Source organism: Aythya ferina, assembly GCF_964211825.1.
Source record: "Aythya ferina genome assembly, chromosome: 1".
Classification (NCBI taxonomy): Eukaryota; Metazoa; Chordata; class Aves; order Anseriformes; family Anatidae; genus Aythya; species Aythya ferina.
In genome coordinates, this window is record NC_140296.1 from 107,165,119 (window position 1) to 107,237,207 (window position 72,089).

Sequence of the window (72,089 nt, forward strand, 5' to 3'; positions counted from 1 at the left end):
CTTTGTCATTTCAAGGGAAGAATTTCTAGCTACAAGAAACAAGCAGAAGTGTCTTGACAAGACAATGATTGCTGGAAAGTTGTCCTTCTGGCTATTCTAATAAGTAGTCTGTGGAGACAAAGATCTGTTTGCATTAAATAGAATGTGCTTTATGCCAATTACTGGAAAGAACATTTATCCAGGATAAGATAAACTTATATGTTAGGAGTCCACACACTTTGTATGCTGTCCAGCCTACAGAAACAGGAGAGAAAGGAAAAAAAATCTCTTAAAAACAACTAAAGAGTTCATGGCCACTTCGAAAGTTCAGAATGAAAACATTGCTTGTTTGCATTAGAATCATAATACTCTATAAACTTCAAAAGTATTGTTTGTTATAACATTTGCAACTATAAAATGAAAAGCTGTAGGGTTTTTACAGGAAACTAGAAGAGTTGCAGAAATTTAAATGTTCTTAAGCTCATTTAAAGGTTTCAGAAAGTCCTTGATTTGAAGTGGTCATTTCATACTTGCTAATTAAACTACCTGTTCTCAAGGTTTAGCTAATTACTAGCCATGTACTTATTTTTGTGCAGTGCAGATAGCTTTGGAAGTTGTTGAATTTAGGCCAACTTCCCTTGAAAAGTCTGAAATAAGAAAACCAAACTCTACCAAGTATGAACCTCAAAGTCAAGCTGTGAATTTACACTTATATAAATTGAAAACAATTAGGAGCTCTACTTGAACTGCCTAGGGCAACAGAGAATGGAAAAATAATAATAAAAAAATAGCAACAGCAGAGCAAATGAGAAAACCACTATGAACCCATTAAGGAACAGATTTAAATAATTTTAGATTCTTCTGCACCTATGGACCACAGCCCAATACTATCAGTTTGGTTTCCCATGCGCTGCTTCAGGTACCTCCTGCACTTCTGTCTGGTTCCTCTGCTAGTCCTTGAGCACCTGAGCCGTGGTCAGGGCAGCAGGTATAATGCAGTATCCTCAGTGCCAGCTGTGCTTTCTGCCTGGCCAGCCAAGCAGAGGAGGTGGTCACCGAGCCCTCCATGCAGCATTTCTGTTGTAGGGGATATGAAACTCAGGTTCTCCCCCCTATTGAGGAGATGACTTGACTGCCTGTGTAAGAACGTGGTGCCCTCAGACCTGCTGCTGCCTGTGTGTAAAGATCAGGCACAAATGGAGAGGTGGAGGGACTGACAGAGTAAACGCGTACATTTTGTTGCCATAAGGAAAAAGGCTATAGAGAGGAAAATTACCAAGTTTCTCACATTTCTCAGTGTTATAATACATTTTTGTCCACTCTCAACTATCAGTTCATTATTTCAGTTCCAGTACTACCTGCCATGTTATTCAAGTACCACACAGTAAATTCGTGCTGGGTAGTTTCTCTCTACTCTGCTATTCATATTTCCTAAGGAGACAGCACAGTTCTTACAAGAAGAGGCATTTAATTCACAGCCCTGCCACGGGCTCCCTGCGTGACCATAGACGAGCCACTTAACCTTTCAGTGCTGTGGTTTTCCCAGCTCTAAAAAGGGAATAATAACAATGCATTTCTTACCTTTTATTCATTTTGTCTGCTTTGACTGTATGATCTTTAGGGTAGAGGTTGCCTGCACAAAGTTACAGTACTACAGTATTTATCAGTATAAAACTATCAGTCACTTGTGTAAAATAGTTCTGAATTTTGATTTTCGTGAATTGAATTGAAGTTCATCACTATCACAGGGAGTACAAAAGGTTCAAATGCACTTAAAAAGAAAGTAAATTGCTCCACATTGCCTGTACTTACAGGTACTGTGCTGTCAGCCCCTCTGTGACAGCGACGTTGAAGCAGCACTGTGGCTGGATCCTTGATTTCTGACAGCTGGGAATCCTACAGCCAGCGACAGGATTAGGGACCGCCTTGCCTCTGGATTCTCCATCTTTCTTGTTCAGCACATCATTAAAGTGATTTCAATGTAGACTTGCTGCTGCTATGTTCTTGCTTGATGCAGAGGTGATTATATGCGTAGCAGCTGAGACACACAATATTCCTCATTTCAGCACAGAACATGCAATAATAATTTTACGGCTTAAACTGTTAGACTGCTATCAGTAGCCAGGTAATTTTTTATTACAAAGAAAGAAGAGGAGAAAAAGAGAAAGAAAGAGAGGAAGAGAGAGAGAACATTTACCTGCTTGCTGAGATTCCTGACCCTGCAGTAAGATATGTCTAGAACAAGGCACAGATGCTAACTACACCATCAGCCAGAGAATTTATGACTCTTTTTCAGGGTGGGTGGAATGGACACATTTGCTTATACTGAGACATAGCATGGTAAATGGTGGAATTGCCTGATAAACTTGTGGCAATGGAAATGCATTCGTCTCTATACTATCAATGATGCAATGGGGCCTTACTTAAGACACTAAGACTGTATGGTTTTACTCATCACTATGAAAGCCTCCCTCTCCCCGAAGATAGCATAGGACAACTGTACTTGGCTTGACACCCATTTTTAAAGAGCTCAGAAAGGCTGATTCACTCTTCCTAGTAAATTCATACTAAGATCTTGGGAAAGGCAGGGGGAGAAAGTGAGTCTGGGGGCTGTGATGAAGAAATGCATCTCTTCCAACCAACAGTACTATTGCCTAATGTCCTTTCAAAGCTATAAAATGGGTAACAAAAACATTAGCAATTAGATATGTCACTACTATGAAAAATACTGTTTTGCCCTATTCTTAAGGCATCTGGGACTCTCTTAAGGTTGAACTTGTAAAAAAAGATCTCAGTCTGTCCTGAGATGTTTTCCTGATTTTTTTTTTAACCTGCACACTCAGATTTATTCAAAATTAAAATTCACTGGTGCAATTTGAATTTCGTGCCTAAGATTGTGGCTTACATTTACAGAAATAACAAAGTTCCAAATGATAGGGATAATACAGCAACTATTTTATAAGATTGAACTCAGTACTCTATATTGCTGATGGCCCAGGTTTCTAGAAAGCTGGGAGGCTGAAGGTCCATAATTCCATTCAGGAAGAGAAAATTCCCTTCAAAATGCAGGTAGGAAAAAAACTGATCTATTTTTAAGAATTCCAAATTCCAGCTTTTTTTCTTTAATCAGACAAGTGAGTTTTGTTTTTTCTTCAATTCTGTCCTCTGACACCTGTTTCTGACTAGCTTCTTTCAAAACTGAACAGACCTGAATCAAAGACAGAGATAGAGAATAAATTCTCACCACATTCACAAGTGTACACAAAAATCAGAGACTTAGAGCCGCATATTAATTCACAATCAAAGATTTTTAGTGTTATTTAACCTAATTTAGAAGCAACAGTGGTTTTGTGTCAAGTTTGTTATGGTTCACATTTTTCAACATAAAGCAGTCATACCAAAACATGATCTGGAATCAGGCTGCAAAGAAAAAAATAAATAAATATTCCTTATTTTTTTTTTTTTTTTAAATAAAATACATTGAACTAAAATGAGAAATACTTACTTTTATAAAGAGGTGCTCATTTAGACTGGCACAATTTAAAGTTCTACTTGCTACTCAGTTCAAGCAGCAATGATACCAATACCATAGGAAGTAGTTTGGATTTTTCTGCTTCTCTGACTGAAAATGGTCACTACTGATGAGCTTGATGGTTTGATGTACTAATAACAGTTTTACATGCAAACAGAGGTTCGTTATTTGCTACAAAGCTGAAAAAAGCAAAGTTTTTGTAGAGAAATATCATGCACACGTTTGCCCATGAAATATTTCCATCAAAAAAAAAAAGTGTTATTCAGTGATGGAGATGATTTTAGGCTCATGTCCTGCCTCTTCAGTGCATCCTAGAAGCTACGAACATAACAGAGCAAGACCCCTTCCTGTTAACATGGGAATGAATAAGCCAGAAGTTTTCTTCTCAATGATACAGCGGTGTTAATGAAATGTTACTTCAGTCGTAATTCTTAAAGTATACCTCGTGGTTCATATGCACCAAAACTACAAACAAAGTCCTTTACTATCAAAACAAAACAAGAAAACAACAAACATAAGGCACAAGGATTTCTAAATATTTCATTGAAACCACAAATTATCAGAGGAAAACTGGTCAAGCAGTAGAGAAAAGCTGTTAATTTAGTAAACAACTGTAGATGGTAAAATGTAATTATCACAAAAGCAAACTTTACTAAGGGGATAACCGTGAAAGCTGTTAGAGTAAAAGGTTTCTTTACATTTTTAATCTGACAGCCTGAAAGCTCTCTGGAGAAAACAAATCTTAATGAAACCACACATGCAGAAGTTCTTTTCAGTCCTTGTTCTCCACTGTGCCTCACATAACAAGCTTTTAAAGCAAATTAAACTCATTTGTTTGCAATAATGACCACACATGGAAGATGAACAGAAGACTTACTCAGTATTTATTGGCAAAATAATTCTCGACTCACAGGATGAACAACTTATCTGGGTTCCACTTCTTTTTCCAGGCCTTGGAAACAGTAATAACTCTCTAAACTCACTTTCTGGAAGTGGCCAAGAGGAGAAACTAAAACCAGGTTCCATCTGTGGCCAGTTTTCTAACCTTAAATATAGAGCTAGAAGACAACTAGATAGAGGAGATAACAGATGTACCACTTCTACAAGCAACCTTACGCATACAGTTTCTGCCTACATTACCCCCCAAGACTCATTTTCCCACAAGCATCTTTAGCACTGTAAATTATAAAGGGGAAAAACACTCTTCAAATAATAATAAAAAATAATAATTTAAATATGGCCATATACATCTTTGCCATATTGCTTACAAAGCAATAATTTGAGAGGTGCTAATTGGTTTTATCACTACTCAGTTCCCCAAAATATAAAATACGTAAAATTTGAACCATGAAAAAGAGATGTAGCATGGGACCAGTGAACAAAAATCCCTAGCCAGAGTCCTGTTAGCTTCTGGAAGGAAGGGAGGAAGGGAGGAAAGGGGGAAGGGAGGAAAAAAAGGTTGATAAGAAATGTTGGAGATGCTTACTTACCTGTTTTTAGCTTACCAAAAAGAATCAAAGTGTAACACTTGAGGACCAGGAGGCTTGGAATAACCAGAAGCAATCTGTACTTCCACTTCCTTACTTCCCAAGGGAGTAATTCTGTAAATCCCTGTTATGCATGTCAAAGCCCAGCCAACCTTTTGAAGGTCCAAAAGGTCTTTTGAGAAAGATTGGGAATTGTTTCATCAGTTTAGTCTGTCCTTTTGGGAACATGCAGTTTGATGCTCTGAACATTCACATTCATTTCTTGCGTTCCCAGTCCCCAAGGACCAGAAGTTCTTTGAACCAAGAAATCAGCGATGTTGCCTGTGTAGTTTATTTAAAGACCAATCTGCTCTTGGTAAGTGACCTTAGTTCAGCAACAAACGTTTGATTAATAATTCCAATGACATTGCTTCACATTTAGTACTTGATTCTACTACACTTTTCCAGGCAAAGCTCCTACCAAAGTTAAACAGAGTTACACACTTGTAGAGATGGTTGCTTTTAAAGTAGCACATGTTCCTTTATGTATGGATTAGCAGTTTGTTTGTGGTATCTTAATCACTTCTCTTGATATGATTGAGGAGCCCCCATCGTCTTACATTTCAGGGCCAAACTATCCAATTGATTTTTAAGCAAACCTCCCATTGATTTCAGTATGAAACTCTGCCTTTAAAAGAGAAAGAAAAAAAAAAACAACAACAACAAAGAAAAAGAAAAGGAAAAAAAAAATCAATGGCATATTATGGCCCTTAGAAAGTAAACAGGATAAGAGAAATCATTTGAAGATGTTTCAGGCATTGCAAAGGGAGTTTGTTTCAAAACATGAGGAAACAAGACTAGTAAATTGTCTGAATTTTCTTATTGATCTCCAGGCACAAAGAATGTATAAGGAACAAATATACAATGTTCATATCAGTCTGAGGGAAAGAAACATTAAACGTACTAAAATTACGGTGTTAACTATGTCCAGTGCACAACTATAACAACAGCTGTTTAACAATGACCTTTGCAAGTGACTTCAGTTTCCTTCAGATCAGTTACTTCTCAGCTAAACTTGGACAAAGAAAATACCTTTCTTCTAACCTAGAACCACTGGAATTTTAAGGTTGTTTTATTTATTTATTTATTTAATTTTAATAGAAATAAGTTGCCATTTGTGCAAAAATTTTAGGTCCAGAACACATTTATTTTATCAAAATCAGGAAAAAAATATCTAGCAAATGTTGAGAAAATATTCAGGTCCTATTAACATTTTTTTTTCCTTAATGAAAAAAAACATAGTTCACTGAAAAGATCACTCAAGCTCTTTCTGCAGTTTCACCTCTTGCTGGTCCTGCCTGTGAAGTAGCTACAAAACTCCAGAACTGACTCCAGAGCATCTCTGATGCTTTCTCTCTCAAAACCCAACAAAACTTTATGGTACATCAGTCTGTCAAATAAAATCTCTAAAAAAAATCTCTTCCATTTCTTGTTCACATGGTGTTTAGCTTCACTACAAAATAACTGTCCTCATTGGGTTATTCTTCATGCTAGTATAGGCAATTTATTGTGATCACCAGTCTTGTAAAACTATCAGAGCCAAATGGATGATAGCTATCTATGCCACCCAGAAAGCGTAGACTCATTTCTAACCAAGCACGGAGAACAAGGCGAGGCAGCTTGGGTCTATATACAGCCAGCCATGTGTATATCAAATAGCACTTAGACTCATTAGTAAGCTCCTGTTGATACCTTCTTCATCTGTTTGCTGCTATTTCCACTATAACAAAGAGTGAAAGAGAAGATGCACTTAAGCACTACACGAGTCCTTTGCACAGTCTACAGCCTGAATGCATTTAATCCCATGCATACAGATTGGTGTCACGGCTGTCAAACTACAGCTGTATCTGTAAAGCTGAAAATTTCAGTTGCTGTGTCTGAAAGGAAGAATCAAGGTCTCTAGATGGGCCTATAATAGACACACTCTCTGTATATTGACACAGGTAGGTCTGTAACATGCTCAGCAGTAGGTTACGTGTTACCTCTGACAATATCAAACAGTATTATTCTCTTCACTTCCCCTTCTTTATTTGTGCTTGGATAGAAGATATTTGATCTTTCTTCCTTAGGAAGATCAAATTCACATTCAAATTACAGCAAGAGGAGAGAGATGTACTCCTTTCCTGGTATGGTAGTAGGAGTGATCATAAGCAGGAAAGAAAAGATTTCCTTCCATACAGAATTTCCTCATTATCCTGCATCTTTATGCCGCATTCCTCCCCCCATCAAAAACTTACGGAAGCTTAAAAATGTATAGACTGTACAAAAATAAAATAATAAATATATAAGTATTGAGCTACTAGTAATTTGGTAGTTTTTTTTCTTTGTTTCAATTTGTGTTGGTTTTGCCAACAAGTTAACAAATAATAATATTTTTTTATCCAAAAATGTAGTGAAACAAGAAATAAATCTAAATAAATGGCTAATTGAATAAAAGGAAAGATCTATGCAATCAACTCCACCCTGTGAAAATACTTGAGTACCCCTGTGGATCCCTGTAATGATTCTTCTCCCTGTCCCAAGGGAGAAAACATTGTTTTCAATATTAACTTTCTCTCCCTTCTAATCATTTGCTCTGACTGTCCTACTGGCTAAACAAGGGGAACTCCCCACACACACATGCACAGCTTCCATGGGACAGCTTTCCTAAGAAAACATGCAACCACCATAATAGAAGAGAGACAGAAATTACTCTGCAAACACAATGGTGATAAAGCTACCTCTCCAGACTTGTCTTCAAATGCTATGCATTGACTATTCAAGGAGAAAAATAAAAATGATTGAGATGTTATTTTGTCTCAGAGTGAGGCTGAAAATGCAGTACCATCTCCAATAAAACTCTCAAGGGGATTTTTAGCTTGCAGTCCTAGCACACATTCATGATAGATGAATAATCTATGGATTCCAAGGTCTGTACAAATTCATGTACATGTTACTCCAGGGCTGCTCAAAAATATAGAAAGAAGCTGTCACAAAGTATTAGCTTACAGGTTAGCTTTCAAATGAGCTTTTAAAGGTAGATATACATAACAGATTATAACAGTTCAAAAATGCAGGTTAGTCAGAAAAGTAATGGGAATTCACACAATATATATTTTAAAATCTGTTTTGCATTTACCTGAGAGATTCAAACGGTTCCTGCAGAGCAATTACGGCAATCCAGAAACACAGCACATTTTAGGACAATGCTGTGCTAAGAAAAAAATATGTAAATATTCAGAACACTGTTCACACTACAAGAACCTAATTCAGAATTCAAGTTGAAGCTGTGTCCTGAATGCATTGTGCCTGGAGATTGGCCTTTCCTGCTGCTCTGAGACCAGCTGAAAGCGAATCATAGCATGTGATCCTAGGGAAAGAGGAAATTTTTATTTTTATTTTTATTTTATTTTTATTTTATTTTTTGTTATTCAAAACAGAATTCTTCTGAAACTGTGGCTGCAAAGTGACCCCTTGAATTTGTTTAAATTTCAAATGCATGTCCTTTCTTGAGTGGTAGCTTAGTATTTAGTAAGAGGGAGAAAAGGGTGATTCCACTTTTAAAAATAGTTCTGGTATAGATGGTGAATTTCAAAACACTCTACTTTTTCTACTGTTATCTCAGAGTGCAAATGTCACAGAATAATTGTGCTGTTTTTTTTCCACATTATTTCTTGAGTTAAAAGACCTGACTGCTATACATTGCAGGGTTGTTGATTTCCATTGCAATTTCTCTGCTTTCAAGCTTACATAATTCGCTGCTTTGTCTGTCACCTTCATACCCAGCTGCTGTTTCCTTAAATATCAAAGTAATAATGGCAACTTTTAGGGATGCTTTACACTTAAAACAATATCATATGGCAAACAAAGTCCTTGTGTTGTCAAAGAACAAGTTGCAGACCATATCTTTTTTCTTATTTTGGTTCTGTTCGTCTGTGAGATAAAGTATTCTGGTATGTATTGCTGTACTGTTTGCATTTGAAAATCACCGAGAAGCTTTATCAAATGTCTCTGTAGTCATACAAGATGATCTAACTGAAAGAAAGATCATATAAGCTATTGTTAGAAGCAAAGGACAAGTTAGTGAAACATGATAAAACAAACAAGTGAGGCAGCAAATGAATCAGAAGAATTACCCCATCACAGAGTTTCTGCCACTGAACTAAGGTTACATAGCAACAACAAAACTGTCTTCAGATAATCCACCTAGCTAACATCATTGATTCTTCAGTTCAAAAAGATACTGGTCTTTGGGGACTAGATATAAATGCTGGTGTTCAGAGCATCAAATCTGTCTGCTTCAGAAAGGAGTGCTCAGGTGGATGAAACAATTCCAAGACCTTCTCAGAATACCTTTTGGCCTGTTAAGGAGCTGGATAGCATTTGCTGTGCAGTGCAGGGATTTGCGAAGGAAGATTCCTTGAGATTGACACAGCAGAAGCTTTTGACTCATGCTAGTCCTGGCTGTGGGCATGGCACCTGTGTACAGGGCAGAATATGCAAGCTTTCCAGTGGAGAAGGTTAGTTGGCACCAAAGAGATAAAACAACCAAGAGGTGCTTGCAACAGGAAAGACTCTACATAAAATGAGGTCACACTTTTAAGGGAGCAGCAGCAGCTCTCTTTCTCTCCTCAAGGCTCTGTCCATTTTAAACAGGGTCTGGCTAAAGAGTAATAGAGATTGGGTTTACTCTCCTCCAGCCTCTGTAACGTATTCCTAGAACCTGAAGGTACATTAGCCTTTTTCTTAGCTGCACTGCAAACAAAATTGTATTTAGACTTCAGTATCTCTAAAATAGGGAAAAAAAAAAAAAAAAAGGAAAGAAAAAAGACAACAACCCTCTCCCAAAGAAAAGCAGAGATACAGAATAGAAAGTTCACTGGAACCTTTATTTGAAAAGAGTGATCCTTTCCAAGATGGGTGTTTGGCTTTGATGTGTGCACACAGCCACAAATAACAAGCAAAGCTTACCATTTCTTGGGGCTTACATGAGAATCCTTCTGATTCTTCTAATAGACTGCTTGGTATTGCAGAAACTGACATTTTGAGTGTTTTTGTTGTTGTTGTTTATGAAAGAGGAAGAATAATTTTCAATTGGTTTCTCTGGTCTTCAAGTAGCTCAGAAGAGAAATTTACATGTGGGTGCTGACTTATGCTACCATCTTTTGCTTGCTTTTATTTCTGTTTATTTGTTATTATATCCTATTTCTTCTTATTTGCTAATTAGAAGAAAACACGATCAAATCTTCCAGTTTGTGAAGTATTAAGCCAAAACATCTCTAGTCAAAGTTTTAAAAAAGTATTTCATAGTTTAAGCATCAGTATATATCAATAACTTGTAACAGATGGAAAAAGCTGACTTTCCATGCAGAGACTCCTATTGTATCAATCAAATGAATTTTTAATAGCCTTATTCCCCTTCCCGTCTGTACAGTGTCTAACCATCATTGTGCACATACACAGTAATGGAAATGTAGATAGGTGGTATAAACAAGATGTTCTTTAAGATATGGAAGGGCATTTATTTTTATTCCTCACTAGTATTTAGATTTTCCATCTGTGAACAGGACAAACATCTGCTCATAGACAAAAGAAAAATCATTTTTATGACAGCCTTATATCTCAGTATTTCATGGAGCTGAAAAAATAAACAATTTTTCTTCAGAAGGGTAAAAATGTTCACCTGGGACAACCGTGTTCCCAACCATGTTCAACACAAACACTGAGTATGAATCTTGAACTATCATTCAGACTTTATTATGGCACAGTTCCACTTTTAAAAGGGATGGATTACATTCTAAGTCTGCAACACTGCCTATGGAATTAGCCTCTTCTTTTAAAACAAATTTTAAAAGAAGTTATGAAAATTGCAGGTTTTCAAATGTTAGCTATTCAGCTAGAAGAGAAGCTGCATAGAAATCTACCTTTGTGTAGAGCTGCTGTGGCAAGACTAGTTTCTCACAATTATAGTATCACTCAAATACCCTTGGGACACTGATTCCATTATATTTTATTGTTCCTGAGTTCAGTTAAGTTCTTTAAAGACAGCATTTTACTAATCAAGCCAACAGCAATTCTGAAAATGTTGTAGCAATCTGTATTCTTTATTAAGCATGCATTTGCTGACTAAACAAATGACTCTTGTTTATTTCCATAAGATAATAGCTCTGATGCTATATTGTCTCCAAGCCTATTGCACGATTTGCTGCCACAAAGAAATAAGAATTTTGGCAATGAACAAGATCCAACTGCAGAACAAAACTGTATTTTCACAGAACCCACCTGATCACACCCATAAAATGGCTATATTCTGCTACTCTGTATTAACAAGGCTGAACATTTAAGTCTATTAAGATGCATTTCATTACCTCTGCCAAATGCAAATGACTTTCAACCTTTTCAGAGCAGTAAGATTTATTGTACGGTTTGAAGAATGATTGTGCCTCCTTTCTTATACCAACAGGATTTGTTTTCATGAGTACATTCCCAACAACTTAGTAGCTATAATTCAGTGGGCTTGATATACTCCTGTAAATATTTGCAAAGGAATTTGAGTAACAGCTCTGGCACATCCACTTTGATTTACTGAAAGATACTTGCAGGATTGCTGCCACGAATCACAGTATAGTTCACATTGTCACTAGTGGAGTAACTACACAGTTATCAAATACCACACAACACAGAGAGTAACTTAGTTTATCACTCCTGTTACAAATAAGGATGCTGTTTTATGATAGGATGAGAGTTATGGCAAAATGTAATATTTATGAGTAGATTTTAATCCTACCCTTTGATACATCACAAAAATAGGTTATAGAATTAATAAGCCTAGTGTAAACATCTGAATATGCCCTAGCATATGTAGATCAGAAATGAAATTAAAGTTCCAGTCCAAGTTCAGAATACATACAAGGTTTCGTAGGACTTTAACCTGATAGGTTCATTTCCCCATCAAAATGGAAAATTGTCTGTACTATTAAGGCATCAAAACTTCCCTCAGAACACAGTTAACATCACAAGACTACAATCAATGCTACTCAGCACCTTCTGTTCTTCGTGCCCTCCCCACACCCTCTCCTTACGATGGCGAATGAAACAATGCTGTAGCTGCTGTTTCTTCCACCCATCACCCCATGTTCCTTGTCCTCCCCCCAGCCAACAGGATAGATGTAGAACAACTCTAGTAGGTATGGTTGATAGGGGAAGCATGTATACAATAGGTCTATCCCACTACACTAGTACTTGCTAATACAAAGATGAAAGCACAATAGCTACTCCATTCCAAGCAGTGACAAAAGATGTTCCTCAGTCACCACTGGGGTACTGAATAGTAGAGTAATCCACCCTGATAAAACAATAAAGTATAAAATAAAAGTACGATACTGATCTCATTGGTTCAGTATTTATTTTTTTCCACTTGCAGATACCCAAAAATGATACCAAACCTTTAGTAATAATTCCTCAAAAAGGAAGTTCTTTTGGAATAAAAACACATGTATTGCCCAGAACTGGAATGCCCAGTTGTGTAATCTTCCAAACTACACTTTTTTGTCTTTGTCAGCCTCAAATCTGAACTGTATAAAAATGTTCTGCAAATAGGCAGTATTTTAAAATAAAGGTTGTGCCTGTATCAGGAAAGAATCCTATAGATTTAAAAGTCTTGAACTGGATTTGAAACAGTAATACAAAGCCAGTGGATATCTGGAGGTATTTCCACTCTTCTACATTCTATAGATACTGTTAATTCATTAGTTATCCTGTCATCATAAAATAAACACACTTTGAAAGCCTAGAGGACAGACTGTGTAATGCCATCTTAATAATTCTGAAACTCTGCTCCAAGGATCAAGCATGGGAATTATTTGAAGCTTATTTCAAGATGGAAAGAGGCATTGGATAATAGCAGGGAGTTTAATAGAGAGAAACATAAGAGCACCAGGAAGACCACAATTACTTAGCAGTGGCTTGGGAAAAATCTCTATCTTCATTTCAAATACCAACTCTGGAACTGTTGTGATATAATTCCTCTCAAATATAAATATGATCACCCACTTAGAATCCAATTCTGTTGTAAGAAGGCTGTGGACTCAGAAGGCATAAACAAAAAGCATATTAACAGTTAGTCAAGAATTATTTCCCCAAGTGGCCTCAGATTGCCTTCTCCAGAAGGCCTTTAGCTAATCTTTTTAGCTGTTATGAGGTCTCTGGGACAGAAGTGTATTACTTAGTTTGGGAAGTAAATGGCAGCATAGACCCATCCGGTTTTCAAGAGGGTCTGGGAGCTTCAGGGCATCAAATGGGAGCCTGACTTCCTTCCACACAAACAGAGGGTGAGGCTATGCCTCTCTGAAGTCTTCACCCTCACTGCTGGATTGGTCAAAATTGATAGCTTTCTGGAAATAGTAGTTACTCCACACATGGGCTCTGAGCAGCATCAAAATAGGCTACATTTAGAGGCATGGAAGGACCTTGCAGACCAGCTCCAGAGCCTTACTTGTGCTGTATCTTTGGGCTGCAGATAAAACCATTGGGCAGGGAATATTGTGAGTCCTTGAGAACTCACTGGAAAAAAAAGAAAAATCTCCTTCCATTGAGAGGAATGATTTTATGTGCTGGCAATAACCTGATTTTCAGAGAGCCTAAGTCCCTACTGGTGTAACTGAATCACCAGTTATCCTACCTCTGAGAAGATCAGTCACTAAGGCCTTCTGGGAACATCACAGCCACAACTGCCAATGTGATCTGAAGCAGAGACTTCAAGATATGCTTCTGATAAATTCCAGTCAGAATACATGTACAATACCTTCATCATTTTTATACGTAAAACTCACGTAACTCACTGTCTCTGTGAAACAGTCTTCTACTGGTTCAGAATGCAATAGTTATCACGTGCACTAAGCCTGGATAGCAATTACAGGAATAGACATTTGGGGTAAACCTATTCAGGGAAATGCTTACAATGGAGAATTCTACAATGGAGTATTAATTACATGTCCAGTTATCTTCATTACGTTCTGGCTTTGACCTGAAAGTGAGACTTTTTCCTGGAATTAATATTTTTCTTTCTTTCTTTCTGCTAATGACAGATGTTTCTTTGTTGTTGTGTTCATTTTCCATACTTGATATATAAAGTATAGTTTACACTGGGTACTAAACAGGTAAATCCAAACCATGCATTTTTATGCTTTGGACAATCCCTCCTTTTATTTTGAACACTACACTTTGTTAAAAGGAAAAACCTTACATGACGTTTGAAAGTAGACATGGATGAATGTAACGGATTTTTCCCTTGATGCTATTTGAGGCATAAAACATTGTTCTGTTTTTGTAACGCTATCTGGCCAGAATCTATAAATGTGTACAATACTATTTAGAATAAAATAGTCTATGGTCACTTTTAATATAAACACTGCTTCAGCTTGAGGCCTACACACACTAGACATCACCAAAAAATAAATAAAAAAGAAAAAAAAAAAAAAAAAAAAGAAATTGAATGAAAATCACAAGTACAGCATCACTTCATAAGGTTTCCTAAGTCATGTAATTACATCAAAGTACACTGAGCTAGAGCTACAGCAGTTCATATTAATTCTGTCATAGAAACACTCAACTCGAGTGGGTCCTCTACCCTGAAATCCTATCCTAGAAGCATATTATTCAAGTTCAGTAACATTTTGCTAGAGTAGTACAGAAGCTTTCAGAGATCTGCTTAAAGTCATCATATGTTCCCAGAGTAGACACTATATTGTTATTATCTTTTAAACAAAAATCATGTTCATGATCAAAAAGAGAGTTTTACACTATGCCACCAAGGAAGATTTAAGGGTTGACACCAGATTGATGTGATTCCCTGTGAATTTACTAACCTCAAAATGTTTGTAAATAGGAACAGATAGGTCCAAGTTAAAGAAAGACTTTCAATTTGTACCTCTCACACAACCTGAAAGCAAACAGTTAATTAGTGATATGATATATTATATTGTATGATCTTCAAAATCTTAATGTGAGATTTAAATTCTCAACAACAGAACTGGCCAGTAGGTATCAATGCATACTGCCAGATGGAGATTTTTACATTTCTGCTTAAAAGCACTGGAAAGATGTGAAGTTCTCCATCCAAGCTGTTCCACATGCTGACTTCAGCATAAAGTTTTACTGAGGCAAATGTAAGAAGCTGTTAAAATAAGGTGCTTGAATCCCTTAAAGGAAGACAGATTTATTTTGGAGACCTGCAATATGCCAGAGATGTAAAAGTTTCACTCCTGGATAAATGGGGCATAAAGTCTTCCTTTCTTGATTATCATGAGGACATTTGGCTAGATTATCATCAAGCGTATGAGTGGAAGTGCTGCATGCTGACCAAAACCTAAGAATTGAAAGAAAAAATTTCTAATTTGAAGACTTGCACATTAAATTATTAGTAATGTTATGTTCTCTTCTTTTTTTAATAATCATCATAACCCTGGTTCTAGGTCTTCACAAGTAGAACTACAAAATAGTCTCTCTTGCAGACTATGATCTCCTTTTTCCCATACTCAGTCGTATCAAATTACTAAAATACAATCAAGTGACATCCTATATGTCATGTAGTTCATGTCAGATAATCCAGTACGCGTATCTTGCTACTCATTTAAACCACTGCATTACTGGTGCTAAAAAAATGCATTTAGAGTGGCAGAAGCAAGTTGTATCTTTTAAATCATATACATGCATACAGATACATATACATAACTTTGGAAAACATGTAAGGTTGTAAAAGGCAGCTTGAAAGGTCTACCCTTCTGTAATATTCAGATGACTAACATGTGAGGTAGACATCAATTCAGCTTAACCTGTTTTGCCCTTGACAAGATTACAAATCCTCACAGAATTAAATAGTATTAATGAACCTTGGATTACATTCAGAAAGCTAGGCCTGGGAAAAAAAAAAAAAAAAAAAAAAAGGAGCTTTCAGTTCAATTGAACACTTCATTAACTTCATTATGAAGATATAGAAAAGTACACAACATGAGTTTATTTGAGGAAATATAGTGATAGCTGACAAGCCTCTTCAGAACCAACACGGTTGACATAATGACACTATACATCATACTCTTTCCAACAAGAAGGCAGGAAGATTGACCAGGTAACCAAGAGGAGAGGGAGAAAAAAGGGAAAGAGAAGGGACATAAAGAGCAATTTCCTAGTAAAGCATTCAAGAGAAAGACATTGCTCTTGTGTACCTATCATGAACCTTTTAATATGGAAAATACAGTTTTTAGTTTGCATCTGCTAAATTTAGTTCACTGTCACTTCATTTGCGTAAGAGAAAAGAATTAAAATGAATTCCTGAAAATGATCATACAGGACTTCTCACAGGATTTTATTCATTTATATACAGACCTATTAGCATCAATCCAGTTCAATGAGCTCATATGAAACGTTAAATGAAACTTGTACATTTTCCAAATTGCTTTCATCCAAGCCAATTGGATACTTTAACTCAAAAACACTGAAAGAAGCAGGTATCCAAAGCAACCGTAACTCAATTAAAAGTTCTTCTGTCCTCAAAGTTTTTGTAAAAGGGTTCTGCATACGGTAAAACCTTATGACGACATGCTGTACTACAGAAAATCAGAAGGAGCAATAGGTTGACAATACAATGCAACAATCCATTGACCTTTTTAACTCTTAATTAGACAGCAGTTTTTATACTTTTTTTCCTTTTCTACTCACCTGTTAGAGAGCAGCTGCTGTAGCCCATGTATTCCACCCAGGTGTGTGATGTCTGAAGTGCACCAGTCCTGGCCATGCAAGGCAAGCACAGCACAATGACAGGACTTCATCAGATTCTGGAGTTTAGTGTCCTTCCATCTTCAGACAGACAGTTGAGCCCTGGTCATGTCAATGTTGCCACCACTTCCATGCTGTTGCAAGATCCTGAAAAATAAAGTCATGAATTCCTTCTGCTTCTGTTTTGTATTGCACACATACTTGCTGCCAAAGCTCTATCAGCTATACTTCATCTTCTAACCCCAGTCAATCCACATCAGCATCCCACTGATCTGCAGGTCCTCAGCAAATCAAATAGATGTTTTTCTTCATTCATACACATTTTCTTCTTTCATTTAAAAGTCACCAACACAAAACTTCAATTTAGAAATATCATCAGCTTAAAATTTACCTGATATTGCTTTAGAAGTATTCAGCGGTACTGACAGATCCTGACCCAGGCCTGTTTCTGATCTGCCTAGACTTCATAGTTACGTAAAAAAAAGAATTTTTTATCCACATTAAAGGATTGTGTTGTCAAAACCTTAAATATATCTTGTATCAGCCATATGTATCAGAGCATAGCTGGTAATTTGTGCATAAAATACCCTTCTTGTAAGGTAAATTTTCATGTTATTTTTTACCACACACATTGATTTCTTGTTCATTTTTCCATCTTTTTCTTGTGTTCCATCTTCACCTTCATCTCCTCCTTCTTCTCTTCCCTCTTCCTCCTACAAACTCTTAGAGAACATATTATAGTTGACAGCTGGTCCATAATGCAGTAGCTGTGGCTGAAGATTTGAAATATATGACTTCAATTAGCACAAATGCTAACATCCACAGCCAATACCACCCAGCTTATCAGACTTTGCTGGGCAGAGGATAAACCTTGGTTTTCATCAAATGTTCTGCCAATATGGAGCTGGCAGCAGCTGGTCCGATGCCAAAGGTACTGTGCCAGCCAGAACCAGTCTCCCAGCATGGGCTCTCCACACTGAAACAGCAAGACATTCAAAATCTCTGCAAAGGATGCAGAGGTTTGTGTACTCTGTATTGGCATCTTCCCAATGTGGAGCTCCCTCAACTTCAGCCCTTACCACACAGAGGATAATCAACCTCCTTCCATCAAAGGAGAAATTGAGCTGTGCCACCTTCTCTGAGCAGCAGGTTCAAGCCTAAGACCATTAGCCTAGTGAAACCTGAGGGACACAGCTCTCCTCTTTGTGAGCACGTACAGCCAATGCTTTGTGAATTAATTTTCCAGTGAATCTGTTTGAGAGAAACGGCAGAGCTAACAAGCTTGCCTGTCTCAGGCTCCCACAGAAGAGGTAAAGGCTGCTTTTCTGTCCTTTTCCTACCACAAAGGCTAGGCTAGTTCTGTTCCCACCCCACCCCCAAATACCTTTATAATTACAATAATAACACATAGGCTAGGATGGCTTAGAGAAGGGCTTATGGGTACCTGCTTCTGCCACTGATGTCAAGAACAAAGCTTCAATCAATGAATAAGTGCTCACTTTTCCTTTATCATAAGAAATTGTGGAATACAGAGACCGCTTCACTTTAATCCTCTAGGCATTCTTCAAAGTATGGCTGTCTAGCCTGTGGCTAGCTTGTGGCAAAAGAGAAGCTTAGCATATGGTGATTTTTATCCCAAAGAACACTCCTTCCCTGCTGTTTCAGGATTCTTTTTCCTTCCCCCCAAACCAACACTTGATAGCTGTCTAATTCCTGACTGAACTGCACACAGTTGCCTCGTATGATACAATGCATGACCCAGATATGAAGCTTACTGCTTTGCAAAGCACATTCTCCTGCACTGACAGATAAATCAGTTCCTTGTGGCTGCATAAAAATAGCAGCTAGCTGTTGGAGAAGTTCTCGGCAAGTACAGCTGAAAGAGGAAATTGTGTGAGTAATCTACCACACTCTTGACAAGACCAAGCAGAGCCTGATTCATGCTATCACGAGCCCCACATGCAACCCCACTGGCACAGCGACAAATCTGAAAAATCCTCATGGTACAGAAAAGGCTGTCAGCAGCATTAATATGATTAGTTCAGGGGATCTGCTTGTTTTCCTCACTCAGATGTGAAGTGCTAATATAGTTAAACTTGGGTACTCCTGTTAACTGGGTCATCTCTGCCCTAGGCCCTAAGTAGACATAAAAGCTGTCAATTCATGCTAATGCTGTCAAAGCTAGCCTGATAATCCTGGCACTTTTCCTCAGGTGTCAGCATAACTGGGCTTGACCAAGAGGTAACTCAACTATTTGTGCATATACCATAGCCTTCAGCCTTTTAGCCAAGAGTACTCTGCTATTCTGTCATCTTCTGTTACAGCCCCTGAAATAGACCTCAGTAGGCAAAAAATATTTGTCCAAATGATTTTTTTTTCCCACACTTCGAACGTTAAAGATGAAACAGAATGCTAAATAATCAAGAAGAAAAGAGTATCCTTCTCTCTAACCTGACCTAATGCAGCAGGTCTTCTCAGATGTTCCCTGACACCTTTTTGGATAGGAAGCTCTAGAATATAATTCTATAAGCAAAGTCAGAAAACAACTAGTGGTAGTACAGGTGGCTTTATAAACTAGTTGAGTAAGAGGATCTCAATTGCAATCCATCACCTACTCGATGTACTGCATCTGTGCTATCTGTAAAATGATTATTCCCAGGGATTGGTGTTTTGTTTTGTTTTCCAGGAAACTGGAAGACAACAAATGAAATAAGTTGGCACAGTGACTGCCTAATCCTCTTGTCATGTGAAAATAATAATATTTGCTTGTCCATTTTGTGTACTAGTCCACCCCTTAAAAGGGAAGGCCCATGATAAATGTTTTTAACCAATATGGACCTCAAGTGAAAAACCCAAGGTGTGCAAAGAACCATCTTCAGAAAGGTGAATTCATCCTCTGTACTACTTAAGTCAGTAAGGTCAACGAGAAGCTAAGCCATTCTCAGTAACTGTTTAAGCACACAGGATGTGAAAGAAGTATATGCACATAAACGTACTGAAGGACAACAATTTTGTGGGGATTGATTCCCCTGAAAATATCATATTAAACTCAGACTAACTAACCATCTGATTTGATGAATATGGTTTCCTACATCTGGGCCAAGGTTATCCCAAGGACAAATACAGGCAGGCAGAGAATGGATTGAGAGCATCCCTGAGGAGAAGGACCTGGGGGTATTGGTTGATGAGAAGCTTGACATCAGCTGGCAATGTGCACTTGCAGCCCAGAAAGCCGATTGTATCCTGGGCTGCATCAAAAGCTGCACGGCCAGCAGCTTGAGGGAGGTGATTCTCCCTCTCTGCTCTGCTCTCATGAGACCCAACCTGGAGCACTGTGTTCAGCTTTAGGGCTCCCAATATAAGAAGGACATGGAAGTATTACAGAGAGTCCAAAGGAGGGCCACAAAGATCATTAAGGGGCTGGATCACCTTTCCTATGAAAACAGGCTGAGGGAGTTGGGGTTGTTCAGCAACCCCAAGAAGAGAAGAGAAGAGAAGGCTCTGGGGAGACTTCGTTGCATCCTTTCAGTACCTAAAGGGGGCCTACAGGAAAGCTGAAGAAGGACTCTTTGTCAGGGATTGTAGTGATAAGATAAGGAGTAATAGCTTTAAACTTAAAGAAGGGAGATTTAGATTAGATATTAGGAGGAAATTCTTTACTCTGAGGGAGGTGGGGCCCTGGCACAGGCTGCCCAGAGAATCTGTGGATGTCCCATCCCTGGAAGTGTTCAAGGCCAGGCTGGATGGGGCTTCGGACAGCCTGGTCTGGTGGGAGGTGTCTCTGGGGGGTTGGAATGACCTGGAGGGTTGGATGATCTTTAAGGTTCCTTCCAACCCCAACCATTCTGTGATTCTAAATTCCAGAACATTTTCCTTGCAGCCTGTCAGATTGTGAATATTCACAGTGAGCTAGTCAAGGTGATCTAAATGCAGCAAGAAGAAAAAGAAACTCCTTTGACAAGTTAAGTTTTGTGGCACATGCTGCAGACAGGAGGTCAAGCTCTGATCAGAATAGTGTACCCTGACCTTAAAAACCTTTTAGACAATACGTGAAAATGCTGGTAATGCCTAGATTTTTATCCAAATTGATGCCGTCCAGAATGAAAACTTTAATGTGGCTCTCTGACCATTATGAATAAGATTTTTTAACCATTTGCATGTTCAGTTATTTTTTTAATAACAATAAAAAAGTTAAAAATAAATGAAATAAATATACTTATTTATATTTATATAACATATTTATTTATAAATAAATATAATATAATAAAACAATAAATATAAATAAAAATAATAAATATAAATAAAATATAAATATAAAATTTTATATAAAAATAAAAATAATAAATATAAATAAAAACAAAAATAAATGATAAATAAATGAAATTAATATTACCCTATTTACTTCATAAAGCAACAAAAAGTAAATAGTTTCTCAGTTATAGCATATTAGATCATATGACAAACGACAATAGAAATTAAGTACTTTTTTCTGCTCATTTTCCTTGAAGGCACCTTTGCATTTTATTTGCCCTGTATTTTTACACACTGCATAATGTTACCCCATTTTACTTTGACCAGTCAGATCACTTATTAGAGCTCATTTCCCTACAGGTACCAGTTCTACTAGATTGACCTCCACATCAACTAGAAACAAGTCAGCTCTGGCCTGGAAGCTGCAGTGGTGTGAAGTTCAATCCAAATGGAAACACAGTGTTTCTCATCCAGTTTATGGCAGGGCCAGCCCTGAACTCACACAATGGTACAGCATCCTGGTCCCAGCTGGGCATCTCTGGGCGTGGGCTGCACGGATGCACGACCACCTCTGTCACAGGGCTACTAATTCACTGAAAATGATGCTGTACAGAGGCTGCATGTTTGTAGCCTGCTTGTGAGCCAGTTTTGCTCAATGGGATTGGCATCTCAAGATGGCTGCACAAATGCTCCTTTCAGCATCTCTTGCCTTAAGCCTCTGCCTCCCTTCTATCTTCATATATCATTCTTGTTCTGGTAGCAATCAGTGGGGTTTGTGGGAGTTGCACAGTAAGCTTCCAAGTAAATTGATACTGCTATTGCAACACTGCTGCAAATGTGGCCTTAGTGGTATCCAAGCAATAAACTAGAAAGAGGGAAGAGTAATTGCTGAAATTAATTGATGTTTTAAAGAAAAAAGGGGGGGAGGGGAGATAAAAGTGCTCTCACTCCTGCTATACTTCAAATACACTGCTACCAACTATCTTTGACCTCTTTCAGAGCTGCCTCTGAACTCAATAAAAGCAGGTACAGACCCTTTGAATGCAGGCTAATCACTCCCATGATGAGGATCATCATTTCCAGTATCATTATCTGGATGATTAATGGGAACGCCACTGTTGCTGAAGTCTTTCACTTCACTTGTGGCAGCATTCACAGCATAGTGCTGCTTAAGGTAGTTCCTCAGCTGAATCAGTGCAGGATGGGATTTGCATTTAACTTGCCTTTGTCACTACCAAGGAGGCATCAAGCCAGCTGTAGATTGTTCATTTTGGGAAAGTAAAACCAAACATAAATCTCATCCAACTCATTGAGTATTGGTCCCATATATGATTATTAATTTACAAGAATATCTTCTGTTTCATAGTCTTGTATGTACAAAATCCAAGAAGATACTTTTATTGGAACTTTTCTTCCACTTTTGATGAACTGCCAGAACTTAGATGCAGAAAGCAGAATGACTAATAAGTAGTAGCAATTTACAGTTCTTTTATATTCTAGAGTCTTAGGGATGTACAAAATATTAATGAAAAAGCCTCAATGTTTACCCATGTCTATTAAGATACCCTTCAATAAAACAGTCTGTCAATATTGATTTCAAATCAACTTCTAGTTTTTAGCTAGTACATGCTTCATTGATGAGATTTAGTTTCATTCCTGTAAAAGGCAATATTTATTTAATGAAGTCTTACAATAGCTTTTTTTTTTTTTTTCTCCCCCAAATAAATACATGTTCACATTTTCTTTAAGGTAAAAAAAATGAGGCAGAGAGTTTCTGTAATCGAGTAACTTGACCTTTGGTATTCTATACCATGGCTACAACAGGAACCTACATTGATAACATGCTCCATTAGTAATTCTCAAAACTTTCTGTTCTACTAGCCATTTTCATGCAAACTTAGAGCACTTCAGGAAAAACAGAGAAGACAGCAATCACAAATATTTTCAATACATGGGCTAAGTGAGAGGCTTAGTTCGGAACCATCTGCCTGGATGTTCTCTGTTGCTTCAACAAGTTGCCAGAGTTTTAGGAAGAAAAAGAAAGCCACATGCACTTACGCAGGAAGTACTCACATTTATATTATACTAAATGAAAGGAAGAGAAGAGAAAATGCTGTACTGTGTTTAGATATTTGGTAGATGATTTATATAGTAAATAGTAGGTATGTACGAATTCCCCAAATCTTGAAGCCTGTGACAAATTAAGTTAACTTTATCTCATATCTAGTAGAAAATGTAGTAGCCATATCAGTCAGTTTAAAACAAATCTCCTGAAGAAGTGGTCATTTTTCTGCAACTCTGGAAATACACATTAACTGCACAACTCCATTATAACTGCACAGCTTTAATCTCATTCTGATATTCTGGTTGTTCTCCAATGGTAAACATGCCTCCAGCAAAGCAGATCTCAACTTATTAGCAGAGATTTTAATCATTTCTCCCCATCTCTTTTTCTCTCCCTGTCTCTCTTTCTCTCTTTTATTTTTATTTTTCCTTTTAAATTATCACTTGAAAAGTGCTTTCTTTTTGGTTAGACATTAAATTTAAGTTGATGTAGTACATAAAAACCTGCATTATATAAACTGGCAATAAATATATCTATCTTACAGATTTGTTCCTTTTCTAGCCATGTGTTCTTCTCCATTCACACTCCAAGGTTTATTGTAATACATCTGGCTAAATAATCTTGGTTTATTTTTCAGTAAAAATATGGATTCTTCCTGAGAGCAAAATTTTATTGCAGAGCTATTGGAAAGTAATATCTGTTGACTATAACATGCTCCCCTGAATCCATGCTATCAACCAGAAACCTGTTATGGGCCATTTGTTTTGTCTCCTGGCCCCCACCTTAAGCAAGTCCATTTGGAGCAGGAGCAAAAATGCAGCCTTGGAGGACAGATATCAAATGCTCAGCCTTCAAAAGTGTTAAGCAATATACATTGCCCCTTCGGATGTTATCAGTCAGTTCACCTCAATTCCCTCTTATATGAAAGGACTGCCTGCCATTTCTATTGCATTTTGACAGCTGGAGTTTCCTTTCAGGTCTATGAAATGAGACTATTCGATGACCCAATACACCTGTTCACATTAACACACACACCCACAAACAAAAATCACAACACATACGAGCACTGAATTCCTGATTACCAAAAAACCCCTCATCTTGAGCACAGAAAACATAGGCTGAATACACCTGACCTGAAGTAATCATCAAGTCTCAGGGAAATACACTGGTCCAAATTATTACCTACATGCAGCAGGTTTTATGAGAGAGATAGATTTATATTCCTTATAGGACATACTGAAATATGGGAATACATATTTAACTAATCTGAACTACCATCACAGTAAGACTTGGAAAGCAAAAGAAAAAGTGAATGAGGCAAGTCAGGGATGGAGTGGTAAGTACACTCACTCACTGACTTAAATATAATTGCAGCAGTACTCAAAAGAGGGAAGACAACTGCAGAAACACTTAAAAGAGTAGATTTATGTCATAAATAGTTTAGCTGCTTAACTTTGCCTAACTTTTCCAAATTAAATTTGCCCCAATAACCTTTGTGGAGACAATTTTTGCCCTTAATTGCACCTTCTATTTCAGGTGTTTTTTTTTTTTTTTTTTTTTTTTTTTTTTCCCAACAGGTGGTATAAGTAGAAAAAGTCACTTCAGACAAATAAAGCGATAAAATTTTGCACCAATTTATATTAACATAAAGAAGTGAGAAATTTTCACCATCAACAGGGCTGAAAAGTGAACAAATTATGAATATATGAGAGAAAGAGAGAGAGAAAGGGAAAGAGAAAGAGGGGAGGAAGTTTCCAATAGCAAGGCTACATATATGGTGCTTTGAATCACTTCAAGCTCTCCTTCCTGTGCTTTTCACTTTTAGTTTGCTCACGTTAACCTATTTATATGAATAGTTTTTGCAAGTGAGGTAGTCACAGCATTCACACATACAACTTCTGCATATTAAGTATATTTCAAAGGTGATTCATTTTCTCTCTTACCTGGAAAAATGGAACACCCACTGTTACCAGCCTAGCTGTTCTACTCCTATTTTTCACGTGTGCATTTGTTTTTCTAACAGAAACATTTAAATTTAAATAATATTGCCACTGCTGTGTAATGAGAAGACTTAAAAAAAAAAAAAAAAAAAAAAAGAGTAACTTACATTTGTTTCATCCTTCTGTTCCTAACTTCTTTTTTCCATCTCTAACATTGGATATGATTTTAGATAGCGGCCTCTTTATATATGAAAAATTTTAGCAGCCCAAGGACAATTGGAATCTTCATTTATATTTCTACCGTCTGCTCATGCATAGTATATGTTTAAGATAAATGCTGTCTTTTTCAGTTGCATCTTTCTAAAATGTTGCACTACTGGCTCTTCTCTTTTCCCATAGATATCTTTCAAGTAACAGCAGCAATAAATAGCAGCATGTTTTGGCATCTGGTTCATGTTGTCTGGGGACAACAATAGCAGCTCTTCCTCTACCAAAAAAAAAGCAACAAGCAAACAACATTTTCAGACCAGCTAAAAACAGAAACAATTTGATAAATGAGGAGTGACCCACTACATTGCTATTGCTTTGTTTGCACAGAAGTAATCATTCCAGGACAGCTAAATGTTAGTCCACAATCTGAGTCAAAAATATGCTCAAATGCCTTATTTATTTTTTTCTTACATAAAAGACAAGATAAAAAAAGAAATGCCTGTATGCATATGAAAAATGCTCAGGAATAAATCTCAGAAGGTTTAAATAGTTGTTTTTTAGCCTTTAAAATTATTCTATTTGGTAATATTTTTATGCTCCAAGTCAAATCTAATTCTGTGTATCACTATTTGTCTTAGGACACCTCTGCCCCAATAGCAGGCCTGGTAGGGGTTGAAGTTTAATAATATTCCTATGACTGGCATTTTTCATACACAGATACTGTTCTTTTTGTCACATTAAGACATTTTACTTCTCTTGTATCTTTTAAATGCATGAGATTGCTATAACAGATAATAACTGATTCTTAGGCATAACAGACAGTTCATCACCAAATTCACAAGTTGCAATCCTCCCCACTCAAAGTAGGTTGACAGTTGCGCTGTCTGTAATGAAAGTTTTATATCTTTACAGAGTGCCAAACAATCAAAATATAAAGAAGCATCACTGAGCAGAAAGACGTCTGTTTGTCATCACCTACTCAATAAGCAGTACTTTAGTGTTTCCTGGACTCTGTTCCTCCTTTAGGTACCCAAAACATTCATGCACTGCTTACAATGCCAACAAGTAAGTACGGAAGTTGTCCTTCCCTTTTCATGCTTCTCTAGGAATGAGAACAGTTAGAAAGTGATGCCTTCACTCCAGAAAACAAATCAGTCATGAAGCTACTGGCAGGGCCTGTGAGCTCTGTTCTTAGAAGTCCTCAGATATCCATCATATCTTGATAGTTATACTGAAATGGATCCAAAAAGCTGTTTAGGCACTTACTTCTTAACGATTACAATAAAATGGGATAACCCAAATGCTGTGCTTTTTAGCTCATAGGTTGTTCAGAAATATGTACGTATGTGCACATGAATCTTGAAGCATCTGTCAAATACCTGCCATAGCTGAACTCACCTTTGTCAAGGCCTTCTGTCATGACCCAAATACAAATAAAAAAAAAAACAAACAACAACTGGCAGAACATGATGCAGGTTTTTAAATCTGTTGTCACAAGCTTGGGTAATTCTTGACCTCTGTGTTTAGCAGTACTTCATCTCACCATACTCAAACTGTTCAGCTTTCTGTTCTTTGAGATTCTCTGTCTTTGCTTTCCCTGTCATCTTGGTCTCCTCCAGCTGGTAGTTCTCCAACCACTTAAAATTTCACCTAGGATGGGCTTAGGAATGCATAAAAGATGGAGGACATTCCAGCAACAGGGTCCTTCTCAGCTATTTTGGTCAGAGGTGACTTACTAAAACTCAAAAAATTCCAGATATTCTGCAAATATCTGCAGTAGTGCCTGAAGCTGTGTTATACAATAATGGTGTGTGGCATGTATACATACTCATGAAACACACATATTTGTCTGTCAGAGATAACTGTTTCTTCAAAGCAATATAGCTGTGACAAGTTGATCATGACAACTCAAGAGTCAGAAAGGAAAACAGAAAATACTAAGGAATGAATTACCATCTTTCAAAGATGTTGAGTACTTTGTCTTCAAAGTTATTGTAGCATAACAGATACGCATCACTGTGTGTCTAGATACAGAACCTCTTTGCTGCAGTTATTGATATTAATCAGACAGACTATAAAAGCAAGTTTTTGTTGTTCTTAATATGCTTGTACCAACTTAAATGCACACTCTGTCATGAGGTGCTTCAGAATCCCAGAGCTTTCTGATAAGGTCAGTACAGCAAAGATAAACACTTAGAATGAAGAGCCTCCTGTTTGTCAAATATTCGTATCATGAGAGTTGATGAATCCACAGCAACACTGATGGATTTCTTAAAGCATTAAGAAACATTAGTTATATGGAGTCCAAGACCGGGGCCTACAGACGAAAATGGAAATTACAACAAGACCTAGAGAAATCTTGATAGAGCACCAATAGAGCACGTCGCTCAGTTTTTCAAATACCAAAATACAAATCCATTTTGAATAAGGATTCCCTTATTCACCACCTGAAGCTGATCTGGAGAATGTCAGTTGTCAACAACTGTAATCCCTAGTACCTATATACTTTGTTATGCATACTATCTACCTATGTATATGTTCAGCATCAAGCTTCAGCATCGGGATTTGTTGAGATTATTTCTGATGTGCTATGCACTCACTGAATCATAATCGTGTCAGTCAGACAAATGTTGAAACAAATTTGAAATAAAAGTAAAAGCAAGATAAAATTTTGATCTAAGGAATGAACAGTATACCAAGAAAAATGGTTCAGTTGATATGTGAAACTAAAGGGAGATTCACCAACTGGTAACATGATTATACTCGAAAGCCAAGTTATTTTGACATAAAATATGATAAAAGAAAATGATTCAGACATCACCATGACTTATTAGTCTTTATAGCTAAGCATACAGATCATTCCAAGTTAGAGGCCTAAAAAGCTAAAGAAATGTCATCTGACATCCATAAATCCCCATTTATACAAATTCACTTGGGAATTTCGTAATGAACTTCTGATTTACTTCCATCTGACATAACTAAAATGTCAAAGATTTGGTTTAATATATATTTTAGCCTGTGCAGATCTGAAAGGTAAATGAGTGTCAGAATAGTCAGGCTAAACCTGGAATACCTTCTGCACAATAACCGACGCAGGAGATGCCATTGGCTCTTTTCTCTCATGTTGCTTTACTCTGTAGTCAAAGGGGAGCAGCACACTTGATGACCAGTTTTGCCAGATTATGAATGCCAGCCATTAAAGCAGCACAATGTTCAGGAAATCAACCCCAAGACAGATCTGTTTATCAATATAAATAGCCTGTATTTTTTAAATGCAAATACCTACTTAACACTTATCAGGCAAGCCTAGAATGGATCTGACCTTTTGCTATAGTATACCATAAGCAGCCACTCACTCTAAGGCGAAATGAATTTAAGGCACTGGAAGCACAGATCTTATTCATTGGTCTGGATCTACTTGTTAAGAGAAAAAGAACTTTCCAAAACATTCCTGTAAATATAGCTGGAAAATAAAGCTGATAAATCTGTCCTGCATGAATGCTAGCTAGTATTAATAGGACAGGGAGCAATGAATTCTTTTAAACTGAATCCTAAATGCTGTTGACTAAATATGAATTCCAAAGAGGACTGTAAAAAGTGGTAATTTATCTCCAAGTCACTTAAGAGATGCTGAGTTTCACAGATTCCAAAATAAAATTGCCTGAGAGTTTTTTTTTGCTGATACTGTACATATTCCAAATTATGATCAAGAAAAAAAAAAAAAAAAAAAAGTGCAAAAGTGCCTTAACCTTATGTACCAGATTTATTAACGCTAACATTGATCAGACAGTTAAGGACCTGCCATTTATTCTCAGTAAGTCTAAGAAAACATTTGCATCTTTGTGTCTCTTAGCACAGGCAAGGAACTCCCCACTCCCAAATACCCCCAATCTACAAAAAAGCATCTATGGTTTAATTCAAGCATATGAAGGAAAGGTATTTGCTTTTTAAGAGCAGAAAGTTTGTGCACAATGCAACAGAAGCTGTGACAACAATCTATCTGCTTAGGTAAAAATGTCAGGCCAAAGTATCTCTTTCCTCTCATCAATCACACTTCTGGAATAGCACAAAGCTCCCCTCTAGTTCTAAAGGCAGTATCAGTATTATCCAAAGGTCCTAGCTTTTCTGAGGAGTGGCCCTCCTATTCTTTCATCATCTCCCACCTTTCAATTTAAGTCTATTTAAAAGTCTCAAGGGTTGCAATCTTATACATTCAAATAGATTTTAAAGTATCAAGAAGTGCTTCACTGGGGAAAAATGCACATGGGAAATAATTTGCAGCCTGTCTGCTGTCAGCATTCTTTTTCTAACTTTTCCTTTAAATACAATAGCAACAATAGACTGTCTATAGACCATTAAAGAGAGAAAAGAAGGCTGGTGTGACTTTAATGTCATAGCTGTTTGAAATATTCACTTTTCATAGGTGGCAAAGAGTTGCTGCTAATAATTTTATGGCATTATTAATACCTTACATTAAACTTGACCTAAATGACTAAATCAGTGCTCTTTAAAATCAGGATGATGCCTTGATCTATCACTGTATGAAGTCACACACCTAATTTCATGGCAGTGAGTCATCCCCTCCTATTCAGTGGGGCTGTGTCCATGAAGAGCACTGCGGCAGTATGGCAGAGACACACAAGCTTCTTCCTAGCACAGCACACACTTGCACAGAGCTCTTGGATTTCGAAAGCATTGCAGCTGTGTTAGGAAGGCATTGCACTTGGCTGAACTGATGCACTGCTCCTGGTTCTGAAAGGAGAATACTGAATGGTGCTGCAGGGATCCCATGCAGTTTGCTGGGGTATATATTAGGGAACATAAGTAACACAAAACTGATATTGTTCACAACCTCATTTAACGGCCGTGTCTGAGACAGAAAACTACATCATGCTAGAATGTGACTTGAGGAGTACTACTAGTTAAGAGAGTGTTAAATGAATCATATTTAAAAAGATTGCTAAATTTAGCAGTATGTCAGATGGTCACGCTTAATTCAAGGTTCGTCTTTGCTAACACTAGGCACAATCTCTTAAGACATTGCTTTTTTAAACAGGAAGGAGCTTACTGTCTTGACAAGTAGAAACTAACCAAAATATATTCTTAGCAAAAACAATAAGGACTACTTACCTACTACTACTATAGGTCATTAGGTCAAGGCACACCGTAGTCTTCATCACAGTGTTTACCTTGGCCTAATACTAAACTGCCAGCTTTTACTAATATTTCATTTGTGTTATTTAGTATATTATTCAATGCCTATAACCTCCCCTCCCCCCCGCCTTTTTTTCCTACTTCTGTGCTCCGTGTGTTCAGCCAGATCTAATACTGTCTTACTGTCTTCATTACTTGACACAGGTGGCTGCTCCAGCATCACATGGTTTTCACTGCAGGTCCAGCGTTGGGTAGGTCCCATACATTCTGCTAACTCCTTCAGCTCTCTGAGGGATGCAGGAAGGGAAGCCTCTGCAATGGAAAGCACATAAAAAGCTGCATAAAGCTCTGTATAGGGTTGTACACTCCATACTATCCACAAGGCACAGAAACTAATAAAAAATATTCTAAGAAAGAACAGAACAAACTCACAGACAAAAATCTTTTCAAGTTTTAGCCCCATTTAGTCATTTTATATGTAAGATTATCTGTAGATCTATCTAGCACCTCCAACTTCAGCTTTAGGGCTGCTTTGTGTTCAGCCTTCCAGAGTATGACTATAAGCAGTGATATATATGCAGATTCCATAGCAGTGAAAATCGGGACAAGATGCTACTATTCAGACATTTGATGGAAGCCAGACAAATGTAATTATAAATGGAATTAGGAAGAGTCATCTACTTCTTCCCATCTATTCTGGGCTTTTATTGGGGAAGAAATGGTAAGAAAGGTGACAAGAATGCTGAGAATCTCTGTAAGGCATTTCTACATGCCTTTTACTCTGCACTCTATTTTTTTAAAGGTTTTATTTCAAAACTGTCTGCCTGAAAGAACATGTCTTCTCTATCTTTCTCTTAAAAACAACAGTGTATAGTTAGGTCCTAAAGAGGTAGAAAAGTCAAAGCATAAATTATAGAGAAATTAAATATTTACTGCAATGTAATAATAAAAAGACTGAGGTTTATCCTTGTTGCCACTCCATGCACATATGATGATCCCAGAAGAAAAGCCTGTATTTTCAAACACCACATGAAGTGAATTTCCAGAAGGGCTACAAAAAGATTGGGAAAAATCACCTTGCAACTCAGTTCACTTTATTTTTAAAAGCTCACCAAGGTCGCAGGCCCAAGGAAAGCTTAATTAAAGTCAATGGAAGATGCAGAAGTGAGGCGGAAAGAATAAGATGGCAAGAAAAATCATTTTTTAAAACATACTAGATTATGTGAAGCCAGAGAGGCTTGACACCATCGATTTCAGAAATGGGTTAAAGATAAGGAACTGAGTATTGTAGGAATTACAATGAGGCAAAGCAGGCTGGGAACATCTGCTACACACATCCACTTTCTAATTCCAAAAGATAAAACGAAGGCTAAGACTTGAGGGTGCCAAAACCCAATAGGCTTTCATTAGGACCTGCACATTTAACTCCCTGGGATCCAATTAAAAGCAAAACAAAACCAAACCAAACCACAAAACAACAGACCATGGCAGACCAGTCGTGTTGCAGAGATTTTTATTTATTTATTTATTTAATTTTTACTGTTTCTTATTAACTGCTAGTGAAAATTACAGATCTTTTCTCCCTTATATACCATGCTACATCAGTGTTTTGCCCCAACTCCAGCCACAACCTTAGTTCTGGAAAAGATATAATCATTTTCTGTAATTATTTCCTGTCTAGAAGTCTAATACAGCTTCTCAGCAAGTTTGCTCAGGACAGAATACAAAATGAAGAAAAAATATACATAAGCTGAACTACTACTTATTATGCATAAAAATATTGGCAATACATGATACTTTCATGAAGCACCTCCTTCTCATCTTTGTAGAGAAGTCCTAAAACAAACAAATAAACAACCAACAAAACAACAACAAAACAAACAAACAAACAAAAAGCACCAACACAGGTAATACGGAGTTATGTTTAAAGCAGTCTTTTACACAGCTGCATCTTAAACTGACTTGGATGCATATCTTGTACATAAAGTCAATGTCCAAAGGTATACTCCCCTTCAGCAGGGCAATTTTCATTATCTGGGTGAAGATTTTGCATCCTAACCTCTAAGACACTCGACCTCTCTCAGTACTCATTGTCTGCTCAAGCATCACTGAACTCAATGTCCAGGTGCATCTGTAGAGCTGAGATTGAGAAGGGTCCACACCAAAGGACCTCCAAAAAAATTTCCAGGAAGTTTTCAGATTCAGGATGTATAGGATTATTCCTTTGGTCTTTTAGACAACACAACAATAATAGCTTGTTTTTGCAAAGTATTTAAAAATGCAGTTTGGTATTTCATAATGCAGAGCTAGAGAGAGACGCTGGAGGAAGCAGAAGAGCTGTCTGATTCTAGCACGTTAACTGCTTTTTAGCTTAAGGCTGTGCTGACTAGAGGATATTAGATTTACAATCAATTTTACTAGTCTCTGTTGTTTTCCAGATGTGCATATTAAATATTAGTTTCCAAAAGTAACACTTATTTTGAATAAAGTATAAGTAGTTAAGAATTACAAAGACATGCAATTGAGTTTGTGTTTTGTATTTTTTTTTAATGTGGATTAGCTAAAGTGCTGTATGTATACCAAAATCTGTGACACCTTTTCTGACAATGTTGTTTTTCTTCAGGAGACTGCAAATTTGCTGGATAGACAGATGAAATAAAAAGAGAGTAAAGGAAAATATCATCTACCTGAAAACAGCAGAGAACTTTGAAGTGACCTGACTGTTCTCAGAATTAGCTGCCTGATTATTAGTCAAGTAAAATATTTAGCCAAATAATAATATTGTAATAGGTCTAATAGTATTACATATATGGAAAATATTCTTATGGTTATATTAGCCACACTGTCTTCTCATGCTCACCACCAGTCAAGGTCTTCTCATTATTACTAAAAGAAGTCATTAATTTGTAAGTAGCACATGAGCTATATATTTCCTACTGTCATTTGTCCCTATGTAAAGCAAACAATTAAGAAAACGAATTGTTCATAAACATACTTTTATTTTTATGAATCTGACTGCAGCCTATAATTATTTGGAGATCTTATGTCAGTAACATTTGGCCTACGACATGCTTGCAAATTGTGTTTAGAGAATTAATGCAGCTGTTTGTAGTGAGTCACCTTGGGATATTTTTCTGCTCTTCCTTTTCTTGATGAAACACTTCATTATATTTAAGTACCTTCATGGAGGAAAGAGATCAAAGCAAAGGCAAATAAGGGAAGTAAGGTTAATGGATTGAGAAGTTGAGGGGGTTCTCTTTTTAAGATATTCCCAAACTGTATCTTTCTGGGTCTTTAAATATCTCTGGACAGGAGTTCAGGATTATTGTAAATTAACCTGAAACCTTGAAGTTAATATTCAGATTTTCTTTCTTTGAAGGGATACACGCCTGCGTCACTCAGATTCCAGCCTCCCTCAGACTTTTCTGTTCCAGCTAAAGGAAAAATATCCATAAGCATTACAGGAATTTCTGCTTGCTGAACCTCTGGCAGAGTTCATTTCAATTAAGCTTTGCTTGGTTCAGGGTAGCACTGTTTCTCTTGATCTCCAAGTCATTCACACACAGATATCCTCTGCATGCAAATGACAAAAAAAAAGCAAAGGCAGGGAGATGTGCAGGAAAGAGGGGAAATTTTTCCTCCTAGATCCTGTATAGATATTCAAGGTCAAAATTCAAGTTGTTATCAAGTCTATGTCCCTCTAAGCCCATCAAGATAGTTCTGACCATATAAATGACAGACAGAAAGAAATTGAGATAGTATAGATAAAGCACAATCAAACACAATCACCCTAGGGAAGGATAACAAAGAATTTTTACAATAGGACTGCTAAAATACCTGATTTAGATGATATTTTCTATAATTATTCTAAGATGCAAAATATTACTGGTGTTATCTCATTACTGGAAATACTGAATTGTTATATAGAGAGAGTACTGAATGGGTACATGGAGATATATGATGGTGGTGGCTGGGACAATAACGGAATGGGTTTCATGGCCCATTCCTACTCTGTATTATACTTAGGGAAGAGAGAGAGGGAGCAGGGGAAGAGAGGAAAAAAAGAAAAAAAAAAGCATTCTGATGAATCGGAACACCAAAAATCTATTACTTCCACCTTTACCTGAAGTGGATTTGGTTTACTATGAAACAGATTTCAGACTGTATCCTAAAAAGAACTTTCTTCATAAACATTTGTACAAACAAAATTTCACACACACAAATATTTGTGAAGAGATGAACGTAAAAAGAAGAAAAACATGGCCAGCTGTTTCACTTTCCGAAGTATCCCAACTATTCATGAATTATTTTTCCTATTGTTTGCCCTGCTTTAAGTTGAACTTAAAGCCTAACTGGTCACAGCCTTTAAGGGAAAACATAAAGATTCTTATTTCAGTTAGGCTACAGCAAAGCCATGTTAGCCTACTTAACAACAGTAGCTTTACTGTTTTGTTGGCTGAACTCTGTAGTCCCTTACTAGACTCTAAATACTGCATATTGATTAAAGATGTGACCTTTTAAGGACACCTTAATTTCGCTTATAGATATCAGGTTGGCACAGTAGGTAGACAACTTCAACTTCTTATCCTTTTCACAAGACACTTTATTTAAAATATCCCATGGCAGACTCAGGCAGTTCCAACAGTACTGTGAAAATCTGCCACTGGGCACTGCCCTTATAATCATGACCCTTATCTGTGATGATTAAATGAGAGAGAGAGAAAAGCCACATTTACTTAGTCTTTAGTTTTGATAGGGTAATGGATACAGTATAATCTTAGTGAAAACCAGAGATGCAAAGCATGGTTTGATCCTGAAAGTCATTTCAGTGCTGTAAATAGACGCTCTTTGGAATAATGCCCAGTGAACTGCAACTTCCACAAAGTCGAGTCTGTCCTATTAAATCTAAAAGGTTGGTTTGGCTGGTATACAGTAGATATTAAACTCAAACTACAAAAGTCAGATTGACTTATTGAGACATTTATCTGCTGGAAGGATAGCCCACCTTTTACTCTGTTCTGCTGGACTATGCTGCTTCTAATCAGATCCATATGCCTATGGAGGTATATGTGACACAAAGCAAGTATCAGCCCTGAGATCCCAAGGTGTGTGGAGGAATGGTTAAGTGAAATAGGACATGTTGATGTTGGGCAGTTAGGAGGCAATGGGCTAGTAAAGTACCGTACTCAACTCACAGGAGTCTGGCACGTACGCAGCTGGCTGAGAGCCAATCAGGCTCAAGGACACGATGCCCTTGAGCGATGGGGAAAGTCCCTAAGGCGGGATGGTGGCTAAAAGAAGGAGGAACTACCTGAAAAGAGCGGGAAATGTTAGCCAATGCTGAGCTTAGTTTTTGCAATATGTATGAGTTGATTATGTTCGAACTAGATAAAAGGCGACTGAGCTATCCATTAAAGTTGAAGTTCACTGTTCACTCATATTGAGCGTCTGTGTCTTCCTCCCGTCGACAACAAATTGGCGCCCGAACAGGGACCGGTCTGAACGGGATTTGGACACTGCTGGCAGTGATCCTGGGCCACGTGTTCGACGGAATAAGGGAGGATCCGGTCCTGCAACGCAGCCCAGGAGGTGGAAGGGACAAGAATCCCCGCACACGCGTCGGGAAGGTGAAAGGGACGTGGAGTCCCCGCACCCGGGAGAGGATCCCGCCGGTCACGCGTCGCTGAGGTCTGAAAGGTGAAAGGGACAGGAGTCCCCGCACCCACAGCTCGGAAGGTGGGAGGGAGTCCCCGCACCCGGGATGAGCCTATAAAGGGTCCCGCCGGAAAAGCGCCACCGAGGTCTTTGGAAAGGCTGCAACTGTATATATAAAGGTATGAAAGACAAGCGGCGTATAATTTGCTCAGATGCTTTTTAGAAAAGCAGAGTATTTTAGATATAGATTGTAGAAAAAGATTTGCCAGGGTTATTAGCATATGCAGTAGCGCAGGGTTGTTTTACAAATCCTGATAGTTGTTTGAACAAACAGAGTGGCGTAAATTTGGAGATAAATTGTTTGATGTTATTAATGATATTAAGTCTGCTAAAAAATTTATTGAAGCCTTGGAGAACAGTCACTAGCGCTTTAGCTACGCATCAGGCTGAGCAGAGAGTCGCTGCTGCCGCTACAGAGCGACTGGGATTGCCGGGAAGTGCTGGAGCTGGGCATTGCCCACTGCCGCCTTCAGAGAGAGTGATAACGCTGCCTCGGGGCTACGGGGCAGTGGGAGCCTCCCCCCCCTCAGTCACCGCCACGAGCAGCGCTGCGCTTGGAGCTCACCGTGTGGCGAGTCGGCACAGAGCAGAGGGACGGACATCAGGACCCTGCAGCCTGTCTGACGTAACCATGGAAGCAGCGGCGGCTGTGCTGCTTCTCTCTGGCATGTTTTTGATCTGTGGAGACCGTGCATGGCAAGGAGTACCAGCCAATGCTTTTGGAGGACCGTGTTCTTTGGTGCCTGGTGTGGGAACTGCACACGCTTTGACTAACATTAATAAGCTTGCTTGTAGGGCTGTTAAACAATCAAATGTAACAACACAAGTTCTTTCTGAAATGTCACAATATATGGAGAGTCTAAGACATGCTGTATTGCAAAATAGGGCCGCTATTGATTTCTTACTGCTGGCTCAGGGACATGGGTGTGAAGATGTAGAAGGAATGTGTTGCTTTTATCTTTCCGACCATGGTTAGTCAATTCACGACCAGTTGAAATGGTTAAGGGATCATATGCAAAAAATTGTAGTACAAGATAGTTGGTTTGAAGGTTGGCTTAAATCTGTTTTTGGGAACATGGGTGGATGGGTTTTCTTAGTTAAAGAGGGACTTCGCTTTCTACTTATAATTATATTGATTATAGTTACTGCACGTATAATCTTTAACTGCACTGCCTAACTTAGAAACTAGAGCAACTCACAGAAGGTATTTGTAGCGCAAAATAAAAACGGGGGAATTGTGGAGGAATGGTTAAGTGAAATAGGACATGTTGATGTTGGGCAGTTAGGAGGCAATGGGCTAGTAAAGTACCGTACTCAACTCACAGGAGTCTGGCACGTACGCAGCTGGCTGAGAGCCAATCAGGCTCAAGGACACGATGCCCTTGAGCGATGGGGAAAGTCCCTAAGGCGGGATGGTGGCTAAAAGAAGGAGGAACTACCTGAAAAGAGCGGGAAATGTTAGCCAATGCTGAGCTTAGTTTTTGCAATATGTATGAGTTGATTATGTTCGAACTAGATAAAAGGCGACTGAGCTATCCATTAAAGTTGAAGTTCACTGTTCACTCATATTGAGCGTCTGTGTCTTCCTCCCGTCGACAACAAAGGTGCACGACAGAATTATTACCATTTATTTTTCCCCATTTAGGAACGAAAAGCACATATTGTGTTTAAACACCTGACAGGTACGTTCTTTTATTTCCAGGACTTACTTGGGTGCAGTGTGACCCATTGCTCTTTCTGGGATGAAGTTTCCTGCTCTGTTATTCATGTTGAAGGCAGAATGTGATCTAAATTCTACCCAAACCAAGATATACTTCCACAAACAGAGGAAAGGAGTTGCTATGAAGCAAATTAATTTATTTTTATTTTTATTTTTATTTTTATTTTTATTTTTATTTTTATTTTTATTTTTATTTTTATTTTTATTTATTTATTTATTTTTTTTTTGCATGTGTGCATCTGCCCAGAACTTAGCCCCTTAGCAGAAAGCCACCCAATGATGCTGTTTCATTGGGTCCTGGCGACTAAATTGAAGGAAAAATTGATGGAATCTAAATTGAGTGAGGAATATCTGTGGCCCCAAATGGAAGCTTGTACTCCACAATATCCAAATCCTCCTTTGAAATGAAGAAGACTTACACCAACTGCTTTCTCTAGCTTTCCTATTTCTACAGAAAATAAATCCTCGTCACAGCTGAGGTGGTGACAGAGAGCCCAGGTTGCATCATGGAGCGCACTCAAAGGTTATATTGGACAAAAATCGTTGGACTTGGTCTTGTCCTCTGTGCCAGACACAAAGACATGTAATTCCTTCTCCTACGCTAGCATCTCACAGAAATAATTGTCTCAGACCCAGGTATTACCCTTACTTGGTAGTCAGCAGAGAATACGAAGTCATTTTATTTCACAGATATTGGAGGTGCCACTTGATCCTCTCCATCCTCATTTTCTTTCAGTCTTAGTTTGAAAATTAGAATGAAACTGAAAGAGGAAATTAGCCCATAGGTCACGAGCATGAACACGTGAATGGGATGTGTGTCAACAGTGCAAACAGCTTATTTTAGCTCTGCCCTAAAAGCAGTCAAGAAAAGTAGCCCCAGCTTGCTAAACCTTGTTCTCAGTTTTAATGAGCAAAAGAGAATAACACTGAAAGAACTTGTACATTTCAAGTCGCAATACATCAGACTGTCAAAAACATTGGAATGCTACATACCCTAATCTTTTTTTCACTCACCATAACACAGTCTGTACAATTATCTTGTTGCAGTAAAACAGGAAAAAAAATATCAAGAGTAAATTAGTGTATAAGAGCTATAAAATCTGCATTGCAGGTTGTCCCATTTCCTATTAAAATTAAATAAAGGAATATTATCATAGAATTAAACAAGGATGTGATTTATTTTTTATTTTTAAATAAGCTATTTTTTTTTTTTTCTGCAGCATTGCAAATATTTTTGGTGCACAGTCATGACAATCTGTAATACTATCAGGGACAGAGAAAAAAACATTAAAACTGGATAAGACCTGTAATTTTAGAACCAATATGTAACCACAAACAAATCTGATGGAAAATGCCATGAATACTGATAGTTTGCTTGCAACAAACACAAAGGTCAGGAAAAACACTGGATAAAATTAGAAGGATGAAAACACATACTGGGAAAAAAAAAGACAAAAACCTGCTGTTCATGCAAATATCTTTCTCAGTCAGCATAAGATTTATTTTATTTTATTTTTTCATCTTTTAAGTGCTGATTATACCCATGACTGAGATAATGAAGAGTAAACAATTTGAAAAAACTTACCTTCTTCTAGGTTCCCAGTGTTTATGACACTTTTCAAAACTACTAGGCTGAATTCATCTGCCTCAACCAAAAGCTTAAATGCCCCATGCAGTTTTTGGACACCCCATCACCAACAGCTTTCTGTCATACTAGAGATACAAACCCAAAGGGACATGGACAAATACAGCAATAAATAAAACCCTATTTTTTCTTGTCATTATTGTCAAGAGGAGGAAAATGAGAAGAAAATATTAGAAAAACAGGCTGATGTGACATATTTGGAGCTTTTACTAAAATTAGTCTGTTGACAAAATGTATAAATATATATTTTTTTTCAAAGATGGATCATACACCTTTGAATTAGATCACATCATCTTTTTATATAGGCTTTATATAGGCAATAGGTTTTTCATTCTTTTGGAAGCTGTCACAGTGGGGCAGGGATGAATGGGAGCAGTCCTAAATACAGTTCACAGCTTACAAGGAGGGCTCTTACTGGCTGGTGGAATATATAAACATAAATGCCACATTTAAAAGCAACAACTTACTTTTGTCAAGGTGATCAAAGCAAATATCCCTGAATCCAGCGTCTAAAGTTTGTCTGCCATAAGTTTTGGATTTTGTTTTATTCCTGAAGGATTTTGCAGTGAGCAATGAGTTCTTATCTGCTGATCATTTCTCAAGGCTGTCCTCTCTTGCAGCTCTGGAACACAAGAAGCCTCTACTGTAATTCACTTAATATCTCTAAACATATTACTGTTGTAAGCATTGGCATGTTTTGGAATCTGGTTCCCCTTTTAGTAAGTCTAAAGAATTACCAATGAGTTCACATAAACTCATTCAATTGTAAAACTTACCTTCTGATAGTGTTTTTGTAGCTCTGGTGATTTAAGGATACAAGCAAAACATAGCTTTTAAGCTTGATGTTATCTTCTATTGGACCAATATTAATCTATATACTATTCTTTTCAGATACTGTTATCCACAGAGAAGTTGGTGCTGGCCTGGAATCAACAATTCAGTGCTTCTCCTGTTTGTATAAAATTGGAAGACTTTCCATTGGGTAAATCACGTGCATTTTCTCCTAGAACAAAGCTATCACAGACTGCCATCTACAAACACAAATGTTGTCTAAATACAAGGTAGGCTTGCACCTACCCTAAACAGTGAGGCAGTTGCATGCTGCAGTGCCATCCCCAGTCCTGGTGACCTCCATCCTCCAGCCAGTGACCTGGCAGGAGCTCCCCTGGCTCCCCACCAGCTCTGATCTGACTCTGGTTTCAACACCACAAAAACACATGGGGTTTAGGAAGGCTCATGCAAAGTGATGCCTACCATAGCCTGTGTGTGGCTGAGGCATGTAACTCGGGAGATGAGGGCTTCTGGGTGCCACATAGCAGATAAATCCTGAGTTTCCATGTATATTATTTTCCAGACTGAATAGAATGAGTATTGGTTCTCGTCAACAAAAAAAGTGTTTTTTTATTTTTTTTTATGTGGATGAAACATGCACAGAGAGGCACTTCTATACTGTGGCCATAAAAGACCTAAAACCATTTGCTCTTGTAATAAATCATTCTTCTCCGGAGAAACAAGAAAAAGCTGCAAATGGATACTTTTCCAAACGAAGAAAAATTAAATGGTAAATAAATATTGGAGAAAAAAAAAGATTAAATGATTTTTTTTTTTTTTGATAGACGGAATACATTGTTCTTAAAAAAAAATCATGAAAGTTGAAGTTACCCACTTAGTACTCACTAGGTCTATTCAGGCTGGCTTATGATCTGAAGTACAGGGATTTGAAAACAGATTGAATGTTTGCTGTGTGTGTGTGTTGTTTTTTTTTTTTTTTTAATTACTATTGATTGGTTGTCTTCTGTCATACAAAGACTGGCAAACAGGTGAATGATAACTAGCCATTTAATATTTGGACTGGCTGGTGCGTTATTCATATGGATATAAAATTTAACAAGTCTCTGCTGTTCTAGTCCTTTTTAGGAATTTTTAAATGGCTTTTGCTAGCTCACTCTGGGACCCTCCTACTGGAGAATATCTTTTCCAGTTAGATAAGACTTCTTTGTTTCTGTGCAATCACACCTCTCTGCAGATTAAGGAAGTCATTTGATTACATTGGTGAACCCCCTCACAAGGGGCTGCCTTAAACATCAACTTTAAATCAATTTTATAGACACAAACAATGCAGCCCTTGAAAAGCAAATTCAGACTGAAGTGGCTAAGCCGTTTCTGTAGATCCCTCTAACTCCAGCATTCAATTCCAACTAAGAAAGATCATATTCTTCATGAAGTATTTTTCTCCTCTCTTCTTGGATGATTAGCTATAGAATGAAGTAAAATGCCTGATGTACCACATTAAGAAGAATGCTAAGCGGTTTACAAGTCTCAGTAATTAATGACTATTTTTATCACAGAGAATATAGACTACCTTCTTATATCTATCTGAAGCTCAATATAAGCCTCTATAAGCCTCCAGGCTGCATAATTGGTGCAATAGAGCTGAAAATGAGATGGAGGATATAATACAGCTCAAGTAATCCTGCCTTTAGCCGAAATGGAACAGTGGAGGCTCTGAGCATCCAGAAATGTTGTTTCCACTAAGATTTAAAGCCATCCAGCTGTCAGCTGCTGCAGTGAAAATCATAGCATTATTTATTTTCTTTAGTATACTTTAAATATTTAGAGTAACACCACTGTATTTATGGGCATTTTTTATCTCTAGCAAATTAAGTAACGTATACTTCAACATTTTTTCTTACCAGGGGACAAATAAGTGTATATTCTTCATGGAAGTTTCAATTCAAACACTCTGGAAATTACCTCAGGTTACTGCATCCTGGAAATGAAGAAATTGGTTTTACCTTCACTATGCAGTAGTTGTAAGAAATAAAATCTTTTTAAAATCATAATGGGTTTATAAAGGGTTTAGAGAACAGGAGGGAACATTGAAAAGGTTTATGCAGTGGTGACATTTTAAGATTGAAAGAGAGTGCTTGTTATACAGAGAACTGATGAAATCTGTCAGGTTGGGATTTACTGTTCAACACATTTACTTCAGATTTAAAATTAAAAAAAAAAAAGCATCAATCTTTTCTCTTTTCTTTATACTTTGCATTGCAGACAAGATTGGAACAGACTGATGAGGACATCGACAAAATCATTAGTCTACCTTCTTATATTTCTTTATGTCACTTATTGCTAAGTGATATATATAGTGTAATGTATATCTTTGCTCTGTGAGAAAACTGGAAATAAATCCAACATACAACATTCTGGCTGAAATACAGACATTTATTTTGTTTTCCTTGATTTTTTTTTTTTTTTTCCCCAAGGAAATCTTGACTTCTTGTAAATTTATAATAGATGAAGTGCAGTTTTTAACCTATGCTATTGGATAAGGAATATCTTTTTTTAATTGTGTGCAAGGAGCCTGGCTGAGCAGAGCCCTGGGGCACCACTAAAACAATCACTGAACATTAAGCCTATGGCAAGGAAGAAGGAATCAGTGTAATCATTGTACATTTTGTATCCTGGATCCACCCTCAGCCTAGAGTCTAGTTCTTGGTCTGTTGGAACTCCATCTTCTGATTACAACAGAAAAATCTCATTAATGTTTCTGCCATTGCCACCGTCCTGCTGTGTTTGTCCTTGGGACAGTCACATTACCATGTTCTGCTTCATCATCTGCATCACTAAAATTAGAATGCTGACTTTCTATCTTAGGGATATGTTGTTTGCTTCCATTAATGGTAGGCATGCATTTTGACACTGCTGGACTGAAAATGATGTGGAACTGCAGAGTATTATTAACAATATTGAACTACTTTCTTTAGTTTCCTAACTCCTTTTTGGTAAGTGCAATCACTTCGCAGGACAGAGCTGGTAGGCAATTTTTAGGCAATGTGCTTCATCCCAATGAGTGGTAATCTCTCCCAACACACTGGCCACAATGGGCCTTCTTTGTTTCTAAGGGAAGCTCACATGCTTCAGAACGCGCTCCATTATCACCTACACATTGAGCTTTAGTCACTGGACAACACCTTGGGACTGTGACCAGAGAATTCTTGCAGGAGAAGGTGAAGAGCTGGCAGTAACTGGTCACTCACTGTCACTTCCATGACACAGAACCAATTCATTAAGAAATGGGCTGCAGATAACAAAGTTCTTGAGACAAGAACAATTTACCTACAAGAAAACATACACATCCTGCTGCTTTTTTAATCCAAGTATGTATAGTTTAATTAAAGCACACTAATCCCAGAGACATTCTGTATTCTGCTGATTTTGCTCTAGGCAAAACATCACTCAAACCAAGAAGAATTTTTTTTTTCAAAATGGCAAATGTGGTGAAACAACCTAACCTTCATGGATGAACAGAAGGGTCTTTCCTTGGTATCTGAATGTACTTCCTCTCATGACACAGCATGGACCCCCAAAGCACACTTACGCTTTATCCTAACTTAATCTCTTGTGTATTGTATCTTTACATACTGTTTAGAACACAAAGTTCAGTTGGAAGGGACCTTCAAAGATCATCTAGTCCAATCTCCTGACCACTTCAGGGCCAACCAAAAGTCAAAGCACATCACTGAGCACATCACCTCATTCTTATTTATTAGATTTTTTTTTTTTTTTGCCTTTATAAATTGCACTGCAGAAAAGTTGCTAGGTATTATGCAAAGAGATAATATAGAATGTTATACTAAAACCAGTTTGTCACATTTACATTAACTCAGTGTTTTGGTATTCACTGTGGCATAGAGAAATGCATTTCCTTTTGATGTTAAAATTTTACAGTGTCTCCAGCATCAGATTTGAACTGCTCTGCCTGACTGGTTTCTTCAAATCCCAGATAAACTAGGAGTAGAGGAAACACTGTTAAGATGGAGATTTTCTGAACCTCAAACTATTTTATTTGGTTCACAAACCCCACTTGACCACATGAGGAATTTCCTCTGGGAATTTCAGACCACTGTTTCTGTGAGGCAACTCTACTTGCAAGAGATAGGTTTGTGAGTTACAGAAAGTTTTAATGATGTTTCAGGAGCTATAGGTGACCAAGGGAATAGTAGTTTGGTTAAAAGGAATGCAGTATTGCCACGGAAAACCTTCAATTAAAAAAAAAAAAAAAAAAAAAAGCAAGACTGAACAGTCACCAATAGCTAACAGACAACAGAAAGAGTAAAACAATAGTGACCATGTTATCTATTAATTCCTTTAAATGACTCATCAAAATTTTGATTTCATTGTTAAAGTCTCCTCTAATTGGCTCTATAGTTATGTCTTGAATTTACACATTTGAATATTCTCCTAATCTTTCTACTGTCTTTTCTACTTTTGTCTTTCTTTTTTACTTCTCATCAACACTGTCTTCTCCACATCATAATTTATTGCTACATTTCCTTCTCACTATTTTCTTTGTTTCTTCATCTTATTAAATGTTTTTAAGAACAGATTCTTCTGCAGTGTGGACATTAGAATCAAATTTTCAAAATCAATCCATAGAACAAGGAGACACAAAAACCTTTAGCACTACTATACTAGTTTTCCTTCCCTGCAAAGAATGTTCAGGATGATGATATTGCTGTCTGGTTATGTACACATGGAGATAATGGCTTTTGACATGTTCTTGGCTTTTATATGAAATGCTGACCCATCTTCTCATCGGATGGCATCCAGAAAGCTTGCTCATTCCATCCAAAGTTTAACAGACTTCTGTTGCAGGAAAAAAGCTCTGTTAAAAACACTTTTTTAAAGTTTACATTATCAAGTTGAGTCTCACAGGTAAATGCAGAGTTTGTAAACGTTAATCATATAAAATCCTGCAGCAGGTTATCCATTTCTTAATGTTATATTACATTTTGGAAATTATGCCACCTGCCCATAAAACAATATGTACCTGCAGTTTTGAAGCAGGCTGCTTGCAGACCTGTGTCACCAAAGATGTATTTCACACATTGGGGTGGAACTACAGAGAAAAAAACAAACAAGCAAGCAAACAAACAAAAAAAAACATAAAAGTTTTGTAATCAGGAAATAGTTATGGAAGTGTAGATATTATCAAAGCCTGGTGAGCCTGTGGACATATGAGATGACATATAATTTGTACAAGGCTGCTAGTCCAGGCAGCATGTGAATTTGACTAAAACCGTGCATGAAGCTGACCTAAGAGGCACAAGCTCATAGGAAATCAACAAATGTGTTTTCCTGTAAGATCATCAGCCTTAGTGCATTCAGTCTCCTGCAACCTGATAAGCTTCCTCTGTCATACTGAATAATAATGAGGATTCAAACTGCATGCAGAAGCCTAGGAGAAACATTGACATTGCAGCTAGCTTGACTTTGGTATGTCCCAGATATAAAACCTGGCTTGCAAGAAGGCACTCCAGGTGGGCTTTCATAAGCCAGCCATTGCTTATTGCCACATGTACTGTTCTGTAGCCGCAAAAGCAGAGGACCGCTCTGCCACATGTCCCCAAGGAGCCAGCAATACAATGCATAGCAGGAGTGACACAGAATCACAGAATCACAGAATTTCTAGGTTGGAAGAGACCTCAAGATCATCGAGTCCAACCTCTGACCTAACACTAGCAGTCCCCACTAAACCATATCCCTAAGCTCTACATCTAAACATCTTTTAAAGACTTCCAGGGATGGTGACTCCACCACTTCCCTGGGCAGCCTGTTCCAATGTCTAACAACCCTTTCGGTATAGAAGTTCTTCCTAACATCCAACCTAAAACTCCCCTGGCACAACTTAAGCCCATTCCCCCTCGTCCTGTCACCGGGCACGTGGAAGAACAGACAGAAAACAGTAGGGAGCTAGTGTACACTGCCAAGAAGGAGGGTGACATCTTTTCCTTCAGGGAGGCTGTAGCCTCATAGAATCGTAGAATCATCTAGGTTGGAAAAGACTTTCAAGTTCAATACTAACCATCAACGTGACCTTCTGAGTCCTTCGCTAAACCATGTCCCTTGGTGCTATGTCCACATGTCTCTTAAATACCTCCAGGGATGGGGACTCCACCACTTACCTGGGCAGCCCATTCCAATGCTTCACCACCCTCTCCTTGAAGAAGTTCTTCCTAACATCCAATCTAAACCTCCCTTGGTGCAACTTGAGGCAGTTTCCTCACATACTGTCAATTCATCACCTGAGAAAAGAGACTGGCACTCTCCTCACTGCAACCTCCTTTCAGGTAGTTGTGGAGACCAATGAGGTTTCCCCTCAGATTCCTCTTCTCCAGACTAAACAGCCTCAGTTCCCTCAGACTTTCTTCATAAGTCTCATTTTCTAGCCTTTTCACCAGCTTTCTGCAAGGCTCAATCAACTCAGTATCCTTGTAGTGAGGGGCCCCAAACTGAACACAATATCTGAGGTGTGATCTCACCAGTGCAACATACAAGGGGACAATCACTTTCCTAGTCCTGCTGGCCAGGCTGTTTCTGTTGCATCTGCATGGGGGAATGGATGTGACCATCACCAGGTGCAGAGGAACTAGAGCTGTCTCTGCCAACAAAGCATGGCATGGTGGCAGGCCTTCTAAACTCAGGTGCCCTTGTCACACTCGCGTGGCAATGCAGCTCCTGGGGTGTCTCTGCAGACCAGCATGTTGCACTGGAAGGGCACTGTGGCAGCCAGGCCTAGCTCAGGCCCTTGTATGCACCATGCTGCAGCTGATGCCTCTGTGTACATTGAGCATTTCAGGCACCAAGACACTCTCCTTATTTTTACCCATGAATTTCACTTCTGAATAGCCTGAACTGGACACAGTGACTTCTGCTGTGGTGTTGGTGTTTCAAGCTGAAGGGATCTCTGGTCAGGGGGAGGGAGGAATCAGGGAGCTAGTAGCAGAGTGATCATGGTGTGAAAGAAGGAGGGCAGCAGCCTTCCCTTACCCCAGCAGGCACCGTGAGGAGGGCTCACGTGCTGCTGAGTGGCAGGCCTAGTTACTGCCACACACTGTCGGGGAAAAAGTAAGTTAAAAAAAAAAAAAAGAATGACAGAAAAGAAAAAAGAAAAAAAAAAAAAAGAGAGAGAAAGAGAGAGAGAGAGTAAACAACCAGTATTTATTTGTGTAATTAAAGGAGGCTAAAATGCGATAGAAATATCTAATCTCCACAAGAAATCCCGTAACCAATTTCCAACGTGATTAAACTCACATTGTTGTGAAATGAAACAATCTAATCAACAGTCTATGTTCTAATTATGTCTACCTGATCTTGAAATATTTCCAAGCTTGTTTATATCCCCAGGCCCTTTTATCTTGACATATCGAAAAATCATTTCTAAAATGAATCGAGTAACACGTTTTTCCTTCCGTGGCAGGTACCACATGGTGAGCTCAGGGAAGTTCAGAGCCTGCTGCTAGGAAATGATGATTGAAAAATCTCAGGCAAGGGAGGGAGCAGCGGTGAGGGAAAAGAAAGAGCTCAAGGGGAAGAAACATACTTAGCGCTGGGTACAGAAGGAAAAAACATGGTATACAAATGAGGGTATAGCAGACTATCAGGGTGAGAGAAACTACACCATGCAGAAAGAGAAGGAAGAGCAGAAAGATGAAGGCAGTGTGGTCAGAGACACCTACAAAAAAAGAATGAATGTGACAGAGAGAATTCAAGGCTCTCATCAAATTACTATTAATTAAGTTTCAAAAAGTCTTATTTTTATCTCTTCCTCACAGTTTATTATTTTATTCCTTTGAGCATTTCCTCAGACCTGATCTTTGCTCTCATAACTATAATAGTTCAAGCATTAAATGAGGGTTGCTTGAGGGGGAGATGGATGAGAGGTGATATATGAACATAGCCAAATCATGAATACTCTAAAACATACGTCACGTTACCTCCAAAAGATAGTGAAGTGCAGGGACTTTGGAGAGTGGGAACAGAAAAAAAAAAAAAAAAAAAAAAAAAAAAAACAGTCTGCAAACATGTCTTCCTAGTTTACTGCATTGCGAAGTGCATTACAAGGTTTTGATCCTGATACCAGCTTCTGGATGCTACTGCAACATATATAATTAACAGGCTTGGTATGGCAGCGGGAAAATACATCATGCCTTAAACTTTAGAGTTTAGAGCCCTAATACTACTTTTACCGGCAGATAAACCACAAAAATAATGAGGGAGAAAGAAATACAAACTTTCAAGGTTTTTCTTTTTCCCATTATGAATTTTTATAAAATATCAAATTACTTAAAAACTATTTCCCCCCACATATACACATATTAATTCCAAGATGGTTATTTAAATCAAGCTTTCTTCCTGGAGTGCTGAAAATCAAAAGGACCTCTAGCACACAGGCAGAGTCCCAATTAGAAAAGCCCCAGACAAAACACAGCTCAGCACTGTCTATCATGTCTCTACTACTAGGGACTGAACTCAGGTAAGAAAATGGATTGTTACTTTTAATCAACATGACAATAGTAAGACCATTTGAATGGGGTGAAAGGCAGAGGAAATACCTTTAAACTGATGAATAACCAATTTTCTGTACTTCTAATGAACATTCCTACAGTTTTAAAACATTCATAAATGCTTCAGAGGTTCCTTGTGAAACACATCTGCTCTGGTTTCTTGTTTCTGTGGGTACCCAGAATGAGATGTTGTGGGAGAAGATACAAGAATTCCTTGTATAACATTTGTGGAATAAATTTCACTGCATTAAATGCTTTTAGTTTCAGATCCCCAAGATTTAATGTCTTTCCCATTGTTAGTCATGATTAATGATAGCAACTCTTTACTATTAAGATCAATATCTAGGAGGGTGGTCTGCCCTCAAGGAGAAGCAGCAGGATTCTGAAATTTTGGCAGGCTTCCTCTGAAGCACATCTAGTGGCCTCTCAGCACAAATAGGTATTCAAAGCAGCAGCAGCTGGAAAACTGAAGAGAGAAAAATTGTTTTGATAGTGACCTCTGTATCAGGATTAAAGGGGGAAAAAAAAAAAAAAAAGAAAACTAACACCAACTCTCTCTCTCTGAGTTGTCACCAGGAAGTATCATGCATGATGCAGCTTCAGAGCTAGAACAGAGGAAAGGCCTGGATCAGACCTTCACGTTTACTTTGTGAAAGTCAGGAGCATGCAGTAAGCTTAAAGCAACTTTAGCCATGTTGGGAGTGTATTTTGTGACACACACGTCCCACAGGAGATTTTTGCAGGGTCTGAAGGGCCTTAGGTGCTTGATGCAAAGGCAAAGGCAGGAAGAGGATCGGAGAATGCTTTGTTATGGGGGAACACCAGTAGGGATGAGACAAAGGTGCTCTCATAAACAGTTAAGAGAGAAGGAAAATGTGTGCAACACCAAAAACAGAACAAAAAAAATATGTTTGGGTTAAGAAAGAAAAAGAAACCACAGTTCTGGAACAAAGCTAGCAATTCCCAGAAGTGCTTACGCAACCTACCTATCTTTCATTAAGTATACCACTGCTGATAATACAAGTGCAGAGACATTCAGACTACCTTTGTACTATGGGAGATCTGATTATGTGTTAAAACCTAACTGTGACTACACAGAACTTAGCATCTAATCATTTATCTTTTTTTTTCCCCTCACCTCTTCTCCTTTGATTGCAATGTATGTATTACTTGGAGTGTCCAAATCTCATTTATTTGTGTCCTCCACCTTTAAGAAGATATCTGAGTTCATGAGGCTTCTCTGGATCAGGAAGCACAGAAACAGGAAAAATAGGCTAATTATAAACTACCAATTATGCAAAAAAGTGGTGTGGTAGCTGATGATTTATATATTGTTTGATCTTTTATAGGTCATCTTAAAAGTTAACATTTAAATTATTTGAGAAATTCTGACTCTTAAATTGACTGCTTTAATAACATTATTGCTGCTGACTCCCTTGAGTGTTTCTGCTCTTAGTTTCCTGATTTTAATTATTAATTCATCACTGCATGTTGCATGTCTCTAAAGCAACAAAAAAGTTAATATTCATAACAGATATCTAGGCTATTTTTAAAGGTAGGTGAGGAACAGTGGAGGGAAAGGTGGGGAAGGATGAGAATCAAGTTTTAATTACTGGTTAATATCACTTATAAGTTATGGAGCTGGTTGCAGCTCTGTTCTTTACAAGTTCCTTAAGTGCACACAAGAAGCGCAATTCTACCAGAGGCTTCACACAGCTCTCTGCCTCTTGCACATCACCTCTGTGCAAGCTGCTCCTAGCAACCTGTGACCAGCAGCTTCTGTAAGACTAGCCTGCTGAAGTAATAAATGAAGCAAAACATAAGAGAATGGTTCTAAAAAAGGAAACCCATATATAAATACAACCTCATGTGATCTTACATTTCATTACAACATCAACAAGGCAGACTGGCTTCTTTCTTCAGTAGGGAAGGATAAAATCCAGCTTCCACTTTCAGAAAGCCACAGAGCTTCCTGGAGATCCAAGCTTCTCTCTGATTTATTCCTTAGTGTGTCTCAAACTGATTTTTCTCCTGAGGGAAATCTAGACTTAAAACAAAACAAAACAAAACAAACAAACAAACAAACAAAAACTTCAAAAAAACACAATTTCTTCCCTGCTACTTTTGGTCCTCCGGAAAGTGCTAATGTTTTTTTTTATTTTTTTTTTCTTTCATCTCTACAAATCCAAACTGAGGAATCTTCCTTTATCTCAGCTAAGATTTCCAGCACATTCTACATTTACTATCAGAATATAATATTTAGTCCTTTCTCAATAACAGTTGTACTCCACTACATTTATAGTGATGTCAGAAAGTGACAAATAAAAGAGGAAATGGAAAAAAAAATCCTTTCACTAGCAGTCTTTTCATTCAGCTTTTTCTTCAGGAGAAAACAAAAACAAAAAATAGTTCACATAAATAGTCACATCTAGAGCTTGAATGAAAGTTCAGAGTTGCTGGAGACAAATCTCCGCACAGCTCTGTACCACCTCTGTGTTTAAATGGGGGAGTTCCTCTTGGGACTTCTGGCTTCCAGGCTACTCCAAAAATAAAGATGTAAATGGAACAAACCTGTACCTCCCTATCTTTTAAACTTACACAAAAAAATTCCAATGTGCACACTTTTGTGCCATTTTAAATCCTCAGCCCATGAAAAACAAGATTTTTTTTTTTTTAAGTGGATTTTAGAAGAACTGTTTTTATCTTGCAGGCCTGTTACGGGAATCCTTTCTGCAGAATGAACTTCATGAACACTATTTCTGCTACTCCATTTTCTTTTATTGTATTTTCAAGAAGTTTCTTTGCTTTCAAAATTATAAAGTTATTTATTTATTTATTTATTTATTTATTTATTTATTTATTTTATTTTTCCCAGCATCTGTTAAAGCACAGGCAGCCTCTAGGAACACAAATCACTGTGCACTTGCTCTTCATAGATAGTTTTAATCACCTATATTCACAAGAGGACATTTACCACAGGCTACAGATTCATTTACTTTTCTTTACTGTAAAGATGATGCTATTATTTATCATGTATTAGCATTTGAAAAGTCTTTTTATGTTCTACATCAAAAAGATGAAGTGAATAAAAACTGAAAGTCTTGCTATACGTACAGAAGATAACAATTCTAAACCATAAACTGCATGTCCATTTTAAATTGCTTTTTTCAGATCAGAAAAATGATGAAACTAACCTCAGCTTATTCCCTGCCACCAGCCAAAACACGTACACATTCCCACAGTTTCATGCAGAAAGTTTTAACTAGGATTACGTACAGCTAAGACAAAGCAGAGAACAATACTACCAACCATAGCATTTCTCTAAAGATCCTAAAGTGTTATTTTTGCTCTGCCAAAGACCTCTAGATGGCATACTTTAGTAAACTTTTATGGTTACAGACATTTTGGCCTCAGTGCACAGTTTACAGTGCTCTCACCAATGTTTTTGAATTAATCTACTGTAATGACTGTCAGTTTAATGAGTTATTAAAAGATATTCATGTTTTTGTAGTGCAAAGTGTAGAGAAAATAGAATAAGTAACATTCCATTTATTACCGAAGTTCCCAGAATAAAAATATATTTATCTGTCTGAATTGCATTGCAGGCTGTAGGGGAAATAAAAGCAACAGCATTTTCAAGCAATAAAATATTTTCTGGAACAGGACACATGCAAAAATTGTAATAACCTATCTTCCTCTTGAAGTCATTAGGGTCTTTATAAATAAGAACTTCAGTAAGTTTGAGGGGCTTATCTGGTAGGGATCTGAATGGTTTTACAAGCAAAACATCTAATAAGCAAAATGGCAACTTGCCTCTAGGATCCCTGTGCAGCATTACACCAGGATGTTGCATTAATTTGTAGTAGACTGCCAAATATAGGTATCATTAAACAGGTGAATACAAATTTCTGTATCACACAGGCTCTCTGTTACTGCTACATGAAGCCAAATAACTTGCATTTGGCTATATGATTCACAGAATCAGATCCTAGCAGAAAGGCAATCTGTTTTGAAGAGACAAGTCAGTAAGACTGTCATGGCCATCTGACAAGCGACAATCTCTCACTTTAAGTTCATATATGTATATATGAACTAAGACATTTCTGTGCTAATTTGCCACATGAGAACTGGACACAATGTGATTACCATATGGTTCATCTCCCTTTCATCCAAGATTACAGCTATCTGGGGCTGAGTCACAGAAAATCAATACAGGTACAAGGTCTCTAGGGCACATTACTTGGGACATGGAGTCAGCTTATACCCTCTAACTGAGTGGTGCAAGGTTTGAGCTGGTTCCTACATGCCTGCACTGCTTTCAGGCCCTCACCAGTGCAGGTAGAGTGAAGGTTGCATGCAACCACCTCCTGACTGTTTCTATACCATAAGACAAAAGACAACTTGCCTTTTCTGCAACTGATTTGGCTTTCAGAGCTTGCTTTCTCACATCTACACATCTTAAGTCTCCTCCTTGGTCAGATGTTGTATTCCCTGCTCTCAGCCTCCATGCTTCTTCCTTCCTCTTCTTTCTGCAAAGTCCTAAGTGCATGGAAAAAACAAACAAACAAAGAAACAAACAAAAAAAGACAATGGACAAAGCCTTTCCACCTCAGTTCCAGGCAGCTCCCCAATATTACCTGGATTATAGATCCTGACCCACTCCAAGGTACCTAACAAGCATTGCTCTGGGGCACGTCTGCAATTCTACATGCTTTGTTCAGGAATGTGGTTGTGAGGTCAGTGGATTTGAAAACATACCTCAGAAGACTGAATCCTTGGATAATTATGTTTGATCTAGTACGTTCATAGGTATTATGCTTTGTTTTTTGATGCCCCGAACTAAGCCATATATGTTCTCTCTGCCTCTATTTTAGTGTGTGGGTGATACTGAGTGCCTTATTCAGAGTACCATAGGAGAAGGGAAATGAACAAATGCTATATAAAACAAGAACAAGACAAAAATACCCTGGGGTTATTGCCGCAAATTTTTGCAGGTGTTCCAGTCTTCAACAGCACAGTGGGACTTTTCCATTCATGTTTTGCCTGCTTCCTGGAAAACAGCGTTGATGTGAATATCCAAGCTAAAGAAAGCAAAGCCCAATGTAAATTTCAAAAACAGAACTGGCTTTATATCCCACAGATTATTATATAGCTGTGTTCACAAACTGTGCCTAGGCATCTCAGGCATGTTGAACTATTCAAGCATAAACAGAGCCAAGATTATTTATAGTCCTTTTGCATCATAGTGGATGAGGCTTTGTTGCAATTGGACAAATAATAGGGCCCAAGGTGACACATACTGTAGTATTGGTAGAGGGAGAGAGGGGGAAATCACCAAATTGAAGTGCTTGGAAGTCTACTAACTACAGCAAGTGCAACCAATGTCATGAGAAAGTCATTCCTCTCTCACAACACGTGATTTCAGGCTCCTTTTAATCATTTTGTCTAGTTGTGTACTCTGTTTTATGATGGTTTAATTGTAGCTGTACTTCAAATGTGGTATGCTGATGGGGGACAGCAGGGGAGCATTACGCATAAAATTTAACTGCAAAGCTCAATGCACTACTAATTGTGGTGCTGCTATGACACCTCCATAATTACTCTTTCTTATCCACTGGCTCTACTAAAATAATTCACAAGACAAAAAGCAAGCTGAGAATGCCAGCATTGTCACTGCAGTCCAAATCTAGACAGGACTAAAGCATGGTGATGGCTGGCTTTTTGACATACACATCCCTCCACAGAATTTACAAAAGCCCTATTTTAAGCACTCAGTTTCCATATAATCCAAAGGTCATCTAAACCAGCTGGAAGGAAATGTGGAAGAGAAGTGCCTAAAATTTCATCTTCCTCAGGCAACTATGCAATCTGAGTAAGTAGTTTTTCTGAAATCAGGTTCTACAGTCCTGCAGGACTTGTGAACTTTTTGAGCACACACTGGCAGCTTACACTTATCCTCTTAAAAAAAGCTAGAAACAGAAGAGGAACTTGTGCCACTATTTTTCTTTTCTTTATGATAGCAACCTAGGAGCAGTGCATTTTGTTCATGGACAAAATGAATAAGCATCACCATGCCTCAGTCACTCTCTAGATCAGGACTGCAGTGACAGGGCTGGCATTCTCAGCTTGGCACTTGTCTTGTGAAAAACTCAGTGGAGACAGTGCGTAGGGACAATTAATGACAAATGGGTCATAGTAGCATAGTAATTAGGACTTCACTGGGCTTTGAACTTGATTCAGGAAGTATGGATCAATCTTCAGTCCTCCCTTTGCCTGGGGATTGCCCCTTGTTTATTAGGACATATGGGACTATGGAGGGAAACTTCTTCCTACAGGATTTTTTTTCTGGACCAAGTAATCCTTCACTATTTTTTAAAGACTGGCCAATGTCACCCTTCACTTTACAGTTAGGATCTTTTCATGGGAAAGGACATGTGATGGTCTGCATTCCTTGGGCAGAAGATCAATTCAAGCTCTGACCTTAACAATGACGTTATGCAATGGGCATAAAACCAGGTATGGGGAACCTTCTCAGTACTTCCTCCTCCTCTTCCTCCAGCTCTACCTATCATACAATGGAATCTAATCAACCCAGATAACTCAATACTTTCACCATAAAAAAAAAACAGGAAACTTGGCCACACTCAAAAATGAAAAATTGTAGCTACTGTGAATGGTCCAGTAAGAAAAGGTGTATGCATCCACAGGCCTTTCAGCATCAAGACTGTCATTTTGTGCTTGGCACTCTTGTATTTGGGCTCCATTTTACAAGCTTTTGTGTTTTACAGGTTATGTCTCAAAGTCTGATCAGAACTGGAGAAGCAACATGACTCCAGATAACCTGTAACATGCACTCTGGTGTACACAAATTGGTAGCAATAATATTTATCACAGTAAGATTAAAGAGCTTTAGCTTTTGACTCTGCAGAGGAGGTGGAGGAGAACTGCCAAAATTCTCATTGCTGTATCTCAGCCTTTCTGTCCTTTTAATTTTAGAGCAGTTTAGGTAGGATACAAAACAATTTAGTGGACTATGAAGCAAGGAATCTTTAAGTTTTGGGAAGGAAATCAACAGAGATGCAGATTTCCTCTAGTACTGATAATTCCAAGTCATCTAAAAATTCCAAGAGGTTGGTTTGCAATAATGATCTCTAAAAATATTTTGTAAATAGTGCAAAAATATTTCACATTTTAAAGTTTTTCCTCTTTAAGTGCAAAGACTACAGATGAAAAACAAACAACAACAACAAAAACACAAAACAAAACTTATTACAGATTCTCAAGTACTAACATACAACTATGAAACAGAAATAAGACAGCAAATACTGCAAGAATTTCAAATAAATGGAAAGAGTTTGTAACACTGTCCCTGCTCAGATGATTCATTTCCAGAGTGCAAGGTTGGGTGATAGGTACTGACAGCAAAGGTTAGATCAACTTCCTAGTCTGCTGAAGGGTGCTTAAAGGATTAGTGTTGAGGGACTTAATACTATTGAAAGTACTTGATTCTCTCTGCTCCTTCTAGCTTATTATGAGGAGCATCTTTCCTCTGCCTACACAACAGCAAAATATCTCATCAAGGGCAAAAACAGGTATGGTCATTTAATTTCCAGATTCCTTCATGGCTAGTTTCTGAAAGTGAGTCACATTTTACTTAGTCAAACCTGTGAACCAATCTGGACTCATAGGATGCAACACCCAATCAACAAATTGGACATTGAAGCCAACTAAAACATTATAACAGGTATTGTTGATTCTAAATGTGGTTACCTTTAAACAAGTGCAGTCATTTTTAAAGAAACCAAAACATTCCTAAAACAAATTTAAGCTCAAAAACATCTGGACCCACACTTCTACTATACATGTATACATACATGTATTACATCTATTATACATATATGTATTTATCTGTGGTTCTGTGATTATATGTATATATATATGCACATACATATGTAAGTATATACACAATGTATATATACATACACATGTATATCCTGTTAGTTTTGTCTGAAATTGTAATGGGTTTACGTGGCAAGGGTTTGGTAGCAGGGAGCTGCAGGAGTGGCCTCTGAGAGCAGAGCCCAGCAGCTGCCCCATGTCAGATCAGAGCCAGCTCCAGCAGGCTCCAAAAGGGACCTGCTGCTGGCCAGATCTGTGCCAGGGAGCAACGCTGGTTGGGCCTCTGGGAGAGTGGATTGAACAAAGGGGAAAAAAAAAATGGGGGGGAAAAAGGAGGGGGGGGGGGGAATAAAAAAACTGCTGTGCAACAGCAGCTGGGAGAGAGGACTGAGAAAACGTGAGTGAAGCAGCCCTGCAGCCCCCCAGGTGAGTGCAGCAGGAGGTGCTCCAGGCAAGAGCAGCAGTTCCTCTGCGGCCTGTGGAGAGGTCCCTGGTGGAGCAGGCTGTCCCCCTGCAGCCCATGGGTCCCACATGGAGCAGATCTCCACGCTGCAGCCCCCCCACCCTGTGGAGGAGCCCCTGTTGGAGCAGGGGCACAGACTGCCTATGAAGGAGTGGCAGAAATGAAATGTTACAGCCTGACAGCAAGCCCCATTCCCCAGCTGTTCTGGTTTTGGTTGGAATAGAGCTATATGTCTTCCTAATAGTTGGTATGGTGCTGTGCTTTGGATTTAGGGTAAGAATAACGCTGATAACGTCGATGTTTCAGCTGGGGCAGAGCAGTGCTCATGCATAGCCAAGGACGTTCCAGCTCCTGGTGCTGCCCTGCCAGCGAGGAGGCTGGGGGTGCACCAGGAGCTGGGAGGGGACACAGCCAGGACAGCTGGCCTGGGCTGCCCAAAGGGGTGTCCCATGCCACGTGGTGTTGTGCTGAACAGTGAATATGGGACGTTGTCTGAGGTGGGTGTACTGCTGCTTGGGGACTGGCTGGGTCAGAGGGTGGTAAGCAATTGCATTGTACACCACATGTTTTTTATATTCTTTTATCAGTATTATTATTATTTTAACTTATTTTTTTTCTGTCCTACTAACCTGTCTTTATTTCAGCCTTTTTTTCTTCTGATTCTCTCCCCCATCCCACTGGGATGAGTGAGCAAATGGCTGTGTGGTGCTGAGCTGCCTGCTGGGTTAAACCATAACTGTGCTGCCATGGGGGAGGAGGCAGAAGAGGGTGGATGGGGGGAAGGTGTTTGCTTTTAGTTCTTATTGCTCTAGTCTGTTAGTAATAGGCAATAAATTATATTTATGTCCCTTTTGCTGAATCTTGTTTGCCTGTGACACTAACTGGGGAGTGATCTCCTTGTTCTTATCTCAGCCCATGAGCCCTTTTCTCATCATTTTTCTCTCCCTCTTCTTTTGAGAGGAGTAGTGTGGTGGAATTGAGCCACTCACTGGTGTGAAACTACCACAGAAGTGTTTTCTAAATATGAATCAAAACTCAAAGTCTTCTTTTTATGCACACTGACAAAGTGAAACACAGGTAGTTTCAGCACTTCTCTTCTCTGCAGTTGTATAAAGAGTCACCTGATCACCTAGAGACATTTATAATGTAGTTGGATATGTAGCTGGAAGTAGTCAACTAGACTTCTGCTCAGTCAGCACAGAAATGTAGGTTTATCCGGAATATGACTGATCTCAGTTGAAGGTAGAGGTCTAGATGAGACTAAAAATTTAAAAGCTGGTAAGAAAAATACCTATTTAATCCATTTGTAAATCCATTTCACAATGTGGAAAAGAATGGCATCAGGTTTACATTAATTTACAAAGAAACCAAGTAAAAATCAAACAGGTTCAGAACTTTAAACCTATGAAAATCAAACCTCTTTTGCTTTTTCTTAAGATCTAAAAATCACCATGTTACATCATCTATTAAATGACATCCTGACAGCTCGCCTAACTTAAACACTGTGGAGAAATCCAAAAATTGACTGACTAAATTTTATTTACTTGCAGAAGTATCACTTCTGATCTGAAGCCAACCATGGAATACGTTAAAGCAAAAGGGATCTGGCTGAGGAAACTGTAGACAATTGAGGTGAGAATGGTTGATGGAACACAGCCTCAAATATAGTTATTCTGCATGAGCACAACATAAATATTTCAAAAGTAAATTTATCACAAAGAAAGCTTTTATAAAAATATAGAATGGAAAATTTCCAAAAGAAACATATTGCCCATCGTTTCTTTGATTATTTGTTTGTTTTCCTCTCTAAAAGTCTGTAAAATATCCATTTAGTGTCTGTTACCTCTTGCAAGTGTAGCAGGGAAGGACTGGATGACTGAACACAACTGTAGCAAACAGGATCACAAGAAAGTGGTTACAGATTCATGAAGACACCTTCTGGAAAAGATGATGCAAAAATACAACACAAACATAAGAGGTTTTTTTTCTTTTTTTTTTCTTTTTTTTTTTTTTCTTGAAAAATGAGTTATATGACATCCATGGCTCATTAAAGGCATTTCATTTCATTACTAGTTTTTCACAGATGAAAGGTAACTCTTAAAGCTCAGTAGTTTTGATAATGTAGAACAGAAGAGCATGTCTAAATCTCGATATGTCATTTCTTAAGCAGAGAATGGCTTTATGTCTACTTTAAAAATATTTATATATACATCAGGGAGAAATGGACAATTATTTTGGTGACTTCTGCTATTGACATAAAGGGAAAAATTAGATGCACAATAAATGTACAAATTTTACCTCTTCTGTAGGAACAAATTATCCTGCTTACCCTTTAACAACACATTGTGACTTTTTTGCCATCAGCTCATAAAACCAGCTGAGGGAATTTTGCTAATTAACTACAAGTTGTGAGCTGCAAAATTCAGCTATCAGCTTGTTTCTTCTTTAAAACAAATCAACCAAACAGGAAATATATCAGAATGTTCAAATGCTCCTGTTGGTTTTATCTTGCATTTCCTAAGTAAAACAGATATTTAAGATCCAGAATAAGTACTAATAGTACTAGCTTGTAACAGCTAATGGGTGATGCAGGCCCCATGATGCTAGAATTGAATGCCAAAATGCTCCAGAAAACTAGGCCATTAGATTTCCTATCCACTACACTGCCAATAAGGCAAATGCAATGATTTCATTTATATAAATAACTGCTGCTGTTCACAGATAATGGAAGCTTAAGCTACTCACTGTGCAGTAGGCCACTTGAAGAAGCAAAACAAAAATAAAGCACCTTGCAGAAGCAAGGAACAATTGTGTAGTTGCTGGCTATGTTTATACAGAGAGGAACCGTGGTGATTTCTGGCTACCAGAGTGGGCACATAGACGAACAGATAACTACATGGATAAACAAATGTTCTTACATAATTTGGATGCAGAAAGCTAGCCCACAGAATAGACCTGCACAACCTTGAGCATAAATAGTGTTAGTTTTATTTTTGGCTTTTTTTTTTTTTTTTTAATATTATTATTTCCAAGGGCTGCACGTGCCTGATAAACTCTTACTGCTCACAGGCAGTGACTAGAACAAATGAGCTAGTTCAAAGGGCCGTTGCGAGGCTCTCTGTTATACATATATGGAAGTACCGTTTTTCCTTTGCATGCTCAATTCCATCTCTAATCCAAAGCAATTGCTCTGAGGTGCCAAACTTACATGCAGCATGACAGCCAGCAACAGCAAATAACATCAATGCCTGCTTTCTCCAGATACTAAATGCTGCTGGACAGAAAACTCATGCTATGTTCTCCCTGTGTCCCACCATCCTGCTAGCATTCATAATAATCTCAGATGCTGCTCCTCAAAGAACCACAGTAATTCTGTAACAAATAGGGCACTACAGAAAAAAAAAGCAATGCCAATTTTTTCAGTGCAGAATACAACAGTAACACAAGGGAGCTCACTTTTAAGCAGGATACTTTGGTTTCTGACAGCTCACAAAGCTGATTTTTTGCCCTGCCATCGCATCAAAACTGTACTAGACGATTATCAAGGAGCCCATGAACCACCACAGCTCAGAGTGCAGAACTGCAGCGTAAATGGAGGTAGATGATGATTCACACTGAGGTTATTTACATCCTGCAGCACAGGGTGGTAGCTTTCTCAGCCTTCTCAAGCTAGCTACTCATGCTCCAGTAAAAAAAAAAAATAGTAAAAAAAAAATAAATAATAATAATAAAAAAACCACAGCAGGCAGCATGAAAATAAATATATATCAATAATGTTTCTAGAATCTGTTGTTGCCAGGCTCCATACACAATGCTCTAAAGTGGGCAAAATACTAGGGAAACTGTGAATGAACTGGATGTCAGGTTCTCAGACTGAACGCCTGTAACCTCACTAGTACTTCCCTGAGGTTAGAGACATTAAATATTGAAAAAAATCCAAAAGCATGGTAAAAGTTCAAAACACTGAGGCAAAAAAAAATGGCTCTACTGGTATCTCAACCTATCTTTGATGAGCAGGTACCTCTGAAAGACCAGGGTAAGGCGAACACCGCCTTGAAAACTCCCTCAATGAGCTTTGCTGTTGACTCTCTTCTTGTCTCTACCCATGGGAACGATAGCTTAAGTGGTACAGCAAATGAAGCTTGTGAAGAAAAATTAGCCTTTAGGATTATCAGTACTCACCTAACATAAGTTTATAGAAGGACAAAAGTGAAACATGAAATTAACAGACGAACTGTTCAATATTACTGGTGAGCTACTACCTCACAGGAAGAAGCTACCACTCAAGCATAGTGAAATATTTTCCACCTTCTGAAATGTGCTGGTTTTCTCCTAACAGTAACTATATAACGACACCTTAGATTAATCAAACTGCAAAGATTTTATTTTATTATTTTTTCTCATATAAACGTAATTTAGAAAGGGCTGTGAATATCCAGGCTGAGATGGAGAGGAGCAGCTTTGCAGATGCTGTTTCTGGAAGAGTTAGGAGCACCCAGGCCCTAAGGAAGCCATCTTCAGAGCCCACTCAGGGCTTTTCTCTCAGGGTAGGAAAAATCCTTCCTGTGCCAATGCACAGCTCCAGGGCCTGAGTCACAACTGGTGGAAGAATTAGCACAACTTCACCAGTCATACTGAAGTTATCTCAGTAAAGGTGTTCTTCCCAAATCTTGTACTTTTTTGAACTAGCACTCTATACCATGGCCAGCTGTGCTACCATGCCAGTTAAAGTGATGAGAAACAGTTGGGCTCACATATGCTTAACATGAGGGGGATAGAGAGGTACCAGAGGTACCAAGTCAGCATCAGTGATCAAAGCACAGCTGGCTACTTGTTCAAAAAAAAAAAAAAAAAAAAAAAAAAAAAGTTTGGATTTTAGTCATGTATTTGCAGCATTGCTGTGACCTTGGAAAAGTGACTTCTTGACTTCACTCCTATGCCTTCCCACCTGTGAAGCATCTTGGGAGCTGTTGCTTATCTACCAGTGCAATCAGACCTACATATTATTATTGTAACCTGCAGTCTTTCATAATTAATTGTGATGCAAAGTTAATTTAAAACACTGTGTTTTAAGACCACCAAATATTTCAACAGAACCATAGCTCTTATTTTTAAGAAACACTTGAGTTCTTTGCTGTTAATCATACAAGACATAACTGTTCTCCACTAATATCTCTGTGATGTAGAATTTAATTTACTTTCCACCATTTTACTTTTAATTATTGCAAGACTTCCAAGCAATAAACTGAAGCAACATATTGATGGGACAAGCCTTTTAAATGATGAGACATAATAATTATTAATTACAACTTAAAAGTCTCCAGCAGCACTTATTTGCTATAAATACTGGCTGACTTCAAAAGCTGAAAAAGGACAGTATTGTGCAACAGTCAATTAATTACATATAATACTGCAGATACCTTTGTTAATGAATTTACTTATGAATAGAGCAACTCTCGGACTGAAATACTGACTCAAGTGTTAGCATACACATATTTTTTCAGGGACAAATAAATTAGCATGTACAGGCGACCTAATTGTGTTGCAAGTTCTTATTTTCTCTAATACAGCATAGTGTACTTTGTATGTGTCATGCACATAAGCAAACCACGCTTAGCTACACAGCAAAACTTTAAATCATCCATAAAAGCAAGCAATTTTGCATTTCTTTTCTCTGTTCTCTGCTTTTTTTTTTTTTTTTTTTTTTTTTGGGGGGGGGAGCAGAACATTACAATTTTATTGTTAGCTTGAACAGGATTGTAAAATAGCATTTCTGTCACAAGTAGATCAACAGAGCACCCTTCTTAAACATATGAAAATGCTTAGTAATGCCTTAGTAAGCTAAGTAAGTAATTGCAAGTACTGGCAATTCCTTTTCAGAAGAAATGATTCCACATGTAGAGAAGATTTTGGGCTTTTTTTTTTTTTTTCCTGTCAATTTTGTGAAACTACCTTTATCTACCTTTAACTGAATCTTGCACATACATATTGGGAAGCAATTTATGAAGTTTACTGAGAGTGCAGCACAGCTCACAAAATAAATTGGCCCTTTCTGAATGTACTTACCCCACCTAATGACTTGGAGACATGTTTTTGTTGTCACTGTTTCTTTCTTGCTTTCTTTTAAAGAAAAATGAAAAGCATGGAGATATATGGTCTTGTGGCACCAGTGAAAGCAGCATGAGCCAGGATTTAGGGCACGTGGTCAGAACAGGATAACTGGATTTTCTTCTCAGCTGTACCAGGTGAGCTAGACCAGTCATGTCATTCGTTGTCCAGCATTTGCATCAATGTGCAGACAAGTACTTTTCCATTACCATTAAATTTTTTTCTGAGAAGTGGAAAAAACAAAACCTGTCACATAGGAGCAAAATATTGTGTGACTAGATGACCAAACACCACATCATGCTATGATAACATTAAGCGTACATTTTCTAGTTTGCAACTATTTGCAAATTGGATTAACTTTAGTAAAGTCCAGTAATTTACAACTGTGGTCACAGAGACTGTAAAGGAAAGACGGATGACTAAATGAGAAACAGAGCAAATATTAACATGACAGTAGCACCAATAGCTCCATAGACAGATCTGTAGAAAACTGCCTCTGCTCTCAGTAGACAGGATAGAGAAAAAAAGGAATCACTTCAAGATTTTTAACTTATCACTATCCTTGGCTGGCTTTTTGTTTTATAGAAGATATGAAAGCAGTTTTGTGGACAGGTCAGAGCCCAGAATACTCTCAGAGTCCACTGTTAAACCTACTGAAGAACTGCTTGCACTGGCTGCTCTCATAGTCTACAAAATTTTCACATCTTAGAAGGATGACAGAACACTGAGGAAGATTTTTACAATGTTACCTCATTCATTCAGGAACACATCCAATGCTAACTGTAACATGAACTGGTGATGTCTAGCACTATGAGCAAAGCAATGGAAAATACTGGCCATACATCCTTGGCAGATGTATGTCCTTCTGATGCTTAACCTTGTAAAATTCTGATGCAAATGAAGATTAAAACAAACAGACATACAACAAGTGAGAGGAAAAACACTCTCAAAGCTGGCACAGGAGTGTGGTATGAACTATACAGCTATACAAGTCTTGTGAAAACTGTATTTTAAATTAGCTTTAATTCCTTATGGAAACTTCAAGGCATTCTCAAGGAAAACAAATATGTATATATATATATATATATATACAGAGAGGGATGGAGAGACTCTTAATCATATTTTTTTTTCTCTATTCATCTCCCTAATTCTAATTAGTAGGGGATATTTGCATTGAAACAATCTCTTTTTCTCCTTCGTTCATTTGATCAGCTGCTTATCCCTCACCTGGAGCCGTAATCTCTTGTCTGTAGCTTCATAATCTTCTGCACTGCTAAAGGGATTAGGTATCCAGGTGAAGCATAAACAGCAGGAACAGATGATCACATAGGAAACAAAAACCATCCTGACTTTTCAGATGCCAATTTCTCCACTGGTAATTAAAAATTAAGTAAAATGAAACCCTAACCACTGCCACTCTTAGAAAGTAAAGAAGCAACCCTTCTTTTGTAGAAGAAAGCAAAACAAAACAAAACAAAACAAAAACTTAGGAAACAACTTTTTAAATAAATAACTCTCCCCAGATTTAAAACCGCATGAAACTACAAAATGAGTACTAGAAAATGTATAAGAAGATTAAAAAAAAAAAAAAGAGAGAGAGAGAGATGATTCTAATGCTTTAACAAAATTGCTGCAATCTTAACAATACAAATATTTTCCAAGCTGAAAAGAGATGCTTTTTTTGTCTGAGCTTTCTAAAAGAACAGCGAAGCTGAGCTAGGGTTGTGAAGGTTACATTTTTAGCCTATAGTTTTCAATGGGCAAGACTGAATCTGCCTGTTTACATCCCATGCTCATTTCTTTCATAAAATTATACAGCTTTCCTTGCATCTAACCTTTTTTTCTTTAAAAAAAAAAAAAAAAGCCAGTGCACCTACTGAAGCAAAGCATAGACTTGCCATAACTTCCCACTGTAATTGAAAATGACTCTGATTACTTGTGCTCATTAAACATACATAAGAAAAACATTTGTAAAATTCAATATACTTTTCAAAACAGTACGATCTAAATCTAGCCAATTCATACCATTTCGACACACCCATTTAATCTGATATTTGAGTCTTTTCTTTTGTTATTTCTTGTTTCATTGTTTTCCTTCAACTACACTTATGACACTAAGCTCAGACAGAGCCCCTGCTAACATATTGCAGAACTGTAAAATTTTCAGGAATTGTTATGATTGCGTACTTTTGTGAGAAAATAAAAATATGTTTTGAAATGTATTACGCTCTTAGATTAATCCTAGTTATACAATGACTCTTACAAAAGCAAAACAATGGCAGATGAATACAGCTTTTCAATTATTCAGTTGTGCTTTTATGTGGGAATGGGGTACTCTTTCTGAAGCAGACAGTGTCACCTGGTAGATAAAGCCAGAAGCAAAAAATAAAGTCAAGCTATTCAAAAACACATACATCTTCATATCTATCTTCTTCCCTTCAAGTTACCACCAGCTTCAACTTACTTATCCACCAATATTGTTCGAGGCTTAACAAAGTTCCTTTCCTATCAGTTTAATGGGCAATAGATCTACTTCTCTCCATCACTAGTGTATGGAGATTTACAGTGAGTAAAACAAGCATGCTAAAATCTATTCCCAAAAAGTTTACCTTCCCTTTCATCAATTAAAATAGATTTTAGTAAGTGAATGGATGAAATAGATAGCATAACATTGTAGAGGTTTTGAAGGTCTACAAAAAATCCAGTCAAATATAGACTGAGTTAATATAGTTTTACTGACATAACCATTCTCTCATCAGCACGCCTGTGGACAACGTACTGTCAACAGCCTCTAGATGAGTAGACAAAAATGAACACCTGAGCCAGGGGCTCTAAAGTTTGTCTACATCTATGTTTATTCATAATAGTTCTTTAAAATCTTAGCATTAAGCAAAACCCACTGAGATATAACACTCAAACTGAGAACAATTAAAACTTTATCAGGCACTTCTCTTTACTACAAGCACTCATTGTCAGGCATAGATAGTACCAGGATGTGAAATTGGTAGCAAAATATCAGAATCAACTTTTTTAGCAATAGTTTAGGCAAGATGTGTTGATGCAGCAAGGACTGTGCCTGGAGGAAGGGGGGGCGGGGGGAGAGAGGAGGAGGGAGCATTACATAATCAGTTCTTCAATTTAAGTGTAAGCAGATTTCAACACAATAAAACTGCAACACAATAAGTTGAATTGAATGATGAAAATAATGCAAAAGAACATTCACTGAGGCAAAATTTTTAGGTTTTGGAAATGACATCAGCCTTCCTTTACTTCTTGGAGGTTTACAGAGAAAGCTACCCTACCAACACTGTTTTTTAGCATCTAAAGTATCCTTCAACTACAGCTGTGGTCCTTCTGAATTTGGGGAAAGCTGTGAGTAGGTCCACCACATGGGCAGCCCCAGTTCCGGGCTCATTCCCCTCTTTCTTTGCAGCAGCCTCTGGCCACTGACCTTCCAGAGTAAGCTTCTGAGCTTGTCTCTTCCCCTGGGCTCCAGAAATGGCAAAATGACCTGAAAGGCAATAGCTGAGACTGAAAACGCTACAATACACAATGTTTTTTTTTTTTTTTTTTTTCTCCTTTGCATTTATATTCATTACTTTAATCACAGTGTATATCAGAACAGCCTAGAATCTAGGAAAAATGCTTTGAACACCGTACATAACTCCAGTCAACTGAATATAAAATTGGAATATCAATGGTGATTGCTCAGGAAGTGATTAACAAGGAAAGACAAAAAATCACTGCAAATGTACTATTTGACAAAGAATTGATAGTAGGTACATGTTAATGAAATAGTCAACAAACATTTCAAGGCTACAAGCAGCTATGAAGGAGACAAAGTTACACTTCCATGGACTGCCTCAAATAACAATAAAGGTTACATTTAGAGGCTGTTATTAAATAAAAAAAAATCTCATCTGTTATTGAATAGTAAAGCTTTAAAACATTACTGTATAAACACCAAAGAGATAAGGCATGAGAGCACAGAAAAGAACTTAAAATAAATTGGGCTTTAAATTAAATATTAATTGTTCAAAACCAAATTCATCATCTGTGCTCTGAAATTAAGAAAATGTTTAAGATGGATATGCCATAAATGAAACTTGAAAAGTGCTGTTGCCCAAGCACTTTTAAGTTGCTCAAAGTAAGTATCTTTTTAAGGTTACAACTTGGGCGCATCATTAGAATATCCTGAGGACAAATGCAACTTTCTTAATGCTATTTTACAGCCATATAATTTTCAAGAACCAAGACCAGGAAATACACTATTTCATAGCAAACAGAACAAGCATTCCCAACAAAAGTTTGATAACATTAATGAAAATACAACAGAGAAAAACAATTAAAATACACACAAGAAATTAAAATCATAACATGACCATTTGACTTCAATATACAACACCTGCACAAGATTTAATAGAAGTTATCAGATTTATGCTGCTAGAGAGTGGATATTGGGTATTTTTGAACATCAAGTGATCTTTCGTAGTAAAGAAAAAAAAAAAGTTTTCTTATTGAATCTCAATTGACTTGTGCTATGTTGCTGCCAATATAGACACACATAACAGAGTAGTAAAAGGAAAAACACTTCTTTCATATATCTCCGGATAAAATGTGACCCATCATCCATGAACACGCTGTGCATCTCAGTTAAGATTGCTTCTTGCAACCATGTGGTCTAGAATAGCTCCTGGTTTTGTGCCTCTCTGGATATTCTGACACCTATTAGTGTTGTCTGAGTATTTCTTCCTTTTGTTTTGGTGCACGATAAGAAAATTTGGCTCAGCTACAAGGAAAAAAAGAGCAAAGTGCACGCACGGAAATGTATAGGAAATGTATAAGAAATGAACAGGATGGACAAAAGCAATGAAAGAAAGAATGGGACCTGCAGCGTATTGAGTTATGGTCTTCTCTCTTTCAGTAACAACTCCAACTAGTCTGCCAAAATCTATTTCACACTCCTCCTCACCATAAGTTTTTGTTTTTCATGTTGACAAACATTATGACAGAAGATTTTTCTCACTTAATTCAGTTAGGATCAATTTCTGACATTCACGTTTGGTCAACTAACTCAGAAGTTATACTCGTCTCATGCAGCAGCTGCAGAACTAAGTGCAGCCCATGGTTTCATCAAAATGTTCCTGTCTTTGTTCTACCAATTTGCCTTCATCTCTGGCCACTGTCCAACAGGACTCACCACACTGGAGTACTTTGAATGCCCACTTGTGTTCCACACACAAGATCACAGAGAATACAGCATCTGTAACTCAAGCATTTGCGTATTAAAACACAGGCCTAAGTGTAGCTCAGGGGCTCGGTACCAGAAAAGTGTTAATGTTGCCAGTTGCTGTATTTCATTTCCCCACTCCTCTTTGCTGTTTTGATTACACTAATCTCTCTGCATTTAGAGTAAGCAACATGCTAGGTTCTTAAAGTTATTGTAATAATGAAAGTAATAGTCTGACTGTATATTAAATAGCATAACTAATATTTTATGAAATAAAATAGCAAAAAGTAAATAACACATCTACCCTAGAAAGATTGCTAATTCTGACCAGTATAGCTTATTCTGAGAGTATGATAACATTTTGCAAATGAGACAAGAATATGTGCACAGAGAATGTGTTGCTAGCATGTAATAACAATAATAAGTTTACACACAATCTTTTACCAAGGATTTAGGGAGATAAACTGGTAGCATCTGAGGAAAGAACTAAAGAACTCCTTTAGAAAAAGAAAAAAATAAACACAAAACCAAACCAAACTGAAACCAAACCAACCAACCAAAAAAGCCACAGGCTGATATAGCCAAAAGCTTTACTGTCAACAATATGCACCAGCCTATAAGTGGATCTCAAATGAAACAAAGGAAGTATTTAATCCACTCTAAAGACTCTGCAAATCACCAAAAGTGGTTTGCAATATGGAACTATACTCGCCTAGCAGGAATATGGAACAGATGAACTAAATCCATTTCCAATGTCTTAAATCAAGGCACTAGAAAGCTGAATTTCTAGTTTATTATATGAAGATGTTATCACTTGTTAGCTCAAGTGTTTAAGCTTTTATTTCTTTTAGTTCAGAAAAGTTAAATTTTGTAGTCCATCAATCCAACCATCTCAGAGTTGTTACTGAAGTCAGAGGACCTCAGAAGACAAGGGAAAAAATTAAAAACAAATTAATGTGGGAAGATGAGATAAATCAAGTAGTGAAGGCAAGAGTAAATTATAAGATCTTTTATCAAAAAATGAATAATTTTTTTTCTACTGCAAGAGGAATCCATTAATTTTATTCCTCCCACCCCATCCCTTAGCATGATTGTAGTTCAAGTTGCATAATATAAAAATAAACTTATGAAGATTTGAAATGTGTTTAACATATTATAATCACCACAGTCCTTCAAAATTTAATTTAAAAATATGTATAAATCAGGAGAACATAAAGAGTTTGCACTTGACAATATTTAATGGGAAAAACATATTTATAATTGTTAAATTGCAAGCAAAAGGGAATCAGAAAAATAAATGGCACGGGCTGGATATGGCAATCACTGACAGTGACTGCTTTCATTGACTTTAAATGAAGTTTTGGGGAGTGCCCTATATAGTAATTCTAGGTTTTCCAAAAGACAAGATCTAGGAAGTCCAGTGTGATTTAATGCAATTCAAGCAGAGAGATTCCTTGAATATCTGTACCTCCGTTCTGTATGAAACTGAACTCTCCAATCTTGATTAAAAAGGAAAATAAAATTAAAATCAAACAGCATATACTCAATTTGATGGCTTTTATCTCGCTGGCATCCCTGACATACTTCAAGTTAAGCAAACACTTAAGTTGCTTTCTAGACTTGCCAAAGTGAAGCCATTGGACTTGGCACCTCACTGGCAGGTAGTATGCATTACATGAACCATTTTGCAGTGGTTTATACCTCATGTACAGTTCTTCCTTTTGGTTATTCACTGCAGCACTATCCTGTGTTCATCTTTCCCCCTCTTCCTCTCCTGAAGTAATTCCTGGAAGAGAAGCCAAGAAAAAGTTCCTTAGGATAAGGCTGTGTCATGCTAAAAGGAACTTTCAAGGAATCAAAATTCCTGAAAGCAACTATTTGCGAATGTGTGAAGATACACAACCAAAGCCCACCACAGCAAAGGCAGACTCCCTTAGTTGACTGTGGTAATTATCCAGTGCGACATGGAACAGACATAAGGCTATTAGTGACTTCTGTGGAAAAAGCTTCCTGAGGGAGCTTGCAATAAAATAACTAGGTAAATCCTAACACAACAGATCAGTGGTATCAATCACAAAACTACTAAGAATGGTGAAGCCAAAGTTATCAGAAAGATACAGTTACTTGCCAGTCATTATCAGCTCTTATTAGATGATCACCAGTTGACTGATACATAACTCAGGATACAGAGTTAAACCCAAATTCCATTTCATAATTCATATGCTGTTTTGTGAGGATGGCAGGATTTTATCACTAATTTAAAATACTGCAACACTTTTGCAAATTTAGTATAGTCTTGAATCCTGTCTTCTACTGTAATTCTGGTCTTAAGTTACCAGAGTTATGGTAATTACTACATCTCTATATTACAAAGACAAAGGCCCAGTCTTAAGGAGGAAAGACAATAATTCCCACTGACCTAGAATTTATGATCCCAGAACTTCCCTGATGGACTAAGATCACTTGCTTAAGGGAAGCCAGTTCAATGAAGGACTCATAAGAAAGAAAGCACTGAACAAACAAATGGCTTTGAAACTACTTAAACTAGAGCATTTGAGCTTACACAGAATCAATGGCTGCTTTAGCAGGTTGTCAGGACAATGGTTTCACTTAATATTTAAGTAGATATACCTGATGTGAAAGAAATATGCATCCATGTCATATTTGTCTGTATGAATATTTTCCTTAATGAGAAAGGAATATTCAAAAATGCTAGTTAGACAAATCAGCCTTTTTACCATGTTCCTGGGGAAAGAAAAAAAAAAAAAAAAAAGGCCTTTGTAAATTACCTGATTTATCACACAGTCAGAATGATTATTTTATTTATTTATGTTGCAGGAATATGCAAGAATTTCAGAAGTAAACCAGAGCTTTTTTTTTTTTTTTTTTTTTTTTAGGCATGTTTGGGCATTTGGGCATTTCTTGACCCTAAAAGGATTAAATTAATAAATATCAATGCAATTATGCTATACTCAAATATAAAAGTTAGAGATTTATTTTTCTATGCACAAAGATGTCATACATACATTTAGAAACAAACACATATTTTTGTGGAGAACAACCCATTTAGGATTATGTCAGGATTATGACACAACCTGACTGTTCAACCAAACTAATACCACAAAAGGCCTGCATGCAGCACTACCACCTGCCCCTTTGATACAGCATGGATCAGCAAGCGTTTGGGTAATTCATACCAAACTCATCATGGACATTTTATACATGAACCTGTATCACATTAACACTGAGACATCTAACTGAAAAACAGTTTTTATCTGAACACAGTTCAGATTTGACCCTTGGCAAGAGTAGTACATCAGTTCTCTTCTGTTCTTTGGCTGTTTCCAAATTAATCTTGTTATTTTAGGTCAAATGAAACGTTTCAAGTATTAGAAAACATCGTGGTTTACTTCAATAACAAGCAATAAAAACTGCTAATATAATCTGTAAACATTTGTACTTTATTGCTGTGCTGAATGACCCAATAAATTCAATTATTCACCCAGAGAAGAGACACTGAGCTCTACTTAGACAGAGAAATCCATTTTAGT

The 72,089-nt window shown here is 37.7% G+C and overlaps 1 long non-coding RNA gene across 1 annotated transcript; it reads right to left on the minus strand.

The window, feature by feature from the left end:
• Nucleotides 1-53,251: 53,251 nt before the first annotated feature.
• On the minus strand, nt 53,252-59,139 carry LOC311430045. The gene is made up of 3 exons (XR_014688516.1): nt 59,044-59,139; nt 53,804-53,888; nt 53,252-53,377 (listed from the first exon to the last, which is right to left on the minus strand). It is a non-coding gene; the product is annotated as an uncharacterized lncRNA (long non-coding RNA).
• Nucleotides 59,140-72,089: the final 12,950 nt, after the last annotated feature.